This window comes from Caloenas nicobarica, chromosome 29 (assembly GCF_036013445.1).
Source record: "Caloenas nicobarica isolate bCalNic1 chromosome 29, bCalNic1.hap1, whole genome shotgun sequence".
Taxonomy (NCBI): Eukaryota; Metazoa; Chordata; class Aves; order Columbiformes; family Columbidae; genus Caloenas; species Caloenas nicobarica.
In genome coordinates, this window is record NC_088273.1 from 3,367,564 (window position 1) to 3,437,802 (window position 70,239).

The following is a 70,239-nucleotide window of genomic DNA, read 5'->3' on the forward strand; positions in this document are numbered from 1 at the left end:
GGCGGCACAAACCCAAAAGATGCGGCTCCTGCTGCAGGAGGTGGCTTGGCTGAGGGTGGAGCTCCGCAGCGCGAGGAAGGTGAGGGTGCACTTGGGCAAGGAGGTTTGGCTGGGCGGAACTGCTGAGAAAGCCTCCTTGGGCTTGTTGGTGGGCTCGGACGGCTGACCGTGCTGTTTCTCAACCCAGGCAGCATCCAACGTGGCTTCGGAAGTCTCCGTGGAGATGTCTGACTGGGCGCTGCAGAGCACTGGTATGGACACAAGCAGCCCAGCCGTGCTCCCGGCGCTGCTCTCCAAAGCAGCAATGAGGACAGGACTGAAAAATGAGGAGCTGGCAGCGGCCTCACGAGTTGCGTCTGAGCACCGCGTCCTCCTGGTCTGTGGCCTCTTGCAGTCATCTGCCCTCCCTTCCTTCCAGGTGCCACCATCGACACGCAGAGAACTTCCCAGACCTACAGCTGCCAAGGGAAGTGGAGCTGCATGGTTTTACGGCTGTTTCACCCTGCCAACCCTCCTGAGGCTGTTCTGCAGGTATGGCAGCAGAAATCCTCAGTGCTGGCGTCTTGCCTTCCTGGGAAGTTCGTGACTGAGCTCAGAGCACTTCCGAGCTGCAGCAGACCCCACAGACACCCCGGTGCCTGCGCTTCAAACTCCAGGAGCGGTTGTGTTGGCCCCAGCAGTCTCTTATGCTTCATTTCTCTGCTGTTCCCGTTGCAGCCAGATGTTTCCCCAGGGAACTGCTGGCCTTTCCAAGGGCATCAGGGCCAGGTGGTCATCAGGTTGCCAGCACGAGTCCATCTGAGCACCGTCACTGTGCAGCACATCTCCAAGGAAGCCTCTCCCTCTGGGTTCGTCACCAGCGCCCCCAGAGACGTCGCCGTCTTTGTAAGTCTCTGCTGGGCGCTTCTGCCTGGGATTTGGCCCTGTGGCAAAGCCGTGACAGCGACTTTGTGCGTCCTCTGAGGTTTGTTCCCCACTCTCTCCTGAGCCCGGCCGTGCCATGGCACAACACTTCAAGGGCTCTAGAGATTTCCTCTCTCAAGACTTATTCTGGCCAAAGCACCTCAGGGTTCTTCACCAAAACTTCAGGCGGAGACTGAGCTCCAGCCCAACCAGTGCCAGACGAGTGCTGGAGTCCCAGGAGAGGCTGGGAATGGGACGGGGCTGATCCAGCACGTACGTCTCCTCAGTGCTGGGATGAGTCTGAGCTGCTCTCCTTGTGCTTTGCCCCCGAGGGAGTGGATGCGGATGGAGAAGAGGAAACTCTGCTTGGGACGTTCATGTATGACGTGGCGAAAGATCCCATCCAGACCTTCCCTCTGAAGGTACGGTCCACATGCGGGGGAAAGATGCCAGGGAGCAAAGCAGGTTTGCCTGCAAGTCCGCAGCAGGAAGAGCGTGAACGTTTTCTCGCTGGGCACAGGGGCCCACAGCACTTTTGGGAGCTTGTTCCTGTGCAGAAGCGGGGCTGGCGGGGGCAGATCCATTGACTGCACTGTTGCTCTTAACGCCTCTGTTTCCTTTTCCCTCTTCACAGAACGCGCCACTTCGCAGAGCCTTTTCCTATGTCAAATTTTTTGTGAAGAGCAACTGGGGAAACCCGATGTACACCTGCATTTATCGAGTGCAGGTTCACGGGAAGATGGCAAAATCAGAAAGCCTCGGTTGAAACCAGAGAAGAAACAAAGGCAAAAAAATAAAAAATGATGTGTCAGTTCAGATCGGTGTAGAGGATTTGCAAATCCGATTCCTCACCCCATGAACGTTCCTGTTCTTGATCTGGCTAATCTGTGTCAGAGGTTCGTTTGTGTCAGATTGATTAGTGTCGACGTGGAATTTTGAAGTGCTTCTCCACTTGTTATTCTGCCCTCCCCTCGGCACTGGCATTCCAGGGCTGGGCAGGGTTGGAACTCCGTGCTCCTGGCAGCTCTAACAGTGTGTAGGATGGGCAGGGGGTCGGGCAGCTCGCTGATGGGCAAGAGTGTTTCCTGGGGGTTGCTGGAGGATTCCAAGGGGCTCCTGAGAGACGGGGCCGGTGAGTGGGCATCCCAGGATGCAGTTGGGGTTCTGCCATTTCATACCATTTCAACCAGCACAATGGGCTAAAGACAGAAGGGGGGAATTACAGAATGGTGTCGCGGTTGAGACGGAGAAACGACATAAACCAAGTTCTTCCAGGATGAAAGTAGTAGATGCCATTTATTGCCACGAGTGCATTTTTATACAGTTTTACCAATTCATATGTCTCTTCACTATTGGTTACAAGTTACGGCAGTAACATCTCATTGGCTGATTTTGCTATCATCAATGTAACTCTTCTAATCCCTTCTCTCTCACGGGTACACCTTGATACCTCCGGATACTCCTTTACTACCATCTTTCTCTCAGATAGGCCTTAATATCTTCAAGGCTGATCTCTGTTCCCATGCCCTCCATCAGGGAATCCACGGACCCACCGTAGTTCCCCACAATTCCCTCTTTTTGTTTTTGTGCTAAAAAATTGCCTTCATTGTCTGCTGCAGGGCCCTTTGCAGCAGAGAAATCATGCATGGCAACATTAGTAACACAATCACAACAATCATCAAAACAATCAGTCCTGTTCGCTACTGATAACAACCACCCTGAGAGCCCCCAACCACTAAATTTATTTAACCAATCCCATCCATCACCAACTTGCAACTTTTGTACTCCCTCTTTCAGTACTTGTATAGTTTTATGAATTGATTCAAATGATCTGACAAGGTCATATGGCACATACCGTCAAAATCTTCACATCCGTGTCCTTGAGCTAACAACAAAAAGTCTATTGCAGCTCTTTTCTGCAGTGCAGCATGTCTTACAGAATCTACATCTAACAAAAGCCCACTTAAAGCCTTAGAAGTTCTGTTAGTTTGCTTAGCTAGCCAGCATCTTAATTTTTCTAAAGTATTTAAAGCTTGAGCTGTGCCAACACCAGGTACAAGAGATCCTAAAACTCTTAACCCCGATCCCCAAAAATCTACACTACCATCACATTTTGACTCATATATATGCAAAAAGCATTTTTCCTGTCTTACTCTTCTGTGATCTATCGTTATAGATACATTGGGTGTTAAGAGAGTTAATTGTCTCAAACTACACAGTCATCCAACAGCGTTAGAAGGAATTCCTGGCCAGGCTCTGTCTCCACAGATCAAGAATGCACTATACGGGAGTTTTCGGGGTCGCTGTCCCATATTATCAACGGCACCCCTTGGATTCCTCCGCAAGGCATCACACCATTGAGTTTCATTTCTATAGTCACCAAGGGTAGCACGAACATTTTGCAGTTTTATCCATTCATGCTCTTATATATTGTTCTGACACTGCTCACAAAGCAGCTGGATACAAGCGTCCCTGGGCATAGATCCCAGCAATTCCAGATCCTGTGGTTCAATATCTGCTTCCGGGAGGCAATTAATCCAAAGTGCCATGTTGGTATTATTACAGTTTGTTGCGATGCCTCTGCACCGACCACTATTTTGAAACAGTCGTGTGATGCTGCTGTAGTTGTCAAGGGGGATGCCAACCAAGCATGTGTGGAATGGGCTTTCCAGAGATGCCGTAGCTAGGCGTATAGAGTCCTGGCCAGTCGTGTTGGCTAAAGTAATCCACATGTTAGTCTTTGTCTGTGCAGGCATCCAAAACGCAGCAGCTGCAGCAGTCATTGTCAGGAAGATAACACAGGTTTCACATTTCACGCTGGCAACCATTGCAGCCCTTGATCTGTAAAGACACAAGCATAGTCTCTCCCCCAGGTTACCAATTGATGTGGCCTTTTCCATTGACCATTAACTAGTGATTTGAACATAACTAATGTAGGTTCTTTCTGATTTAGCATGTTTTTGGGTCATACTTGTAAGGTGTTTCATCACAGGGGGAATTTGGGCTGCACCACTTAGATATAAGTGATTCATCACATACAACGCTTTTGACAACCAGTTTTGTGGTGTTTCCCCTACTTCTCCCCCTTTTTGTTTAAAAAAAAAATTCAGAATCAGATGCGTGCGTTGGACCTTGACTACGTACTCAGAATCACAAATCAAATTTAGAGGTTCCTCCTTAAAAAGCTTTAAGTGACATAAAGCTGTGCCAAGTTCTACTAATTGTGTTGAACCTTCAATAATTTTTACAGAATGATGCCAATTGTTATCTTCACATCAGACCACTACAGCTTTATGAGACTTCCCTGAACCATCAACAAAAACTGTGCAAGCATATGGGATCAGACCAAACACAAGTATAGTCTGTGACCTGATGTGAAAGACTTGCAGGTTCTGCAGCAGTTTACATTCAGGCATGCCAAAAGCTATACTGTTAAGAAAATCAGCTAGTGCAATTTACAAGGACATAGATTGCAAATAAAAAAAAATCAAAATTAGATTTCACAAATGGCACATATAGGACAAAAGGATCATGGCCTATTAAGACTTGAATTCATTCCCTGCATTTCTTGATCAGAGTAACAATCTGTATATCAGTCTGTTAGCATTCTCGTCATACTGTCCCGCTATAGCCACAGGTTGTTTCTGTGTTGTAGCTATAAATAGACAAATCTGCAAGTCCCATCGAATGCAGTCAGCCTGTAAGGTTGTCATCAATTCATTCATCAAAGTCTCAAACTCCATTTTGGCTGTCATATTTACTGGATATCATTTTCCCTTACCGCATCGAAGTCCTGTTTCAGTTCTATCAACGTCGTGTTGGCTTTACTGAAACATTGGCTGCCAATACTAATGGAAATACAGCATTCGAAATTTCCGTGGAGATTTCTCACTTGTAGCAAGCAGATCTGCACCATCCAAGCAGCTTCTTGGAGGACATGCAACTAAACAGAATTCTCAGCAAACATTATTTGAGCTTACGATTTACTTAACAAATCTTGACCTGAGAGAGGTATAGGCCTTTCTGGCAAATAAGAGAATTCAGTTATTAAAACTTTGTTCGAAATTTGGCATTCCATTGGTTTCAAAAAATGGCCTTTCTTTCTTTCCCATGACCTCAAAAACTAGCACGGTGAATTTACTAAGAAATTTCTTACAACTAGTTACCACAGAATAAGTCCATTTAAAAAAACCCCTTTTTGGTTTAATTTCCCAGCTTCATTAGAAATATGGATCCACTGGCGATGCCTTTAAATTTCACCCTCAGACTCCTTCATGCAGGATTACAGTTCTCCAGCAGTAACATTGCTGGGGGGTGGGCAGGGGGGAAGAAAGCCTCCCTCTCGCCGCCATCTGAGATGGCAAGATCTCCAGCCCAGCATGAAAACAAATCAGCCCAAACTCCACATCAGACCAGCCTGGCTCCACTCCACGCCCAAATTAGTACCAGTCTGAGCCAGAGACGCACTCAGCACTCTGGCCCCCTGTGTACACATGCGCAGGCACGTCGCAAGAAGAGCCAGAGGCCACGAATGCATTGCAAAGAGCAAGTTTTATTTTAGTTACCTCTCTACCGGGGGATCTCCAAAGTCGCACCTGAGCTCCCAGGCAGAGGTGACACAAGGGGGACGCAGGCGCTGGTCAGTTCAGCCCTGCTGGAAGATCACTGCGCCTGCTGAGCTCGCCTGGATTTCAAGGCTTCAGGCTGGTGCAGCCTCCCGCTCTTTCTCACAACAAAGCAAGAATCTCGGACATAGTGATAAGGAGCCTGGAGTTTCTCACAGGCCTATGTTATCTAACACAGAGGTTCTGCTCATCGAGCACACAAGGTCAGTAAAACAATTAGCGTGATGTATGTGCTTTTTCTACAGACAGGTGCAAGTCACTTGAGCGTATTTACATTTAACTAACCTCCTCACCAAATCTCCCGCTACATTCCCATACACCCCCCAAAGCTGAGCGGTGTGAAAAGACCGACTTCAGCAAGGAGGTAAAGTGATGGGCTCTTTCCCCAGATGTGCCAGAACCTAAGAGACGAGACGGAAGCAAAAAGAAACAGCACTGACGACCTCTGATTCAGAGCCGAGAAGCCACGCAGTGCCACAACAAGGATGGATGACAACACTCCAGGGAAAAAAGACAGAGGGAGGGAAATAAAGCCCCCTTTCTCCGCTTAGCAGCGGGCAAACAGGTTTTTCCTTTTTTTTTTTCTTTCTCTTCTTGCTGCAGTTTAGACATAGCCAAGGCCACGCAGGTGGTGTAATCGCTGGTGCTAAGGAGGAGTTGCCGGACTGCTGGGTTACAATGAGCTGAGTTTATCTTGCAGCTTGACACAGGCCTGAAATTTATGTTCAGGCTGTACAGCACAGCCCTGGGATATTTTGCTTTTTTGTTTTCCCGTTTCATTCCAAACATCATACACTTTATATGCAATTCCAGTTAGCTCGGCAATAGCTACATTCCATAGCTCCATCTACCTTTTACAATTTACAGATGTCAAAAACCAGCATATTAAACATCAATCTATTATTCCATTTTCCTAGATCCAAATCAGTTCATATTCTAGCAACTTTTAAATACAACCAAGTTCACATCATAGCATTTAGGTTGGGTTTTTTGTTTTTGTTTGTTTGGTTGGTTTGGTTTTTTGTGGTGTTTTTTTTTTTTTCAATGCGAATCAGAGTTTAACAATTTAAATTCTTTTCTGGTCTCAAAATTATTAGATAACAATAAGAGCAAATGGACTTACAGTACCGTACTTCATCCCATTTTTCCAAAATTCTGCAGAACAACATCCATTTCAATACAGCACTAAAACCCAGAATTCCACATTCAAGTCACATTCAAGTACAATATAGTTTCAAGTTTTCTTTTATCAGAATATTTCCCCAGAAGTTACTCTAATGTGTAAGGATGCATCCTAAGGGGGAGAAAAGTGACATTTTAGTAGCAGAACCGGTTCCCATGTTGTAATTATCTCCCCTAAGAAAATTCTTTTGGTACCAAATATAAATATATAAACTAAAATACTGAGCTCAGATAGGAAAACCAAATACCAAGTTCCAATTTGCAGACGGATCACAGTTGCACTAATTCAAGACAATATCTCAATTTTAGCATTGCACCTGTGGACCGCTTACTGCTCAGCCAGGTAGAGGCGCCGCTGGGTCTCCCTGACAAAACAGCTCAGTGCGCTGGAGCCCAGTCGGCACCTGCCCCCGCACTGCTCTAGCAAGCTGGGCTGGGCAAGGCTTTTATCAGTGTCTCATCTGGCGTGCTACAACTGTTATCCCAAACCCAGGATTCTTTACTTGGTGTGGATACAAAACAGCCAAATTTGGTACACCGTGATGAGACACAGCCTATCGCAGAGTTGTGCAAGTCCAAATGCTGGTATAAAGCCAGCATGGTAGAAAGAAAAGTAACAGCTATTACACACAAAATTTTATGATCACATTCATGCAGTAAAGAACTAAATTACTCATGATCTTCTATATTATCACAAAACGCACATTTTGAGTCCATGGATTCGCATTATTTAACAGTCTGCGAACTCACCATACCACACAACAGACAAAGACCTACTAAAACTGCAACATGCTTAAACAGATACCCACAAAGAAAACAAGCGAACAAGGAAGACATCTATGATTGCTGTGTTATACTTAAAGGTACTTAGAGGTTCTATTGTCTGGCCAGTTTTCCCAATCATTTAACTTCTATAGCAGCCACCACTGATTTCAATATTTCACAAGATCCTCTTTCCTCGTATTTCCAAGTGCTTTCCTATGTTCTAAAACACCTCCCAATGCCAATTTCTTAGGAACACGGCTGAAAACAGTCATTTCTGACCCCACCTCGTAAGTAAGAAACCATGAGAAGGGGGAGAAAGCACAGGGCTGCTTGCAGCGCGAGTGGGAAAAGTGGGGAGAAGGATTTACGGCGCACTTACACAATCAATAGCACAAAAAACCAACTGTAACAACAACCAGTAAAACAATTAACTGACATTCCTGACAAGCTGCTTGATTTTCAGAGAGGCAATGCACAGAAGCACATAATACTTACTGGAAAACTCACAGATAACACGTTGACAGTAAACATTAGCATTCTCTACTGCTAATTTCAACATCAGTGCTTCCTTAGCTTCTAAGTTTTCAACCTGCTTATTGATGGCCTCTTGAAGATGGTCAATAAATTGCATGTAGTTCTCATTGGGACCCTGTTTAATAGTCGTAAATGATTTGGCTGCTTTGTCGGTTTCAGGCACCTTTATCATAGCTTGATATGCAAGGTCTGCTGACTGCCTCGGGATTTCAGAAACTAATCGCGCCTGTGATTGTGGTGTGCCAATTAGTGTCTCTTCCAAGAGTTGGGGGATACCTGCCCCTTTCAACGAATCCCCATCGTTCTGTCCGAAATGATCTATAGCTGTTACATTGCATAGGTCTAATTTTGCTTGAGTCTTTCATGGTTTTTATCTGATCTCGAGGCAACACGTACACATACTCCTTTTCTTTTCCTTTTCAATTTTCAAGAAAATGCTGCGGACCCCCATCCTCACCCGACTCATCAGATAACGCGGACTTGAACGGTGCTGGAGAATCATTAGTAACAGGGGGGTTCGGAACAGTGCACATTTTCTTGGTGTGGTTTTTTTTTTCTCTTTTTTTTTTCCAAATCTAGCCCAGGAAAGCCACCCCCCTCCGCTGTCTCTGCCTGTTCCCGTTGCTCTTTTAATCCTCTCAAAGCCTCTAGCAACAAGTGCCATGTCGTTAACAGTTCAGTTGTTTCTTTGGATCTTTGGGTACTGCTTTGCCCCATAGTAACATCCTTCATAAAGTCAATTCCAGAAGGCTAATACCCTGCTTCTTCAGAAGCAATTTCCATTACCCTCTTCTTTAGATAAGTTCCCTGCCATGTTCCTAGTAGCTCACCTACTCTTGGCGTGGTGTCTTTTCAAGGATTCGGATCTTTGGCAGTTCCCCGCTGCTGCTCTATCAGCTGTACTGGGCTCCATCTCCCCAGCTCGTCATCGGCTGTCACAGCTTCGCCGCTGTCTCTTCTTCATCAGGGATCCTTCTTCATGCAGGATCATGTCGGGGTCACCATATGTCGTGGTTGAGACGGACAAACGACATAGACCAAGTTCTTCCAGGATGAAAGTAGTAGATGCCATTTATTGCCACAAGTGCATTTTTATACAGTTTTACCAATTCCTGTGTCTCTTCACTATTGGTTACAAGTTACAGCAGTAACACCTCATTGGCTAATTTTGCTATCATCAATGTTACTCTTCTACTCCCTTCTTTCTCATGGGTACACGTTAATATCTCCAGATACTCCTTTACTCCCATCTTTCCAAAGGGTAAACCTTAATATCTTCAAGGCTGATCTCTGTTCCCATGCCCTCCATCAGGGAATCCACGGACCCACCGTAGTCCTCCACAGAATGGGGGCAGGGAGCCACCCAGAGAGTGATGGGGAGAGACCAAAAATAGCAATTAGGGGCAAGTGCTGCCATTTCTTGAGCTGTCCCAGGAGCTGCATCCCTGGGACCCTCAAGCGATGTGACCTGGGCCCAATCCTGAACCCTGGTAGAACCACAGAATGTGCTGAGCTGGAAGGGACCCACAAGGATCATCGAGTCCAACCCCTGTCCCTGCACAGGACAACCCCACAGGTCACACCGTGTGTCTGAGGACGTTGTCCAGTCTCTTCTTGAACACTGTCAGGCTTGGGGCTGTGCCACCTCCCTGGGGAGCCTGTTCCAGTGTCCAGCACCATCTGGGTAAAGAACTTTTCCTCATGTCCAAACTGACCCTCCCCTGGCACATCTTCCTGCCATTCCTGGGGTTCTGTCATTGGTCACTAAAGAGAAGAGCTCAGCCCTGCCCCTCCTATTCCCCTGCTGAGGAAGCTTAAGCCGCCATGAGCTCTGCCCTCAGTCTCCTCCAGGCTGAACAAACCCAGGGACTTCAGCTGCTCCTGATACGGCTTCCCCTCCAAACCCTTCACCAACTTCGCAGCCTCTTCTGGACACTGCCCAGTAGCTTTATCTCCTTTTCTCCTGTGTCCCCAGCCCTGCACACAGTGAATGCTCCAGGTGAGGCCGCCCCAGTGCAGAGCAGAGCGGGACAATCCCCTCCCTGTCCGGCTGGCCGTGCTGTGCTGGATGCACCAGGACACGGGTCCCTCTTGGCTCCAGGGACGCTGTTGGGTCATGTTCAACTTGCCATCGACCAGAACCCCCAGGTGTCTCTCTGCAGAGCTGCTCTCCAGGACCTTGTCACCCAGTCTCTCTGTACAGCCAGGGTTGCTCTGTCCCAAGCACAAAATCCGGCACTTGCTCTTATTGAACTTCATGTGGTTGGTGATTGCCCAGTTCTCCCATTTGTCCAGATCCCGGGATAAAAGTCGAGCCTGGTCTATACCTTCTGAGCTATTACACCATTATAGGCTGCCCACATATGTGCTATGGGGAGAGTTCCTATTTGCTAAATCTTATTTCTTTACCATATCCTGGCACAGGTAAGTAGGGGTGGCAGTGCAGTCTCAGGTGTTGGGCTCAGCCTAGAATTACAACAAGCCCACCTAAACTGATGCAGTAGGAAGGGAAACAGAAAAGGAGCTCGGCAAAGGCAGCCGTTAGAGTAGCAGATGAAAGCCGGTCACTGCCGCACACGAGGTGGGAAGGTGTGGGCTGGAGAGCCAGAGGGCTCTGCTGTCAGTGCTGGCAACAGGTCAGCAGCAGCTCCTCCGCAGAGCAGGTAACGTGCATTGGAGTCTTTCCAAAGGCCTTTGAAACTGCTGTGAACTGGGGCCCTGTGACAGTTGTGGTAAGGCCATCAGCCTTGCAGCTCTGCAGCAGTTCAGAGTCACTGAAACACTCTTGGTGGCGGATGCTGTTTGTCGGTTTCATTTTGGGTCTTTTTTATTCATTTTCTTGAGGTACAATTATTTATTTGGAATCAGGTGATGGCACTGGCGCTCATCATCTCTTTCTGGAGCACATCCTGACATCCTTTGTCATTCAGAGCTCTGCCCTCTGCTCCTGAGAGGAGCGATGGCCACAATGGGGAACGACTCTGGTGAGTAGCAGCTTCACCAGCAGCCTCCGACTTTGTGAATCCCCAAAGGCAACGGACGTGTCTGGTGCTCCATCCCTGAATGCTGATGTGCTGACGGCCTGGAGTGAATTCTGGGGCATTTCTCAAGAGCAGCCAGACTTACCAAGGTCTCAATTAGACACAGGGAAATGTGTTTTGTCACTCCCCAACACTATGTACCGAGTTTGAAAGGCGGCGTTGCTCGCAGCAAGATCTGATGTCAGTAGGGTTACTTTCTGTGTCAGGTGCTTGCTTTTTTCATCAAGTTACAGTCAGGAAAAGGGAAGACTTGACCTGGTAATGCAATTCGTGGCTCTAGAGGGAAAAGCATGTTGTCCAAGTCACAGAAATGAGTGGGGGTTGGTCGGACTTTTGGCCAAGCAGGGAGCAGGGGAACATGCTGTTTTCCAAAACTGTTTCTTGAGCAGCAAATTTCAATGGCAGCGTTAGGCTTGCTGCAATGTTTCTGTGTCGGAGGTTAGACCTGGTTGTCCTGGGTGCTCCTGTAGAGAACTCAACTTTTAAAATGTGCTTTCCTGCAGCAATGTCATCTCATCTCTTTTCAAATGTGGTTTCTTGGCAGTCGTCGCTGAGGGAATGGCTCCCCCACAGAGGATCCTCTTTCCCCCAGAGAAGATTTGCATGTCCTGGCAGCACGGCCAAAGAGCTGGAGCAGGACTGCACAACCTGGGCAACACGTGCTTCCTCAACTCCGTCCTGCAGTGCCTGACACACACCCGCTCTCTGGCCAACCACCTGCTCTCTGGGGAGCTCAGCCCGGCCTGTCAGTACTTTTGTGAACATTTCCTTGTACATCTGTTGGGCACTGCCCAAGGGCTCCCAGAATCTGGAGCTGATTCAGGAGAAAAGCAGCACTTCCTTGTCACTGCCCGCAGGGCTGTTCTTTGAACACGTAAACGTAGAAGCCGCTTGTTGTGTCTGGATGTGTTCATCTTCAGAAAGGCACCTCTTCCTGTCCCTGGGTCTGACTCCCCATTCCTGCAAGTCAAACTCCTTTGCTTATTGCACAGAAAACTTCCGTCAGTTCAGCATCCCTCTGAAGAACGTTTTCTGTGCACTAAAATGTCCTGTGCTTGTTGGGACATTGGCACCTTGGGACAAGAGGAGTGGACACCCTTCGTAGAACTTCAAGATCTCCATTAGGTTTCCCATCATTGTGGATATTTTGCTGACCTGTGGAGCTTCCTTCTCTCCCTCTTCAGGCAGCCAGGAAGGCTTCTGCATGATGTGCAGAATGGAAGCGCATGTTAACAAGGTCCGGCATTCCTCAGCCAGTGCCATCGAGCCTTGGGCGGCTGTCAGGGTTCTCACCCTTAAGCCATTTCAGGTACTTTGACATGTTTTATGCTGTTCTTGTAGGAGAGAACTAGTAACTTCTTTCTTAGAAATAGACACGCAGAGAACTTCCCAGACCTACAGCTGCCAAGGGAAGTGGAGCTGCAGGGTTGTATGGCTGTTTCACCCTGCCAACCCTCCTGAGGCTGTTCTGCAGTTATCACAGAATCACAGAAAGGTTGGGGTTGAAAGGAACCTCTGGAGATCATCTAGTCCAACCCACCTGCTAAAGCAGGTACATCTAGAGTAGGGTCACCAGAGCAGACCACACAAGATCGTGTCCAGGTGGGTCTTGAATGTCTGCAGAGAAGGAGACTCCGCAACCTCTCTGGGCAGCCTGTTCCAGTGCTGTGTCACCCTGAGGGTGTAAAGAAGTTTCTCCTCATATTCAGATGGAACGTTCCATTATTCAGCCTGTGCCCGTTGCCCCTCATCCTATCGTTGGGCAGCACTGAAAGGAGTCTGGTCCCTTCCTCTTAACACCCAGCCTTGCGATATTTAGAAACATTGATCGCCTCTGAAATTGTCCAGCTGAACAGACCCAGCTCTCTCAGTCTCTCCTCATGAGAAAGGTGCTCTAGGTTCCTAATCATCTCCATAGTACGCCACTGGACTCCCTCCAGTAATTCCTTGTCCTTCTTAAACTGCAGAGCCCAGAACTGGACCCAGTAACTCCAGATGCAGCCTCACCAGGGCAGGGTAGAGGGGGAGGATTCACCTCCCTTGACCTGCTGGGCCCACTCTTCCTCATTGACCCCAGGTACCATTGGCCTTCTTGGCCACAAGGGCACATTGTTGACTCATGGCCAACCTGTTGTCGACCAGAACTTCCAAGTCCTCCTCTGCAGAGCTGCTTTCCAGCAGGTCCACCCCAACCTGTACTGGTGCCTGGGATTATTCCTCCCCAGGTGCAGGACTCTGCCCATGTTAATCTTCATCAGGTTCTTCTCTGCCGTGTCCTCCAGCCTGTCCAGGTCTCGCTGAATGGCAGCACAGCCTCTGGTGTGTCAGCCTTTCCTTCCGGTTTGGTATTATCAGCAAACTTGCTGAGGGTGCACTCAGTCTCTTCATCCAGGTCATTGATGAACAGCTTGAACAGGACTGGACCAAACACTGACCCCTGGGGAGCCCCACTAACTACAGGCCTCCAACCAGACTCTGCACTGTTGATCACAACCCTCTGAGCTCTGCCGTCCAGCCAGTTCATGACCCATCTCACCGTGCACTCAACCAGCCCGCACTTCCTGAGCTTGTCTATGAGGAGGTTGTGAGAGATGGTGTCAAAAGCCTTGCTGAAGTCAAGGTAGACAACGTCCACTGCTCTCCTCTACCCAGCCAATCATACCATCACAGAAAGCCTTAAGGTTGCTCAAACATGATTTCCCTTTGGTGAACCCATGCTGACTGCTCCTGATAACCTTCTTTTCCTCCACATGCTTGGAGATGACGTCCAGAATGAGCTGTTCCATCATCATCCCAGGGATGGAAGTAAGTCTGACTGGCCTGTAGTTTCCTGGGTCTTGCCCTTTTTGAAGACTGGAGTGACGGTGGCTTTCTTCCAGTCCCCAGGCACTTCTCCGGTTCTCCAAGACCTTTCAAAGATGATGGAGAGTGGGTTCGCTATAACACCTGCCAACTCTCTCAGCACTTGTGGGTGCATCCCATCAGGGCCCATGGATTTGTAGATGTCCAGCTTGTCTAAACAATCCCTAACCTGATCTTCCTCAACCAAGGGTCTGGGATACCTGAGGGCTTGTCTTAGCAGTAAAGACGGAACAGACAAAGGTGTTCAGTAGCTCTACCTTCTCTGTATCATCCATCCATCACCAGGGCACCCTCCTCATTCAGCAGCAGACCTACATTTTCCCCAGCCTTCCTTTTGCTGCTGATGTACTTGAAGGAGCCCTTCTTGTTGTGCTTGACATCCCTGGCCAGATTTACTTCCAGTTGGAGCTTGGTCTTCCTCACCACATCCCTGCACACTCTAACAGCCTCCTTGTATTCCTCCCAGGTGGTCTGTCCCTTTTTCCACATTACATAAACCTCCTTCCTCCACCTGAGTTTTGACAGGAGCTCCTTACTCATCCATGCTGGCCTCTTACTCCCTTTACTTGATTTCTTCCTCATAGGATGCATCCGTCTTGAGCTTGGAGGAAGGGATGTTTGAATATTAGCCAGCTCTCTTGGACCCTTCCTACCTTCTGGAGCCCGGTCCCGTGGGATTCTTCCAAGCAGGACCTTGAAGAGGCCAAATTTCGCCCTGCTGAAGTCCATGGTTTTAGTCCTACTTCTTGTCCTGCTTCTTCCACACAGGATCCTGAACTCCACCATCTCATGGTCGCTGCAGCTGAGGTTGCCCCCAACCATGACATCTCCAAACCAGTTCTTCTTGGTTTTTTAGGACAAGGTCCAGCAGCACACCTCTCCTTGTTGGCTCCTCCACCACCTGTGTCAAGAAGTTGTCATCAATGATCTGTAGGAACCTCCTGGACTGTGTATGCTCAGCTGTGTTGCCCACCCAGCAGACATCGGGGTGACTGAAGTCTCCCATGAGAACCAGTGCATGTGACTGTGAGGCTACTTCCAACTGTCTGTAGAAAGCCTCATCAACTTCCTCCTCCTGATCACATGGCCTGTAGTAAACACCCACAGCAGTGTCCTCCTTGTTAGCTTGTCCCTTACCATCAGGTCACCATCAATATAACCCATGAGCACAAAATGGAGGCAGTTGTGATACCTAAAATCAGCAATTAGTAATAAAATAAGTTAATAAGAATAAGGCTCATAGACTTTAGGCACTTACTGAGATAATAAAATAAGGTTCATAGATATTAGGTGTTAGGCACTTATTAGGCGTTGAGTCACAGGAATGGTATTTGTTGAGATAAGCAGGAGAAGGTTAGGAGACAGTGCCCTTGCTCTCAGAAGATAAAGTAGCGAGACCAGCGCAGAGTCCAGCTTGAGTCCGGTTCACACTGTCTTTGTGGTTACGAGCCAAAAACCAAAGGGAATGCGCCTGCCCAGGACTAGCCCAGACCAAACCCCGTGAGGGTGCTTGACGTGTGTCGTTAAAATGGAATGCTTGCTTTTAAAACCTTAAACCCTGGTTTTAGAAGCTTCTCCAATTTGCCAATTTTACGGTATCACTTGGAGCTGTGAGGTCACTGTCAGTATAACCAATGAGCACACAGCGGTGGCAGTAGAGGGTGTGAGGTCACTGTCAGTGTAATCAATGAGCACACAGCGGTGGCAGTAGAGGGTGTGAGGTCACTGTCAGTGTAACCAATGAGCACACAGCGGTGGCAGTAGAGGTGTGAGGTCACTGTCACTAAAACCAATGGGCACACAGCGGTATCAGTAGAGGTGTGAGGTCACTGTCAGTGTAACCAATGAGCACACAGCGGTGGCAGTAGAGGTGTGAGGTCACTGTCAGTGTAACCAATGAGCACACAGCGGTGGCAGTAGAGGGTGGGAGGTCACTGTCAGTGTAACCAATGAGGACACAGCTGTGGCACTCGAGGGTGTGAGGTCACTGTCAGTGTAACCAATGAGCACACAGCGGTGGCAGTAGAGGTGTGAGGTCACTGTCAGTATAACCAATGGGCACACAGCGGTGTCAGTAGAGGTGTGAGGTCACTGTCAGTGTAACCAATGAGCACACAGCGGTGGCAGTAGAGGGTGGGAGGTCACTGTCAGTGTAACCAATGAGGACACAGCTGTGGCACTCGAGGGTGTGAGGTCACTGTCAGTGTAACCAATGAGCACACAGCGGTGGCAGCAGGAGCTGTGAGGTCACTGTCAGTATAACCCATGCACACACAGCACTGGCAGTAGGAGGGTGCAGTGCTCACGTCACCGGTGACACCCCATGGCCATGGAGCTCGGTGCAGACCGTCCATGTGCTGTCACAGGGTCCCCACGAGGTACCGGAGCTGCCCGGCCCCGTGTCTGCGAGGCCGAAGGAGCAGCCCCTGCAGCCCTGGCTGCAGCCGTCGGGGTGGGGGTGGCTCGGGGGCACCGCAGGGATGTGCCCGGGCACGGCGCCCGGAGGAAACCACAGACTTCCTGCCCGGGCGCCGCGGGGGGAGCGCGGGGGCTGTGGTTTGTGCACCTGCAGGCTGCAGCTCTGATCCACCCGTGGGGAATAACGGCCCCTCGGTGACACACTGACAGGCAGGGACGCGTCTGAGCCTCTGGGCTGCACGTCTGCTGCCAGGACAGGGACGTGTCCCAGCTCCAGCTCCTGCGAGGGACCTTCCGTGGGCTCTCCAGGGAGCGGTGGGTGAGCCAGCGCTCCTGGGATGGGGCTCTGCCCTGGGCTAAGGCCCTTTCCCAGCTGCTGCTCCCAGCACTGTGGGGTCTGTCACAGGGGCTGTTTCCTTCCCTTCCTGACACAGTCCCAGTGCAGTCCCAGCCCCATGGGTCTTATGGCACAGGAGTGGCTGGACACTCTCACCTTGGGCTCTTGGATGTGCCTTTCACAGGACATGCTCAGTGCTCCTGGTCCACACCACAGGGCTCAAGGAATAAAAAACCAGTTTGCCCCACTACAACCGGCCCTGTCCTGTGACGTTCCACCAGCACAGTGATGTGACACCTGCAGCGGAGCCGTCCCTCATATATGGTCATGAATGGCGCTGGAGAAGTTCATTGGAGGACTGGGCTGTGTCGGAGGGGAGATAGCTCCCGATAATGTCTAAAAAGGTGCTGCTGCTTCGATTGGCTCCTCCTGTAGCTGGGGGACATCTGCAGAGATATATTGCCCTCCCGTCATCATTGTTCCCACGAGTCCCTGGAGCTGCGGCAGGGAGTGCGGCACAGAGGGATGCGCCATCAGGGCAGGAGGCTCAGGATGGGCACAGAGGGACTCCTGTCCCCTCAGACGCTGTGGCTGCTCCTCTGGGTACAGCTGTGCAGGGGTAAGTGCTGACTCCCTTGTCCCACCGCCCAGGGCCAGCGGGTACCAGTGTGGTCATGGGGATCTGTCTGGGAGTGGGGTTTCTTTGCAGGTGCTGCTGAGACAAGGGGCAGAAGGTGCTCAGATCCATGGAGCCTGTGCCCTTCCCTGTGCCTATCTGGGTGGGAGAGAGTATCTCTTTTTCCAGGGCTCCAGTGTTCAGGGCAGCCTGTGCCTGGCTGGATTCACAGACACCCTGTCCTGGGGTGCCATTTTGGACCCCCTTGTTCCCAGCACTCTGCCTCTGGAGCCAGTGGTGGCCTCACTGGTGATGGCAGCACCCAGAGATCCCCAGGCCACTGCCAACCTCTGGGGTGCCCCAGAGGGTTTGTGTGCTGCTCAGCGCCCCTTGTTCCAGGGGAGCCCTGACCCCACGAGGGCAGTTTGTGCCCTGCAGAGAGAAGAGGACGGGGACATCTGTAGTAGGGAGACGTCCTTCCTGGGGGGCCTGGCCCAGGGCAGGGGCTGGGCTGACACCAGGAGAGGAGGGGATGTGGGATCCTCTGGATGGTCTCAGTGGGAACAGGGAAAGCCCTGGGGCTGGGCTGGGTTTGGATGGTGCTGGGGCAGGTGGTTTGCAGGGGAAGCTGCAGCCCTGGATACACGGGACTGTTCAGGGGGTGCTGGTCTGGGGCAGCGGGTGCCCAGTGCAGGGCTGGGCAGTGTGTGGGTGGGCATGGGTGGGGGGTGGGTGGCTGTTAGGGTGGGAAGAGTTGCCTTGTGTGGTGAAATGGAGAATGACCCAGACGTGCTGGACCTGGGCACCCCCAGCCTTGCACAGCTGTGGGAACAAAAGGGACCCTCACACTTCTCTGGGAACAGCCTGGAGGGGAGGGGGCTCCCACCCTGGTACATCTGATTCAGTGCAGGCAGGAGGTTCCCCCAGACCTGCAGCACTGGGGCTCGGCGCTCTCCTGACTCATCCCGTGTTGGTGTTTGAAGGTGCTGCGGAGGTGAGGCTGGCGGATGGCGGCAGGCGCTGTGCTGGGAGAGTGGAGGTGAAACACCAGGGACAGTGGGGGACCGTGTGTGGTGACAGCTGGGACATGAACGATGTAGCAGTGGTTTGTAAGCAGCTGGGCTGTGGGTCTGCTGTTGGAGCTCACCACTACGGACACTTTGGGGCAGGATCTGGCCCCATTTGGATGGATGATGTCGGTTGTAGAGGCACTGAATCTACCCTGTCTGACTGCAAACATGCAGGATGGGGTAAACATAACTGTGATCATTCTGAGGATGCTGGAGTGACGTGTTCAGGTAAGGGGTCAGCCTGTTCCCACCTTTGGGGCTGGCATGGGGGAGGGCCCTGGCTGTGCCATAGGGAGCAACAGACATGCTGGAGCAGGGCCCAGTGATGTCGGTCAAGCTGCCTTTCTGGGACGGTCATTGCTGCTTTAACAGGTCCCTGGGGAAAGCCCAGAGGGAGCCAACCCCAGGGCGAACTGCCCCTGCCTTGGTGTGTCAGCCCCGCCTCAGTCAGTGTCTTGGGCTGCATGTGAATCCTCCATCCTGCCCTGGGGTGTCCACTGCTCTGCACTGGTCCCCACCCATTCTGCCAGTGCCCAGCCAACAAGGCTGAGAATCCCTGTGCTGGAAACACCACAGGGGGACTTGCTTGGCACCCACGCCTTGGAGGAAGAGCATGAGATGACTGGCCACGCTGGGTTGTTCCCCCTCAGGGACATGTGTACATCGATGTCCTTGGAGGGACTTTTCAGAGAGCACGAGCGCTGGGCCCTGGGCAGAGGAGCAGGCGGCACACGGCCCCTCGCTGCCCAAGCCCAGGGCTCGGCCGTGTGGTCCTGCTCTGTGAGGCTTGAAGATTTGGCAGCTGCTTGACTCTGGCTGCTTCTTCCGTATCACTGCATGCAAGGGCTGGTCCTGGGATGTCCCTGGGGCTGTGACAGCCCTGTGGGGACAGGACCCCATGCAGGGAGCACTGACCAGCTGCCCAACCCCTCCTGCCTGCCCACAGCTCCCCACACTGACCCATGAAATGGAGTCTTTGCCAGCACTTACTGACTCTCGTCCGTGCTGCTGTCACCCTCTGAGGCAGCGTGAGGCCAGGGGGACATGCGGGTCTCCTGTCCCCTGCCTGGCCATTGGCCTGGGACCTGCGCACCCCTGGGCAGAGCACGGTGTCCCTGGATGAGAACAAACCCCTGGAGCAGGCAGCGGAGGGCTCTGGAAAGCGCCAGCCATGATAACAGCTGCTCCATTTCTGTGCTCTGGGACATCTCCCACCTAAAAGGAACCTCCCAACACCCCAGGAACAGTCCTGGGAGCAGAGTGCGCTTCTGGTTGCACCCAGGTGATGATGGTCCTGCCTGGCCCAAGCTCTGCAGGGGCTGAGCAGCTGCAGCTTCATCATCATCTGGGCCAGTTCTCCTGGACCCCAACTGCTCACACGGCTGCGGTGCTGGGGGGACCGTGCCAGGCAGCACAGAGGAGCTTGTGTGGGAGCCCTTTGTGTGAGCAGCACCTGTGGCTGTGAGTGTGTGGCAGACACACACCTCGGGTGCTCTGGTGGTGTAGACAAGGGGAGGAGGAGTCTTGGATATGTTTGTGTCACCAAGACTCCCCCAACAGCTTCCTCTGGGATGTGCAATGGGCACTTTGGCCACGGCTTGCTTGGAGGTGATGAGGGATGTGGGCATGTAACTGCCAGAGGGCTCTGGGAACTCCCAGGTTTTTTGATGTTTCTTTTCCCAGGATTTGTCCGTCTGGTGGAAGGGAAGAGCCGCTGCTCAGGACGTGTGGAGATCCGTGATGGGGACCAGTGGAAAACTGTTTGTCATTCCCACTTTGGCCCCAAAGCTGCTGACGTGGTCTGCAGGGAGCTGCAGTGCGGCGTGGCCCTGCCTGTGTCTGGAGGAGGTCACTTTGGAGAAAGGGTTGGTCCCATGTGGGATGGAGAGCTGCAGTGTGTGGGGAATGAGTCCCTCCTGTCCTCCTGCCCCACGGGGCCCTCCCGGGACCAGGCCTGCACCCCGATGAACAGCGCTGCTGTCAACTGCACACGTAAGGACTCGGGGTGGGGTGGTGAACACTGGGGCTGTGCCAGGGGCTGGGAACAGAGCAAGGACTGTGCTGAGTGGGTGTAGGACAGGAGGGATCATGGGACTTTCTGCAGCACGAAAACTGTGCAGAAGGAGAAGAAAGGCATCTGTCCCTTTGGACTGTCCACTGGCTACCGAGGCTACAAAAGCACCAACCCGCCCTCTCTCCTCCTCTGTCCCCAGAGTACACAGCGTTCAGGCTGGTGAACGGCAGCACAGCGTGTGCGGGGAGGGTGGAGGTCCAGGTGCTGGGGACCTGGGGGACCCTCTGTGCCTCCCGCTGGGATCTCTCAGATGCCCACGTTCTGTGTCATCAACTCCACTGTGGGTTTGCTGAGTCCATTCCTGGAGGAGAGTATTTTGGGAGAGAAACCGGCCCTGTCTGGAGAGACTTGTTCCACTGTGAGGGAACTGAAGCCCACCTAGGACAGTGCCCAGTGACCACCCTGGGGGCCTCCCCATGCTCCCACGGGAACAACGCTGCTGTCATTTGCTCAGGTGAGTGCTGGGATAATGGTGCATTAGCTCCATTTCCCTTTGTGGGAGACATGGCCACCCAAAGCTGGGTCCCATGGCAGCACCAGGCTGAATTTCTCCCTGGAGGATCCCTGGGGGGCTTTCCCTGCTCACACTGACCGCTCTGCTCTGGGAGAGCTGAGGTCTGAACAGAGGCAGACACCTGTCCCCAGGGCAGCGCCTCAGGCCCCAGCACCACTGCCAGGCCTGTGTTCCATAGGATGAGCCCAGGACAGGTCGGTGGGGCTCTGCTCCATCCCTGTGGCTGCAGACAGCCACATCCCATCCCCACAGAGAGCCCTGCAGAGCCCCATCCCACCACCCAGCAGCAGCAGACCTGGCTGTGAGCTGCAGACAGGGCCTGGGCTTTGCCCTGGCTTCTCGTCAGCACAGGGCTCAATCTTGTCCTGTCTGGTCGGACAATCCCCCCTTGCCCTCCTCCCTGGAGGCTGCCGTGCTGCCCGGTGCCGCTGATGGCTGTGGCTCCTCTGCTGTCCCCAGGCCCAGCCGACTCTGCGTCCCTGCGGCTGGTGGGCGGAGGGAGCCGGTGCGACGGGCGAGTGGAGATCTTCCAGCGCGGGACGTGGGGCAGAGTCCTGGACGACCAGTGGGACGTGCAGGAGGCCAGCGTGGTGTGCCGGCAGCTGCGGTGTGGAGAGGCAGAAAAAGCCTACAACCCCCCAAAGCCTGAGCGAGGGACGGGCCCCCTGGGGCTGCGAGGGGTCCGGTGCGCAGGGCACGAGGCCAGCCTGACCCTCTGCAACACCTCCCTGCCCGGGGGTTTGCTGTTGGGAGGGGTTGTGGAGGACGTGGGAGTCATTTGCTGGGGTGAGCTGTGCTGCACGAGCCCCCAGATGATGGGGTGGGGGGCAGACACCCCCTGACAGCACCTGGGGTTTCTCCCCACTGCAGGGAGCCGGCGGGTCCGGCTGGTGAACGGGTCCGGGCGCTGCGCAGGGAGAGTGGAGATCTACTACCAGGGCAGCTGGGGGACCGTCTGTGACGATGGCTGGGACCTGTCTGATGCCGCCGTCGTTTGCCACCAGCTGGGCTGTGGAGGGCCAGTGGAGGCGGCTGGCTCCGCTCGATTCGGGGAAGGCTCCGGGCAGATCTGGCTGGACGGTGTGAACTGCTCTGGGTCCGAAGCTGCTCTCTGGGACTGTGCTGCCGGGCCCTGGGGGCAGCACGACTGCAGGCACAAAGAGGACGCAGGTGTCATCTGCTCAGGTCTGTGCTGGGAGATGTGCCGAGATGGTTCCCGGGGAGGCCGGGATGCAGGGAAAGCCGGGCATGGCCAAGGCTGTCCCTGGCTGAGCCCCTGCCTGAGCCCGGCCTATGGACACCCATGCACGGGTGCCCTCAGTCCCACTGGGGTCCCTGGGGAGCTCAGCTGTCCCCCAGGGTGAGTGGGGAGAGCAGGGGAGTGTGTCCACCAGGGACTTCTCTCTGCCCTGGCTGCAAGGGGGACTTGCTGGCCCTGCCCTGCCTGCCTGGGGGCCTGGGGAGCGCAGAGGTGTCCTGGCTCCCACAGCCCCAGACCAGCCTGTTCCTCTTGCTGCCTTTCCTCCCAGAGTTCGTGGCCCTGAGACTGGAGAACAGTGACGGCTGCTCCAGGCGCCTGCAGGTTTTCTACAACGGGACATGGGGGAGTGTTTGCTCCAACTCGATGACTCTGGACACGGTGTCCCTGGCATGCGAGGAGCTGGGCTGTGGGGACGGAGGATCCCTGGAAACAGTCCTGCACTCTGGCAGTGTGTCTGGCCCTGCCTGGCTGGATTATGTGCAGTGTGGGGAGAAAAACAACTCTTTTTGGCAGTGTCCCTCTGCTCCCTGGGACCCACAGTCATGCGATGACCTGCGAGATGAGACCCACATCACCTGCAATGGTAACTGTGAGCCACTCAGGACCAGTGTCACCCCAGCTTCTGCTCCCCTCTGGGCACAGCCAAATGCAGAGAAAGAGCTTGGAGGGGTTTTTATTTCCATGTCAGACTCTTCTGCTGCTGGTGGCACAAACGTGACCACAGCTCTCAGAGCCCCACACGTCCAGCAGCACTTGCCACCCAGCAGTGCCTGAGGGAGGCAGTGACATCTGCAAGTGAGGTCTCAGCAGAGACCAGATGGGGTTCAGAGGAGCCTCCCCTCCATGGACACCCCCTGCTGCTCTGTGACCAAGATGGCACACACAGGCAGGAGCAGAGCTCAGCCCCGCTCTCTTTTGCACAATCCCCGAGCCAGCCCCTTCACCACAGTGTTTCCTTCTTCAGGGAGGCGCCCAGAAATGCCCCCAGAGCCTTTGGCCCCGTGCCCCAACTCCACCAGCTGCACAGGTAAGGAGCTGCTCCTCTGTGTGCTCCTCTTGCCTGGCAGGGCTCTGCTGTCTGAGTGCCATGGCAGCTCTTTGCCTTCTCCAGACAGGGAGAAGATCCGTGCCGTGGGAGGCGAGGACGGGTGCTCGGGCAGAGTGGAGCTCTGGCATCACGGCTCCTGGGGGACAGTGTGCGATGACTCCTGGGACATGCGGGATGCCCAGGTGGCGTGCAGGCAGCTGGGCTGTGGCCCCGCGGTGTCTGCCCTGCGTGAGGCTGCTTTTGGGGTGGGGCAAGGCCCCATCTGGCTGGAGCGGGTGGAGTGCCGGGGGACGGAGTCGTCTCTGCAGGACTGCTGGGCCCGGCCTGGGGACGGACGTGCTTGCCGGCATAAGGAAGATGCTGCCGTGCGCTGCTCGGGTGAGCTGGGGCTGGGACCCCTTGCTCGGGTATTGGCAGGGAGCTGGGGAAGGCCTTTCACCCGCTTGGTCCTGGCACAGCCCCTGAGCTCCCGAGAGCAGGAATGTTCCTGTGGGGTGCAGCAGCCTGGTGCCACGCAGGGAGCAGCCTCGGTGGAACTGGATGTCCTTGGGCCACTGCCTGTGGGGCCCTGCAGCTCCAGGGCCATCCCCTGGGCTGCCTGTGCCACCCTGCCTGCCACCCAGAGCAGAGGCCACGGGCCCTGTCCTGGGTCCCTTTCTAGCACTACAGGAGGGGCAATTTGGGCAGGATGTGTCAGGGACACCTACAGACACACATGGGTGTGTGGAGGGGAGGCTCCCTGGTACGTGCACTCCCACCCTCTCAGCCCAGATCTCCTTTTCCTCCTCTGCAGCTGCACCCAGGACAGCAGCATCCCCACCCCAAGCAGGTAACTTGTCCTCCCCCCAGGGCTGGGTATCCCAGGGCCAGACTCTGACCCACAGTTGGGTGGAAGGGGCTCCTTGTTGGAGTGTGAAACTCCCAGGAGGAGGCACTGGGGTGGTTGTGTGGGGGTTGAGGAGGGCTGTAATTCACTCAGCACGGTGGAAGCTTCTCCGTCACTTACCCTCTTGCTGCCTTGTGCAATGGGGGTCAGGCCATTTCAAGAGGAAATGGCCTCAAGTTGCACCAGGGAAGGTTCAGATTGGATATTAGGAAAAAATTCCTCACAGAGAGGCTTGCGAAGTGGTGGAACAGGCTGCCCAGAGAAGTGGTGGAGTCACCATCCCTGGAGGTGTTTAAAAAGCATATAGAAGAGGTTCTTAGGGACATGGTTTAGTGCTAGAGTTAGGTTGTGGTTGGACTCGATGGTTTGAAATGATTCTATGATTCTATGACTTGTGCTGCCACCACCTCTCCCAGGGCTGGTGCTGTTCTTCCATGTTCTTGCCCATGCAGATCCCACCCGGGGCCGTCCGACTGTCAATGGGAGGATCTCAGTGCCCGTCATCATCTGCATCATCCTGGGGGCCCTTCTCTGCCTGCTCCTGGCCCTGCTGGCCGGGCAAGTGCTCAGAGCCAGGGCTGGGCGCAGAGGTGGGTCCTTCCACAGAGGTCCCAGTGATGCCTCCTGGAAGGGCTGTGGGTGCTGCGGGGGGTCAGCAAGGGGCACAAGCAGAGCTGAGGGGATGAGACTGTGTGCTGCCACCTGTCCCACGCACCTCATTGACTGTCTGGCCATCGGGCACCAGCAGCAAGGGGTGGAGAGAGCCCAGAGGTGGTGGGAGCAAGAGATGGGGCAAGGAGAGAAATGGCAGAGCAGGACCAGGGAAGATGTTATCCTGGGGGAAATGTTATCCTAGGGGAGATGTGATCCTGTGGGAAATGTTATCCTGGGGGATATGTTATCCTGGGGGAGATGGCCAAGGCTGGCAGTGCTCTGGGTAGTGCTGGAGGGTGCGCTGGGGCAAATGAGAAGACAGGAGGAGCACAGGGCAGCAGGGTCCATCTCCACGGTGTCAGGCCCCAGGCTGACCCTCCGCCCAGCCCTGCCTGCCCTTGGTAAGGCTGGGGCCCTACTATGGACTCATGGGGCAGACAGGCGTCAGCTCCAGGTGGCAGGGAAACACGGGAGATGCTCTGGGGTCAGACAAGGGGGTATGACCCAGGGGCCAGAGGGGCTTGAGCACTGTCTCCAAGGGGATGATGGGTGATGCTGCCCCACATCATCTCCACAGTGATGTGGCCCTCACTGGGGATGTGGCAGCTGTTCCTGGACAGCACAGTGGGGCTGTGCTGTTGGAGCAGTCCTGGGCTGGGCCAAGGAACAGGTCTGGGGGAACACAGTGGGGTCCCATCGCCTCTCTGCCTGTCCCTGTGCCAGCCCTGCCTCTGTCCCCAGGCTCCAGGACAGCCCAGGAGCTCTTCCCCGAGGCCGTGTATGAGGAGATCGGTTACAGCCCAGCGTGGGAGAAGCAGGCGAGGTTTGGTCGCTCAGGTGGGTGTGGGCACATCTGCAGGACCTTTTCCCCTGGCCCCACCCCAGTGCTGGGGCTGTGTGGTCTGTGGGGAGAGCACCCAGGTCCTGGGCCCAGGAGAGGAGCTTCCTCCCAACCAGCTTTGCTGATCGCAGCTGGGCAGCCCCTCTCTTCCTGCCCCTGCACCCCACTTGACCAGTGAGGGATGAGCTGTCCTGGGGCAGCTCTGGGAGCACCTTTGAGACAGAGCTTGTCCCAGGGGAGCAGGGTGAATTCCCAGCCCTCCTCCCCATGCAGCCCCAGTTCTGTGGGTCCTCCTTCCCCAGCAGCACTGGCCATGAACCAGGTCAATGGGCTCGCTCCATAACACCCACTGCGCATCTCTCCAGGCTCCTCTTCAGAGCAGTCCCTGACCCGGCTGCAGCCCTACCCTGGGTACCGTGAGGAGCAGGATGGTCTGGGATCAGCACCAGGTAATGAAGCAGGAAGGGGCTGATCTGCCTGCAGACAAGTGATGGACAGAGGTGTCACTGAGTCTCACTGTCAGATGGGGAGGACCTGAGGGTCTCCTGTGCTGCTGCCAACACCAGTGCCTCCCATCCTCTGCTCTGCAGGATGTATCTTCTCACTGTCACCAGCTCCCCTCTCTTTTCAGATGTTCTTGTTCCGCATGGGGATGACCCAGCAGAGGGCTATGATGATGTCAGGGAGGTTTCTCATCCTGAGGAGGACGATGCCCCTGGACAGGGAGCTTGGGAAATGCCCAGGGTGCCAGAGGAGGGAGCAGGACCCAGGGATGCACCCAGAGGTGAGAGGGAAATTCAGCGCTGCTGGTTCCTGGGGTGCCATCCCTGCTCACACCCTAGTTGCTGCTGTACTGAGACATAAACCTCCTGGGAAGGGGGAACCTGCCCCAGGAGCTTCCCATGGAGGGACTGAAGGGTGAGAGAAGGAGCTGATTGTGGTGAGGACCAGGGAGGAAGGTGGTGCACAGACCCCATGGGGTGAACTGCAATGTCCTGCATTGCTGCTTGCAGGGGGCAGCCTGTGCTCCCAGAGAAGTGCCGGGGTCCCTGGAGCTGAAGGAGACACCTCGTCCCTGTCCCCGGGGAGCATGGGCTATGATGATGCTGAAGAGATCTCTCTGGCACATCCTTGTGAGGACACAAAGGCTGTGACAGAGCTGGGTGCACAGCAATCCCTGAGCCCCCGGCCAGGAGAGCCCATCCCTGCTGTGCAGGTGGGTGCAGCCGGGAGGGAGGAGGGGTCTGTGCAGCTGGGAGAGCCATGAGCACCGGGGAACTGTCTCCCTTTGCCCATGGGCAGCAGAAACAGCCCAGAGTTTCCTCCATTTTTTCCCCGTTTTTACACTGTGCATCATATTTGTTCTTATTAAAAGTCTCAGTGGACTTTGACCGGGAGCTGGTTTGTGTCTGCCCAGGCATCAGGAAATCTTCCTGAGTTTGTTCAGGGGCAGCAGAGAACAAAGACATGGCGGTGGGGAAGGGGTTTGTCTCAGGGACAACAGGTTTGAGGTCAGGCTGTGGGGCTGGTAGAGCCCGTGGTCCCTGTGGAATAATCCTGCTGACAGAGACGTTTCCATCCCGCTTTGCCACAGGCAGTTTCTAGTCAAAATGGCCCTCTAATAGGTCCCATGATGCACCCCAGTGCCCATTTCTTCACCCCAAGATCTCCCAGCTGCTCTTTCCCCCAGGGCCTGCCTGGGCCAGGCTGGTCCCACAGCGCAGAGGCCATGACAGAGCTGCCAATCAGGGTAAGTCCTGGGCTGTGACCCTGCAGAAGTGAACCCTAAGGTGGTCAAGGTGCCCTTTAAACTCCAGATGGCCCCAGAGGTGATGATGGCCCACAGATCTCCTCCCGCAATGGTCAGGAGGCACATGGGTCCCCGAAGCCCGTCTTCATCAATGACTCTCCTGTTCTTGCTCAGCAAGAACCTAGAAGGACTCTTTTGGAGCAGTGACAGTCATGCAGGCACTACCCCTGCAGCCAAACATTTTCAAGCTCATTCTCAAAGCTGAAAAGACAGTAACTTTGCTTGGGCAGTCTGTCCCTCTCCTCTCAGTTGTTCTCAGTCACAACAAAACCCACCTTCCCTGGAATATTTGGGTATGGAAACGGGGGACAGTTGAGACACTTGTGCTGTGAGCCCTGGCTCTGGGCTGCGAGGATGGGGAGCACAGCAGCTTGTGCAGTGCTCAGGAAATGCAGAGGAAGGTACATTTGGAAAGTAAAAATGACATTCAGTGGTTGAGCTGGGGCTGTTTGGGAGTCCCAGTGTGATGGCTGGTGACTTCCAAGCTAGACCCCAGGGGAGCCACTGCTGGTATTTCTGTCCTGACCTGTGCCCTGGCAGCAGGGAGGAACTGATGCAGAGGGATGTTCATGTGGGGCCTCAGACAGATTCCCCTGTGCTTGTATCTCTCTGCTGATGCCCAGAGAGGAGCGTGTCTGTGATTCATCAAACATTGCAGCAGGAGGGCAAAGCGGGGAGGCACAAAACTCTGCTCAGGACAGTGTGTGACTGAACAACACTGGTGCCCACGCTCCCCAGGGGACGAACCTCAGCACGGCTTTGCCAGCTGTCCTTGGCACATCAGAGGCCCAGCTGTGACAAACCTCCAGACAGAGGATGCTGCCACTCACACCTCAGCTCCAGAGAGTGCCCGGCCCTGGGACCGGGGGGGACCGTGGTCAGGATGCTCCGGTCTGGGAACTGAGGTCCAGGCAAGGAGGTGTATGAGGGGAGCAGTCTGTGCACCATCGAGAATGACAAAGAGGAGAGAGACAGGGTCTTTGCAGAGAAATCACAAAAAAGAGATTCTGATTCTTGATTAGAAGGAGGGACAGCTGACACCACCCCAAAAAAGCACTGAATAGAGATTCCTGCCCAGGGAGAGGCGGGAATTTGTGGTGCAAGAAGAAGGCTCCTTCTGACCCACAGATCTGCAGGTACAGGGCATGGGCAGTGCTGTGGCAAGAGCTGGAGGAGCAAGGAGGGCCAGGGCAGGACGGAAGAAGGCAGATGGGCTCTGCAAAAGTCAAAGGGAGAAAATCATTGCTGAAGCCCAGGGATGAACCAGGGACCTTTAGATCTTCAGTCTGATGCTCTCCCAGCTGAGCTACTTCAGCTCTGCCCCAGCAGCCCTTGTGAATGGCTACTGGAAATGGCTGAACACCTGTCTGCCAATGGGAAGCAGTGAATTCATTATATTTCTTTGCTTGTGAACACAGCTTTGCTTTGTCATTAAATTGCCTTTTGTCTCTACACACGAGTTTTTACCCCTCTGCCCTTCCAGTTCTCTTCCCCATTCCCCAGGAGAGGGGAGTGAGTGAGCAGCTGGGTGGGGGCCATTATGGCCTTATTTCTACTGTCACTAAAACCAGTAAGGGTAACATGCTCTAAAATAATTTCTTATTCCTCTTGATGTTGATAGGCTTAATTTCTTTAATTTGTTCCTGTCATTCAGTCTTACTTGACCAGATAAGCTGCAGTTTCATGGTATGTAACCTCTGGCATAATGTTTCAGAAAATTGCTTTTTCTTTCATTGATAACTGTTATCATTTAATGCTAACACCTCTGAGAGAGTGTTTCCACTAAATCATTTCCACTTTCTATATTTTATCCTTGTTACCAATGTGTGTGTGAGAGGTGTTAGTTTATAAACAAAAAAAGCCAAATGACAGACCCCAGAGTGCTGAAAAGCACAAAGCAGGCCAAATTTTTATGTGAGGTACACTGGTACAAGACCATTATCTACATTTCCAGTCTCTAAATTTCTAGTCTTGCAGCAGAGAGCCTGGAAGCTCTGAGCTCCCTCCATTTGCCCCATGTTTCAGCACTGAAAGTGAAGTTACCCCAAGCAGTGGTATTCTTTTGATTTGATTTACAGCCTACAGCACAACATGGATCACAATATTGGCCAGGACACCACAAGACAAATCAAAATACTTTGGGCCAAAAGGTGGGTGTTCCTGGGAATCGCAGGTGCCATGGCATACTGATTCTTGTGTTCAGGGAGCTGGTCAATTGACCCACCTCCATTTCTGAAATGGTGTCTCAGTTTGCTCAGGTAACCTCTGACTTGATCCCCATCCACTGCTGGTTGTTCTCCAAACTCCTGCCTTCAGGAACAAAGGCCCAGGAGATCTTTGTGGGGAAGACAGAGGAAAAGAACCAACTAGGTACCTGAGCCCCATCTGCTCCTGCTCTTACTAAATTCAGTGTTTGGCGGCATTAGGGGAGGAGTGGTTGATACAGCAGAAGCTGTGCTGCCATTCAGCGAGACCTGGACAGGCTGGAGAACTGAGCAGAGAAGAACCTGATGAAATCCAACAACAGCAAGTGCAAGATCCTGCTCCTGGGGAGGAATAACCCCAGGCACCAGTACAGGTTGGGGTGGACCTGCTGGAAAGCAGCTCTGCAGAGGAGGACTTGAGAGTTCTGGTTGATAACAGGTTGACCATGAGTCAACAATGTGCCCTTGTGGCCAAGAGGCCAGTGGTGTCCTGGGGTCAGTAAGGCAGAGTGGGACCAGCAGGTCAAGGGAGGTGAATCCTCCCCCTCTGCTCTGCCCTGGTGAGGCTGCATTTGGAATTACTGGGTCCAGTTCTGGGCTCTGCAGTTAAAGAAGGACAAGGAATTACTGGCGGGAGTCCCGTGGCAGGCTGCAAACATGATGAGGGGTCTGGAGCATCTGAGAGAGGTGGGTCTGTTCAACCTGGTGAAGAGAAGCTGGGAGGGGATCTTATTTATGCTTATAAATATCTCAAAGGTGGGTGCCAAGAGGATGGGACCAGATTCTTCTCAGTGGTGCCCAATGATAGCATGAGGGGCAACGGGCACAGACTAAAGCACAGAATCATAGAATCATAGAATCCAGCCAGTTCTTTACCCAGCAAATAATACACCTGTTGAAGCCATGAGCAGCCGGTTTCTTTGGGAGAATGATGTGGTAAATAGCATAAAAATCTCATAAAGCCTCAAAAGTTCATAAACAGACATAATTTCTTAAGAGATAGTCATAAAGGTACTTTTATGGCAAGGGAAGGTCACCAAGAGCTCTGGAGGCAGTCAGGAAGATTATAAAAAGCACCATGAAGATCCTAAATGTTCAAGGCCTCTCCTGAAAAGCAAGCGGCTCTGAGCAGCAGTGACTGGCCATGTGAAGGTTTGGGAGAGAGGGCTGGAGATGTCAGGGAGAAACAAGGGGATGGCTGATGGCTGTAGCAAATCTTTAAACCATATCTGAACCAGAAATGGAAAACAGTTGATATATGAAGGTGAAAGAGGAGGAGGAGGACATTTGTCCTAGAAATCTAGCAGGAAGGAAGGCCTGTCCTGTGCAAATCAGGCATGATAAAGATGTTTCCGTCAGCCTTCCAACAGCCTTGCCTCAGCCTGGCAGATGGGGAATGCCCACTGCTGGGGGTGGCTGTGCTCAGTCACCCACATGAGCTGACCTTGCTGACCAGCACCCTTGGATGAAACCTCTCCAGTGCCAAGCATGGGTAAGAGTCTAGTTTGCTGGATTGATCCCCATCCACCACGGGTAGTTCTCATCCAGAGTCCTGCCTCAAAGCTCAAAGGCCTGGGAGACCTTGCTGGTGGTAACTGAGGCAAAGAAGTCATAGACTATCTCAGATTTTTCTACTCCTACTCTTACTAAATTCAGCAGTGGTCCTACATTCTCTCTGTTTCTTCTTTAACTGTTCCTGATGTAGCAACAGTTCATCTTGGTTCCCATTGCAGTCCCTTTCCATTTCCAACTGAGTTTTTATAAGGATCATTGCTGTGCTTAAAGGACGTTGTCCTTGAAGGCAAGAGGTACCCAGGCACAATGTGAAAACGATTACTTGACTGTATCATCATGGGTGTGAGTAAAGGCCCCCGTGTGTTGTGCTTTGTGTTCATGCAATGCTGCAGCTGTTGGGTAGAGGAGGGACAGGCCTCGCCTCTCTGATGGCATCTGATGACTGATGCCTCTGACTGATGGCACCAGCCAATGGCACCCAGGCAGCAAATCCCAACCCCTGTGATGCCATCTGCGGTGTCTGTCACACACCCGTCCTGAAGGGGAATTGCTTTTCTCTAAGTCCTCTGCTCTTCCTGCAAGTCTTGGCATCCTATATAGCTCTGCGGGCCTCAATCTGAACACTAAATTGAGTAGGTACCTTGAGTTCTGTAAGTCAACGTGAGTCTGAATGTGAGACAACTGCCTATATAGGCAGCCACAATCTAGTACAAAGAGCAGAAGAAGAGAGAAACTCAGCTGTCCCTATGGCATGACTCGAACTGTTCACATGAACACCTGTATAGGCTGCTGTCACGGAGGCACCCCGAATCACAGAATCACAGAATGTTACGGATTGGAAGGGACCTCAAAAGATCATCTAGTCCAATCCCCCTGCCAGAGCAGGAACACCAGGTGAGGTTACACAGGAAGGCGTCCAGGCGGGTTTTGAATGTCTCCAGAGAAGGAGAATCCACAACCTCCCTGGGCAGCCTGTTCCAGTGTTCCGTCACCCTCACTGAGAAGAAGTTTCTTCTCAAATTTAAGTGGAAAATATAAGTTTAGGTGGACTAGCACTGCGATAACATAAGATAAAGGTTTGGATATTAGGTTAGGTGATTATTTGGGGTGCAGCGAAATAAGGATAATGAGAATCCACAGCGTGCATATACGCACTCACAAGAAAACAAACCAGAGCCCTCTCTGCCCCATTTTGCCCATAAGAGATAAACACTAGCCTACTGCGGCCAGGACTTTACACTCATCTGTCCCAGACGAGGAATTTATTAAAGCATATATTCAGTAATTTGTCACTCACCCACACGTGGAGGTGAGGCGCTCCCAATCCAGGGAAGGCTTCTCCATCTAAGGGGAGGGACTCTGGCAGCATGGCAGACCCGCAGCTCCGAGGAGACCACACAAAGGGGGTCTCTGGCAGGAACCCCATTTATAGTCTGCTCAGATCTGACTGTGGGCATTCCAGAAGCTTCTCGGCTTCTCTGGGCTGTGGGCGCTCTTGGCCCCTCCTCTGCTAATGACCCTGCCCACCGACTCTGGGTCTCCACAAAGAGCCATTAGCTGCCCCATTGAAGGCCCCAGTTCTGAGAGGGGGCTGGGCAGCTACCAGTGCAACTGCCACACCAGTTCTCAGGGCGTGGGGGGGAAAGTGCAACTGCCACAGCTGCCCTGAACATGATGAGTAGGGAAAGGTTCAGTTGCCCCTAATCTGGGCACCAGCTGCCACTTCAGTTGGTCAAATAATATTCCCGACATCCTCCAAGATGATGCCCACAGATGTTACCACCCTGTCTGTATGAACTGCTGCATTTGAGTTTGCAGGTACCTGCACATATCTTAGACCTCCTCTGGCATGTCACAGCTCACCAGACATTTGCACCTGAACACCTGACTATTGGCGTCCATCTTCATTAATTAGCATGGGAGTTTAGGAAAGAGCTCACATGCAGGTGCCTATTTTGTGATCATCTGAACACCAGATGCAAGAGAAATCTCACCTCCTGTAGAATTTTAGCAGGCATGTGTGGGACATGAATGCCCTTTGAGCCCCAGGACCACAAACCCAGGATGAGATGCTGTAAGAGTCAGTCCGAAGAAGAGTATTTGCCTGAACATCACCATCAGGGACTTGGAGAAAAGATGCCCTGATAGAGAGAATTGTACAATGACTTGGAGAGAGGCCTGAGGAAAAGAATTGCGTTGTACAGGTCTCTCTGACCCAGGGACAATAGCTGCTGTCCAGAAGATGGATTTTCACCTGCTGCCGCAGCCAAACTTGCCCCCACCTCCTCGCTGTTACTAAGGCCAACAAAGAAGAGCATGCGCAGAGGCTTGTCAAAGGTCTTGAGGTCACCCAACGGCCCAGCAAGAGACCCCTGAACCGAGGCGACACAGGCGCAGACGGGTTCTGGCAAGAGAAGCGAGGACTCTTTGGGCCTGCGCAGTTAAGCCTGGATTGCGAAACAAAGGTGGAGATTGGCCTCAATCCATGGGAGCGAGGCGGGGTGAAGAAGCATAAAAGACGATTCCCGACTGGACATCATTGAGATCTCCCCACCAAAGGATCACGAATCATGTTGAGGACCGGCAGGACACTGTTCGGGACCTGAGACCATAGGGACGCTTTTGGGACTCGGTTGGTGGTAACCAATCCTTTTTCCTCCTTTCCTTTTTCTCCACTTTCTCTATCGCATGCCGCTTTATGGGCAAAATAATAAAGTAACACTGTTTGATTGAATTATAACCCCTTGGCATTTTGGTTGCCTTAATTTTGTGCTTCGAGACCAAAGTAAACGAACCATCACGAGTCCATCACCAAATGGACCACGACGGATGCCTCGATTGACACAGATGAGTTCCTTCTCTCAACAGCGGTAAAGGAGATGGACAAGAGAAAGTGATTCTTGGACCTGACATGCAGGTGCAGGAGAGGGGAGGCTGTTCTGTGCCCTTGGTGGCTCGGACAGACCAGGAAGGTGGCCCAGGGCCTTTGTCACCCCCCAGCCACTGGCCATCTCTCATGGGCCATTTCCAGCACTGGCCGCTCAGCCCAGGTTAACGGGTGAGGTTCCCTGTGAGGCCATGTCCATCCTCCCGCTGGGCTCAGGGCCTGTCTCAGGGAATGGCCAGCCCTGCGCAGCCTCTCTCCTGGCCCAGACCCTGGCAGACGCTGGAGCAGGGCTGTCTGTGAACCCCACAGCTGACACGGCCTCTCCAGGAGCTTGGAGCTGCTGCCTAACAGGAAGGCCGTGGGGTGACAAAGCACCAAGGGTATGTGGGCATCACATTAGGAGACTGTTTCCCCACCCCGATGCACCCTGTCCTGTGCTGTGCCTGCACCGTGGGGCTGTGGGACCATGTGTGGGGCAGCAGGGCTGGGCTGTCACAGCACAAGGTGCAGACAGGGGCCTGTCAGTGCCAATGAGGAGGTGACGGGGAATGCAGAACCAGGCTCTTCACCGTGGTGCGTGGTACAAGAAAAAAATACAATGGGAAGAAGGTGAAAGAAGAGAGGTTCAGCCAGGACATAAGGAAAACTTGTTTCCCCAGGAGCTGGGGGAATTCCCCAATGCCTGTAGGCCCATCAGATATCAGTTAATGTAAATGAAAATTAAAATAAGAACTGAAGACAAAGATCCAAAGCAAAGAAAGGTGTCAACATACCTTTTTTTTCATTTTTAAGTCTTTACGACATTTTATTTTCTTTGAAAGTGTTTTCCAGAACTAGAAATGGACGTAAGACACACATGTCTTCAGCTACATGGAGAAGCTCTTTACATATTTTTTTTTTACATTTTACATATTTCTTTTTTACATATTAAAAAAATAAGCCTAAAAGTGAATTACTGGGAGCTGTAATAAGAGCAGGAGAAGAAATATCGGTCTTTCCCTATACTTCTATTACCAACATTCTGTTATTTCATCCCCTCATCATTCAGGAGTTCCCACCTCTCCTGATTAAATGTCTGTGTCTAAGGACAACTTTCCGGCAGACTGTCTGGACATTCACCCTTCCCAGTGCTCTCAGGCTTCCTCCTCCACTTGCTCTTTGGTGATTCAGTTGCCTCTCAACTCTCTGGTTTCTGCTTTGAGCTTTAGAGTGTTAGAAACTTGCTCCATTCTTCAGAGGTCTAATTAACATCGTAGTCAACACATTAATTGTGTTTATATCTAGCCTCTCCTATCTCCCTGTCTAAAACAGTACTTGTGTGGATGTCCCTTGTGGAGGGTGGACCTCATTACATCCAGCTTAGACACACAGTTGAGGAAAGTGTTTTATTCTTTATTAAATTGTGTTGCGTTTATTTGTTGGCATTGAACAGAAACCTTTCAGTGCCCATGTGCAGCCAGGTCTGTAAGGAGACCAGGTGGGATCGGGTGTACAGGAGCTGCACCATCGACCTGCAGAGCTCAGTGGTGAAGTCTGATGGGAGGAAAGTGATATAAGTCCCAGGTGGCCAAGGAGGGAACTGGCAGGTGGGGGGTGAGGAGCAAGGTTGTCCATACAGTGTCTGACCTCAAGGGACTGCTTCTCCTGCCTGTCCAGATGTCTTCAGGACACCCTCTGGATCAATGTCCAGTGTAGAATGCTGCTATCACTCTTCTATAAAATCAAAACTGATAGAAAATACCTTTGAAAAAAAAAGCCCTCCCTTATGAAATCTTCTTTGCAATCTTCATCATGAAGTATCCCACTGAAACCTCTCCAATTAGTTGCACAAGTCTTGAAGACTTGAAGGAAATCACAGGAGAGAGAGACCTGGCTCATTAGGGCTTTCTGTATTTTAATGAGACCCTTGGCATACTTGGTGCTGAGTCCATGAACCTCACATACCAAGAATAGACTGAAGAACCTTCTCAAGAAGTCCGAGTCAGAAGCAAACTCCAAAGTATGTGAAGCATAAATGGGCCCCTCTGAGGGCAGATACCGACAAAGCCTCTCCAGGGACTCGTTAGAGCAGATAATTGGAGGCAGTGATTGCATCAGGCAAAGGCAAAGTGCAGCAGCTCTGATGCTGAGAAAACCCCTGGTTTGTTTGATGAAGGAAGGCGGCCAAGCCTTGACCCCCTGCCCCTAGGAAGGGAGATCCTGTCCCTCGCGTGTCTCAGGGCTCTTCCTGGGGATGTGGGGAATGTGATGCCAAGTGAATCACAACTGTGTGAAACGTTCCTGTCTCCTTGTGGGGTGCAAGTGGGCAATGAGGCCCCATGGTGACGATTTGTCTCCTCTTAGGCCTCAGTTGGCTGGGACATCAGCCATAGCCCCGGGGACAAAGACCTCGGGTCTTTCAGGGACATTCAGCCTCACCCTTGGCCATCTCCACCACGGTCCATCCTGCACTGTCCCAGGCCTGTGGCTGTTTCCCCACAGGCTGCAGACAGCCCATGCGCTTCCCCACCTTGTTCTCACCCCAGTGTGTCCCCACCTGTGCTGCTGTCTCTCCATCCTCACCAGCTGTTCCTTGAAACACAAAGCCATGGCTGATCCAGACTCCTCTGAATGACCACAGGACCACACTCAGAATGACATTTCTTTATCCTGAGCTCCACTCTGGACCTCCAGAGCTGCACTTTCTGATGGTTTTCCTTTCTCATGCTTTTTCCCACTACCAAAAAAAAAAAAAATTACCATCATCTTAGAAAACAATTGCCAAGCACTCTTGAGCCACTTCTGTTCTTCCCTGGGTTTAACCCCAGCCTGCAATTAAGACATGACAAGTGTTCATGGATTGCCCCCAATCCCCCAAGTGCGACAGGGAAGAGAACCAAATGCGTTGAGATAAAAACAGTTTGATAAGACAACAAAAATAGTCATACTATTGCTAATATATATATATACACATATATAAAAATAAAGTACATGATATTCAATGCAATCCCTCGTGAAACCACAGTCATGCTCAACAGCCAGTCCCGGAGAAGGGAGCACCCTGGTCAGTCAGTTCCAGGAAGAGAGAGCAGAAAGGCAAAATGCAGAAAGGCCCAAGCGCCAGCTGCAATATGGCAGAACAGCAAAAGGCTGTACTAACTCAAAACTCCCAGCGGAACGGAACTTCCAAACAAAATTAACCAAAGTAGCTGGAAAACCTGAACTTGTGAGAGATTTGAGGGATTTTCTTGAAAAGAATGGACATTATATGGAACTGAACTGAACAGGCCTGTGAGGCCTACGTGAACAAGAAGAGAGCAAAACAGCCTACGTGCCTTACATGACTTCGAGCAGCCTTGAGTGAGAACAGGAGGAAGAAAAAAATCAAGAGTTAACCAAAGTAGCTGGAAATCCTGAACTAACAGAAGTAACCAGCCAGAAAAGTCAGCTCCAGCTTTCTACTGAGCGTGACACTAGTTGTAGGTGTGGGAATATAACGGAAGATTGGCAAGGAGGAGATTTGTATAATACGCTTAAGTGACTGCATCTGGGGTGTAGAAAAATACAAATCCTACTAATTTTTTTTAGACTTGTGTGCTTCCCAAGTTGAACCTCTGTCTTTATATAACATAGACTTGTGAAAGTATTTAAGGCACCTTCTCAAACAACCTTGAAATTCCTGCTCTACTGCAGGCAAAGATCAAGACAGGGTGGTAAACGGCGCCTGCATGAATCCCTGATATACAGGGAAACCAGCAGGCCCTGGGATCCAGCCAGGACTGAGCTCTGCAGAGCCTGCGCTCTTGCTTGTGTAACCTCTGCCCAGGTGCTTTTTTGGGGATCCCCCAGTTAGTGAGGTAAAGAAAATAAATTACACTTTGCATTTCGTCTGTGGCTTGTGGTTGTTCCTGTGACCTGCCTGTGCCGGCTCACACATTTGGCACGGTCAGCATCACCAGAAACAGCCATTTCATGGTTTGCTGCGCTGGTGACTCCCTGTGTTCAGGGATGGCCCCATACTGAGCGCTGGGCCCCCGTGGCCACTTTTCTGGATCAATTGGCTCCGCCAGAGGCATGGCTTGAGACGGAGGATGGCCCAGTGACTACCCCCCAGGCAACTGAAACGGCTGTGCATGTGTTGTCATGGAAAGCAGCATTGGATTCTTCTCGCAAGTTAGCCAGGAGATGGGTTTGGTAATTATTTACTGGTCTTAGAGCTCCTGACCATGAAGCTGTCGCATTACAGCATATCCGTGGTTGTGTGCAGAAGTTTAACCAGCATACACAGAACCTGTCAGATCAGTGTCGTCCCTCAGAACCTGGTGTGCAATGCAGAAAGGTATAAATTTGATGCGGCAGGTGGGGATGGCTCGTGCATTGCTGTTAGGATCCAATCTGGACAGCGTAGCAGTAACAAGTGTCAAAATGCAGTTTTTGAGAGGAGCACCTGCCTCACTAAAACCCTTGACTACAGCAGCAGTGACAAATGCTACAGGTAATGTAGGTGCTCTAGCAAATTCCTTGGGGGAAATTTGGGCTGTAGTTTTGGGACCCTCTGCTTGGGTGGTGAATAAAGGCAGCAAAAGGAATTACAGCATGGGTTATGAGGACACAAAGGCAGAATGATCTTGTACAAGCTGGTACCCCATGATCAGAAATAGATGGGATAAGATCATCAGGAATATTTTGCCAATGGCAAAAGTTAATGCTTATGCAAAAAAGCAGAGCACCCTTCACCCCATCACCAGCACTGTGCCCACTCCCACCTGCCAGCTCAATACAAGACCAGTTTGCCTTTACCTGGCAACAAAAGCAATGTACTTTCCAGGTACTGCCTCAGAGATACATAGAATTGTAGAATGTCCTGAGTTGGAAGGGACCCACAAGGATCATCGAGTCCAACTCCTGTCCCTGCACAGGACAACCCCACAGTTCACACCGTGCGCCTGAGGACGTTGTCCAGTCTCTTCTTGAACACTCTCAGGCTTGGGGCCATGACACCTCCCCGGGGAGCCTGTTCCAGTGTCCAGCACCTCTGGGTGAAGAACCTTTTCCTAATGTCCAACCTGACCCTCCCCTGGCACATCTTCCTGCCATTCCCTGGGTTCTGTCATGATGTCACCAGCTCTTTAAGCACTCTTGGATGAATCCCATCAGGCCCCATCAAACTGTAGGGATCCAGCTGGAGTAGCAAATCCCGTACAAGTTCTGGATTAATTGGGAGTTTATCGTTCTCGCAGCCATGGTTTTCCAGTCCAGGGTTATGGGGGCCCCCAAGTCCATCATCGGTGTTGAAGACTGAGGCAGAGAAAGCATTAAACATCTCAGCTTTGTCTATGTCACTGTAAGGTGACCATGTTCATCAAGTAATGGGCCAATGTTATTTCTAGTTTGCCTTTTGCCATTAATGTATTTCAAAAAGCTTTTTTCTTTGTCCTCCACGGTACTGGCCAGCTTCAATTCTAATTGAGCTTTGGCAGCACGAATTTCCTCCCCATAATGGTGAGCAGCATCTCTGTGGTCCCCCCAAGGTGCCTGACAAACACAGTCCCTCCATGTGCCACCAAATGATAGTAGCTAATGTTGCACTATGGTCAGGTACCATTTCTGTTTGACATTATATTGATGATCTACCGACCATGGCAGTGTCACAACAAGAAACTGAAGCAGCTGTCAAACCGTTGAAATTCATTTACAGAACCAAGGCTGGGCAATTAATCCAATGACAACACACGGCCCTAGTGCTACTGTACTATTTTTAGGAATAGTTTGGCACGGACAGATTAGAGAAATACCAGATAAGGTACAGCAAACAGTCCAGCAGTTTTCTCTACCAGCCACAGTCAAACAATTACATGCTTTGGGGGATTTTTAGGGCATTGCAAAACTTTTATCCCTACATCTTCTGTGGAGGCGGTTTCCCCCTGTGAAGGGTTACTAGAAGAGCACGATAAGGTTGATACACTTGCATCACGAAACACTAGGGAAGTAAATAATATGGCCTCTGCCGAGCTGCATGCTCGAGCTCTAAATGTACATATAGCTTGTGGACATGGATCAGCTTATACTGCACGTGCATGGGACATGGCTCACAATCAAACCCCTTTGCTATTACAGACTTGTAAAACTTACACACATCTTTGTGCTACTTGTACTCAGGTACATTTACGGGCATTTTGTAGGCCATGGGGAAAGACAAAACGTGGTCAGTGGGCCTTGAATACCTGTCAGGTTGATTGTGTGGGCCCTTCGCCCTGGTCTAGGGGGTGGCAGTATGTCCACACTGCTGTGGATGCAGCGCCAGGACTCACTACAGGGGAAATGGAATTATTCACACCAATGGATCATGAAGTGAGACTGCAGCCTATTGATCTAGATGTAAAAATCCATGTCATAACTTCAGAGGACGCTGCGTGGCTTTGTACCCTCTCTTCTCCTCTTATTTTATATCCTTTGCTAATGTCAGATTCTCAAGTTATTGTGTTTCAGGAATCTTCGATAAATACCTGCAGCTTATCTAGAGGAGACAGCATTGGAACACTGTTATTGGTGTCAAGAATGCAACACTGCATTGAAGTTCTATCTGAAAAGGTGCAAGCCAGAGTTCTCCAAACTGCGTGGGTAATTATCTCACATCAGGTTATCAGACCCAAAGTAACATCAGCTACAGGAGCTGGAGCAACGTGTATGTATCACTGGAAGGGGATGGCACTCCTGTTTTCCTTCTCTGTCACAGGCTGGCTCATTGTACTTTGCAATCTTGTACAAGCATATGCCCTGGATACGTTTCCACAAGACCAATATGATGTAAATACTTAATTTGGTTTGCCTCTACTGTAACTAATTCATCTGCCTTTTGTATTAAGGGAAGATCAACAGCTGCAAATCTTTCAACAATATGTTTTACCAGCATGACAACCCTGGTAGCTGTATTATGGAATTATACTATGCTAAGGGATTTTGATATTAATGTTTCTTATTATTCTTTTCCCTGAGTAGGTAATGGCTGTAAAAGCTGCTTCAGTTTTGAAAACTCCGTTGCTTCAACATAACTGATGAATCAGCCAACATGAAAGACAACATTTAACATCTCCAAGACTTTTTGCATCAAATGGAGCAATCTATTGATGATGCCTGGATGAATAACTCATTTAATTCCTTGACAAAATGAATGGAACACCTGATTTAAAGCATCATTGTACATATCTGTTTATTCCTTTTCCTATATGTGTTTATTATGTATTTCTGTAAACTGGTCTGTTCACAAGCCCAAGTGAACACCTCCAGCTTTGCTGGCCCCAGCAGGAGCAGTTACTTGAGTGAGGGGGGTGGAATGTATGGGAACGGCGCAAGAATGAGGAGGGGCATTGTAAATGCGATCAAGCAACTGCAGCTGGGGTATAACAAAATAAATAAACCACAAGTAGAAACTCTGTGCTTAACCTGTCCGGCAGATCCTGCCAAGACCAGTCTATTTCATCCTTTTGTTTTGTAGCCTCCTCTAAGATGAAAGTACAATCTATCATCCTATTACTGCTGAAGATGCACTGTGCCCTGGTGGAAGCGAAGCGGGGTGGAAAATATCATCTGTGGGAGACCCTATTCGGATGGTCATTGATGACCACAGAACTTTGAAAATGATGCTGCATCCAGTCATAATTCTGTTAATTCTAACACTTTTGTGCTTGTTACTTGTGATCATTTTATGTATAAGAGTCTGGTGCACATATAAGCAAAGGATCTCTGTTGTTGTGAGAAACACCCCGATAATACAATTGATAGTGATGTTTTATATTACTGAAGCTATTTGCTTAGACATAAGTTCACATGCATGTTAACACTGCATGTCGATGATATTTAAACCAAGCAGCTTATCAAACAACTGTACTCAACACTGAACCACAATACGCCACGTATTTGTGACAGAGAGGCAAGAGGTAACTGCACTGCCACTCTATGAGAGAATGAAGTGGGTTGACTGTGTGCAGGGGGTGGAGTGTGGTGGGTGCACTCGACCTCCCCAGCCAGACCAGAGCAGTTTGGTCCAGGCTCCAGAGGAGGGAAGGTCCTGACAGGAGCAGGGCCAAGAACTCCTTGCAGGGGACCCACAGGGAAGCAGAACGACATACTGAACACTGATACATCGTGGGCGCAGGGAGCCTTCTGCAGACTTTTCCTACTGTATGCGATTTGACTACGAGTCAACCACTTCATTCTATAAATACGACAGCCTGGATGAGCCCACTTCGAGCTCTCCTTACTAAATAAGTGAGTTGTATGGCAATGGTTTTACCACTCGTGGGTCAGTGGTTGAGCCCAATTCAAGTTTAACATTAATCATTAAGCTTAAGTAGAAGCACACTAAATATAATGAATTATTTAGAGATATAAGGTTGTATGATTTTTAATATACTCTTTGCTTCATGTCACTTGGTAAGCCGGATTTGCTACAGTTTTAAGCTGTAAAGTTCTGCTCTTATTTACCAAAAGCAACTACAAACTACACTGAGCACTTGCAAGATAAGGTCTAGTTTACACTTTGCTGGGAAAAATGGAACTGACTGGGAAAAACAATGATTCCAAAGCTAACAAGGAAACATTAGAGACATCTGCAAAACGGGGCCTATTTCACACTTCGCTGAGAAGAAAAGGATTTATTCAGGCAAAACAGTACCTGCAAGGCTAGGGACCATAAACAACATCTACAGCTGAAGAAAACAAAGACCCACATGGAATCAGAGCAAAAGATCCAATGAGAAATATTGAGTCATGGTATGAATGGTCTGTAAAGATATAAAAGTTTGTAGTTTTCTATGGTCGGTACCTCTGCGCAGGTACCCAGCTTGAGCCAGCCCTCCTGCTATCCTACTCCATTTTTTTTCTGAGAATTTTGTTTCCTGAAAAGTCTCTTCTGCATACGGTTATCAGGCCTCACCTGAAAGTTTGCCTCTGGCGTTCTAAAATACAGACTCCAGAGTGAATGTTTATCAGGGAGGGAATGCCAGAAAGTTTGCTTTGTGAATGGGTACGGGCAGCTGGAGAGAAGGTCAGCATTTCTCCTCCTCTCCTACAGTTCTCTTCCCTCTTTGTCCCCATACCTTCAGCTGGAAGGTCTGACTGGGATCCAGCGCCACCAGGAAAGTGAACTGTCCCAGGAACGTTCCCTGCCCATCATGTTCTTCCTTGATGCCCTACAGAAAAACAAGGGTGGAGAAAACAGGAGCTGGTGCACCACGGAAGACTGAACTTCAGTCGGTGAAGTACAGGGTTATTTCAGCTACGTGGTCCAAGGACGATAAGCACCAGGAAAAGACGAGAAGTTGCAGGTGGGCGGCATGTCACACTTGCCTACTCAATGAGTCCAAGCTGCCAGTCAGAAAAGGAGCAGACGCTCCCAGTGAGAGGGAGGTAACCTGAGGAACACAAATGCCACTGGGACTGGAAGACAAGAAGGTCCAGGACCATGCACTGTCCAGCTCCTTTTCCCTGTGGCTCCTGGAGTAGCATCCTGCCCCAGAAGCTTCCTTTCGAGTGGTACATTGAATAGAAGAGGAATACAATGGGAAGGGAGAGACCCCAAGGATCCTGTTTCTTCTGGGAGCCAGGAGGAAGCTTCAGGCCACTGGACACTTTGACCCATTTTCATCCCCTGCTTAGAAATGCTGTGCAACCCCCTGCCCCCACCCCTGAGAAATCACTCACATAGACAGCAAAGTCCTTTGGCGCTCCGGAAATACTTTCTCCATGGAACGCTGTCCCTGAGACATGGTCCATGGTGACTGCTCTGGAAATGACTGGCACAGACAGCTTGATGAAGACGTGTCCCTGACTTCCTGGGTAGGGCCAGTAGTCTCCAGGATGATTTTCTGGCTGAAAGAACAAGAAGAAACTACATTGTCATGGAGAAGGTTGCCCTGGCTCTCATTCCTGCCATGAGCATCAGAGGATTAAGAACTCATTTGGCCAATCAGTTCTGCTCTGAACCACAGCCAGTGCCTCCAGTGGGACCCTGTAGGTACCGAACAGAGCAGCAGTTGTGAGAATTCACGTATCACAAGATCCTAACGCAGAGAAGCCCCTCGATGGCTGGGAGCTGGGTGCGCTACTTGTAGAAGCTCAGCGGCCTCTCCTTGTCCAGAGCGCTCACCAAGAACAAGCCAGGGACGGTGTGGCTGAAAGGCCCCTGCCCAGAGCAGGTGGCAGCTCCGGGCCCCCCTGGATGAACCCTTCCTGTCAGGGGAAGCACTCGTTTCCTCTCATCCACTCCCAGCTCCTTCGTGGAGCCCTTCAGCAGTGCAGGCTCTCAGCGCCCGCTGGGACTCACTAAGAGCACATCCCAGAGCTCTGCAGGCAGCTCTTCCCGTCTCCTTCCGTGCCGCGCTGACAGTTTGCACAGGACCGGGCGGGCACAGAGGAGCAGCCTGGCCCCGCAGAGGCTCATCCAGAGGACCTGGGGCATCATCCCTGTGCTGCCCTCCCACCAGCCGTGATTGGTGCAGCCAGCACAGCCCGCCTCTGAATGCTGCCCGGATGACATACTTCCCTGTGAACACTCAGAGTCAACATATGCTGTACTATTAGCCCAAGAACAATCCATTAAATTCTTCTGATGTTGGGTTTCAGTGGAGCAGCCTCTCGAGCAGTCCACAGTCCTTCAGGACTTTTCTTCACCCTGGTGTTATGGATCCAAGAGTTAACTCCTTTGAGCAATGTTTGTAATTACCAGTACTGTGTACAGTCCTTTCCACTCTTCTTTGAGAGGTTCGTCTGTCCAGGTTCGAAGAGACGCTCGATCTCCTGGTGGAAAAGGATGCACCGGCACATCCAACGGTGAAGCTGCTGCCTCCTGGACAGACCTATTCAAGGACAAGAGAGTTTTTCCCAAAGACAGTCAATATTCAGGAAGTATCTGATTTCCAGAAATATGCACCTGGTCTGCACTTCCAGTCAAATTCACAGAAGAAGGTCTCCCGTACAATATTGCCAAAGGGCTTACTTTTCCCCTTACCCTAGGACTAACTTAAATTCTCATCAGGGCAGTAGATACAACACTATATCCATTTTAAATGTGTTTCTTGGCATAATTTAGCTAACAGTGTCTTTAAGGATCGATTCGTTCTTTCTACCTTTCCACCAGACTGGGTTCACCAAGGGGGATGCAAATCCCATTTTATTCCTAAAAAGGCAGACATTGCCTGCACTAGTTCTGCTACAAAATGAGGGCCTCTGTCTGACGAGGTCCCTACTGGAATTCCAAACCTTGTTGGTCTGGCCTGGGAAAGCTTCAGGCCATCCGGAAAAGGTATCTACTCAAGCTAAAAGATATTTGTAATTATTGCATTTTGATAATTCAATCAATTTGCCAATACTCACCTGGAAAATTTCCCTTCTTTACCTCTCCTGGTAGAAGTTTTAATCCTATTTTAGGATTCTTTTTACAGCAGATCAAACATTGTTTCACTAGTTGATCTGCACAGCTCATCATTTGAGGTCCTACAGCATCTCTCAACATTTGCTGCTGTCAATAGAGCATCTGCTCTGGCGTGAGCTCCTTCATGAGTCTGCTGCAATAGTTCTCACATTCTAGGAGCAGTGACTAGACATTGTCTAGTAGGTGTCACCCACCATCCATCAGAGTTCTTTTTACACTTTACTACTTCAGCAATTTTCTCTTCTTTTTCACTGTACTTAGCACTTCCATATTTATTGTTGTTTGAGGAATTAACGCTCCCATTACTTTCTCGTTTGCTCCCATTTTTGCTGCTGGATCAGCTTCGTGATTTCCTTTAACAGGAACAATCTGGTTTGCCCAGATTGGTCTGCTTTACAATGCAGAATTGCTGCTTCTTTTGGTTTCAAAACAGCTTCTAACAGTTCGAATGTCTCAGCCCCGTGTTTTCTCGGTGACCCTCGTGAGGTAAGGAGTCCTCTTTCTTTCCGCACGGCTCCACGTGCACGCCACTCGTTTTGCCTGTGCTAGAGCTGGGGTTCACGCAGTTAATCCAGCTCTCTGTGCGCAAGGATTAGGTGACGGAGGCTCAGACTCTGCCACCTCTTTCAGTGTCAGCCCCGCGTGCCCGGACTCGTGTCCCCGGTCAGGGTGAAACCGCTTCGGTCCGTGCAGAGGCTCCAATCCGGATTGTCCAGTGGGGTCTGACCTGCTGGAACACACTTGCTCGGGGGTTAATGAACCTGGGGATGCATTTGGCCACAGCCCCGTGGGCTGGGGGGCAGAGTTAGGGACCCCAAAACCCACCCTGGAGCCACCAGGTCTCCCCCACGCCTGGATCAGCCACAGCCCCGCGGGCTGGGGGGGGAGGGGAGGACAGTGCTGGGGACCCCAAAACCACCCCCCCCTTATTCTTCCTCCGCACCCCCGTGTGCTGAGTGCACAGCGTTAGGGGGGAGCCCGAGGTGCCCCCTGTGAGCTAATCCCACCCAATAAAGCATAACACCAATTAAACACAGCCCCTCCAGTTAAACACAGCCCCTCCAGTTAAACACAGCCCCTCCAGTTAAATACGCCCCCCCACAATTAAATACAGCCCCCTCCAATTAAATACAGCTCCCTAATTAAACACAGCCCCCCCAAATTAAACTCACCCCCAAATTAGTCACAGCCCCCCAGACATCGGGAGGGGAGCAGGAGTCTGGGATGGGGGCGAGATGGGGAACCTGCAGCTGCTCCCCATCATGTGTGTGCAAGGGGGTGTGTGCACAGGGAGCGTGGGCACCAGGAGCAAACGTGCCAGCGGGTGTGTGGCCGGGGAGCACACGGGGACACGGGGGTGCTGGGGACCGGCTCGGGGTCCCCCTCAGGCTCCCCCAGCTCGAGGCAGCGCCCCAGGGCCCGGCTGAGCCCGCAGGCCTCAGTGTCACGGGCGGGACAAGGGGGGACACTGGGGACAGGGGGGGTCAGCAGCTTCACTGGGGACGCCAGGATGGGCGCACCCCCCGGGCAGGGGACCCAGGCGTCCGGGACGGGACACCCCCCGCCATGGAAGCCAACGAGCTCTCCAGACTCGTGCCCACCCCTCAAGAGCACGAACGGCAGAGCCAGAGCAGCGCCCGCTCAGCGCCGCTGCCCGCCCCCATGGGCAGAGTGCCCGCCGTGCACAGCTCACGGGTATTAACGACATCCGAGCGCCCATGCTGCCCCTCGGCAGTTACCGAGATGCCCGGGCACGGCCCCCCGGTGACTATTAACGAGCCGCCAGCAGCCGAACCGGCTCCTCGCCGCTGTTCCCGGCCCGTCATTGCACAGAACCCGCCCCCTCAGGCCCGTCCCCGCCCGGGCTCACGGCAGCGCCGCCGGGCCGCTGAGGGAGGGACCCGGCCCCTCATGATCCGCGAACGTCCCCGGCAGGGCCGTCCCGGGCTCCGGACAGGGCCCAGCGCCAGCAGCAGCGCCGGGGCCGCCCCCCGGCCGGGCCGTGTCCCCCCGGGGCCGCCCCTCGGCCGGGCCGTGTCCTCCCGGGGCCGCCCCTCGGCCGGGCCGTGTCCCCCCGGGCCGCCCCCCGGCCGGGCCGTGTCCCCCCGGGGCCGCCCCTCGGCCGGGCCGTGTCCCCCCGGGGCCGCCCCCCGGCCGGGCCGTGTCCCCCCGGGCCGCCCCCCGGCCGGGCCGTGTCCTCCCGGGGCCGCCCCCCGGCCGGGCCGTGTTCCCCCGGGCCGCCCCCCGGCCGGGCCGGCTGTCGCGCTCCCTGCCCCGGGGAGTCCGGGCAGCGCCGGGCCTGCCCGCTCGTGGAGAGCGACTGCCCGCGGCCGAGGGGCGTGAGGGGCGGCCCCGGGGGGCGGCGGGGTCCCCTGAGCCCCGGGGCCGTGTCCGCCACTTGTCCCCTGAGCCCCGGGGCCGTGTCCCCCACTTGTCTCCTCAGCAACAGGACTGTGTCCCCAAACGTGTCCCCTCAGCCACGGGGCCGTGTCCTCCACTTGTCCCCTCAGCAACGGGAGGATGTCCCCTCAGTTCTGGCTCTGTCCCCCAACCTGTGTCCCCTCAGCCACGGGGCTGTGTCCCCCACTTGTCCCCTCCGATACGGGGCTGTGTCCCCCAACCTGTGTCCCCTCAGCAACAGGACTATGTCCCCAAATGTGTCCCTTCAGCCACGGGGCTGTATCCCGCACTTGTCCCCTCAGCCTTGGGACTGTGTCCCCTCAGTTCTGGCCCTGGCCCCCAACCTGTGTCCCCTCAGTCACGGCGCCGGGTTCCCCAACGTGTGTCCCCTCAGTAACGGGGCCACGTCCTCCAACCTGTGTCCCCTCAACTTTAGGGCCGTGTCCCCCACTTGGCCCCTCAGCAACGGGGCCGTGAACCTCATTTCTGGCCCTGTCCCCCAACCTGTGTCCCCTCAGCCACGGGGCTGTGTCCCCTCATTTCTGGCCCCGTCCCCCAACTTGTGTCCCCTCAGCCACAGGGCCATGTCCCCTCATTTCTGGCCCCGTCCCCCAACCTGTGTCCACTCAGCCATGTCCCTGCATCCCCTGCCTGTGTCCCCTCACCGCTGCCCCTGTCCCCTCCCTCCATGTCCCCTCATCTCCGGTCCTGTCCCCCCCAGCCTGTCCCCACAACCGCGACCTCCCACGGCCCCCCCTCCATGTCTCCCCTTCACCACATCCCCCTGCCCCCCACGCCACCCCCCCCCTCACCACGTCCCTGTCCCTACAGGTGACCCAGGGCGGGGAGGCCACCAACCAGGTGACAGTGGCCACCGCAGCCCCCAGCCCCGGCCTCCCGCTCCCCGACCTCCTGCTGCTGGCGCGGCCGGTGCCACCGTCACCCCCCGACCCCGTGCACCTCTGGCCCTGGGCGGGGAGGGCATCCCAGGCAGTGCTGCACCCCCAAAATGGAGCCCCAGGATTAATGCCCCTAATAAAGCACCCCATTATTTAACACCGCCCAAAAAAACACAGCCCCTCCAATTAAATACAGCTCCCTAATTAAACCTACACCCCCAAATTAAACAACCCCAATTATACACAGCCCCTTCAATTAAACACACATCTGCAGAATTAGACAACTCCAATATTAAACAACCCCCAAATTAAACTCCCTCCAATATTAAGTCCACCTCCAAAATTAAACAGGCACCCCAAAGCTGGACTTACAACCCCCCAAAAAGCACAGCCCCTAATTAAACACACCCCAAACTACCTCACCAATTAAGCCCTCCAATTAACCCTTCCCAAAGCTCCCAAGGTCCCCAGAAATTGCACCCCCCCTGCCCTGTCCTGCTTCACTATCACATTTGCTGGGGCACTGTGCAGGGAGAGGCACATGCTGGGGGACTGCCACTGCCCCCCCCAGATCCCAGGGTTCCCCCAGAGCCCAGGGTGCCCCCCAGATATCAGGTACTTCCCTCAGGTATTGGGGACCCCCCTGCACCCCGGATCTCCAGCCAGCACTCGGTCAGCGCCCCCCCAGCTCAGTGACTGCCCAGCAGCCGTAGGTGCCCCCGTTCCTGGTTTGCGGATCTGGGGGTCAGCACCCCCTGGCTGTGCCGGGCCAGGAGCCAGGGGTCCTCCCCGATGGCCACTGGTTCTTCAGCCACACCCCCTGGGGCTGGGGGGGCACAGAGTCAGGGCATCCCAAATTGACCAGCCGGTGACAAGTGGTGTCCCTCAGGGGTCCGTACGGGGGCCAGTACTGGTTAAACCTTCATCAACAACACAGACGGTGGGATCGAGCGCACCCGCAGCGAGTTTGCAGATGACACCAAGCTGAGCGCTGCAGGTGACACGTCTGAGGGCCGGGATCCATCCAGAGGGACCTGGACAAGCTCGAGAAGTGGTTCCATGCAAACCTCATGAGGTTCTACAAGGCAAAGTGCGAGGTCCTGCACCTGGGTCGGGGCAAGCCCGGGTACCAGTCCAGGCTGGGGATGAAGGGGTTGAGAGCAGCCATGCGGAGAAGGACTTGGGGGTGCTGGGGGATGAAAGACGGGCCATGAGCTGGCAATGCACACTTGCAGTCCAGAAGGCCGATCGTATGTTGGGCTGCATCAAAGGGAGCGTGGCCAGCAGGTCTCCTCTCTGGTGAGACTCCACCTGGAGTCCCGTGTCAAGCTCTGGAGCCCTAAGAACAGGACAGACATGGACCTGCCAGAGAGGGGCCAGAGGAGCCACCGAAATGACCCGAGGCGGGAACAGCTCTGCTGGGGGAACAGGCTGAGAGAGCTGGGGTGTTCAGCTGGAGAAGAGAAGCTCTGGGGAGACCTTATTGTGGCCTTTCGGTACTTAAAAGGGGCCAATAAGAAAGATGGGGAGAGACTTTTTAGCTGGGCCCATTGACACAGGACAAGGGGTGATGGTTCAAATTAAAAGAGAGGAGATTGAGGCCAGACATGAGGAAGGAATTGTTGCCCCTGCGGGTGGTGAGAGCCTGGCCCAGGTTGCCCAGAGAGGTGGTGGATGCCCCATCCCTGGAGACATCCCAGGCCAGGCTGGTCGGGGCTCTGAGCAACCTGAGCTGGTTCTGTGATTCTATGAAGCCGCCACTGCCCCGGCTCAGCCCGGCAGTGCCGCTGGGAAAGCGTCTCCAGGAAAGGGCGAAAGCGCCGGGCGGCAGCTGCTGGCGATGAGGGGAGGGCAGCATGAGAGACAAGGCACGGCAGCCCGGAGCAGAGGGTCGCGCTCGCTGAGACGGCGCTGTGGAAAGCCTCGGGGGATGGCGGGAGCTGAGGGCAAAATGGTGGGAAACAGCTCCTGAGGCACTGGGACCAGCCCCACTCTAAACCTGCGTGTCTGTGCTGCCCCCGTGCCTGCCGTACCCACACGGCCATCCGCCTCCCCTGCCTGCGCGCCGCAGGGCAGGGCCTGGGGGCCAGCGAGCGCCCGCCCGCCTGCACCGTAACTACGCCTGGAACCAGGCTGTGCTGAGGGACAGACGTCCTGCGGCAGCGGGAGAGGCCAGGAACGGCACCGTCTGCTCAGCACGCTCAGGGCGCTGCACATCTGAAGGACACCAGGGCTTAGGCATTCTCCTCCAGCTTTATTAAATCCAGCCCTTCTCCCGAGAAGAGCTGCACCTCTGCCGGGCTTAATGGGGCCAGCAGCACAGGGCTCGCAGGGTCCATCGCGATCTTGGCTGCTCCCTTGCGTTGCTCAGGATGAGGATGGTCTGAGCTGCCAGGGAGCAGATGGAGGGTTCACTGTCCTCCTCCAAGGGCTGAATGGCTGCAACAGAAAGCAGCAGAGCCCAGATGACCTCCCACGTCTGCAGAGACCCCCAGGCATCCCCTCCCGAGCACACTCCCTGCTCACCGCTGCAGATCTCAGCCAGCTCCTCCTTGCTCGGGTCCCTCAGGGGCCGCGCAGCCAGCCCTGGGCACAGAGTTCTGTCAGACCCCTGTTCCTCCCCTCATCAGAGCCGACCCCAGGGGAGACCAGGAGCCGAGGTGGTGGGACCGAGCAAGGTGGCCACTAAGGCCACCTGCGTGGGCAGGGCTGGGAGGGGAGGCCAAGGCCCTGCACGGGGCAGCCGGGGCTCTGGCAGCCACAGGGCTGCTCCTTGTGCCAGGGCAGCGGCGGGGACTGGGGCCAGGCTGCCGAAAGAGGGACTCCGGGGGCTGTGACTCACCGATGAACCTCACGGCCGTCTCTCGCAAGCTGGCCTGAGCATCCCTCAGGTACGGCAGGCTCTGATACAAGTATTCTTGAGCCCTGCTCCTGTCGTGCTCCAGCTGGAGAGAGCACGAGGGGATGAGCATGTCGCTGTCCCTCCCCAGCTGGCTGGACCAGTCCCTCCTCCAAGCAACCCACCTTCCCCTTCCTCCCTCCGCGGCCATTCCCGTGTCCCAGCCAGGAGCCCTGTGGGGCTGAGGCTGAGAGAGACACAGGCCGAGGGGTCCCAGGGCTGCTGAGAGCCCTCCCTCCCGCTGGCTGTGGGGCAGAGAGAAGAGCCCTTGGGGGCTCTGTTCTGGAGGACAGGGAACAAGGATGCAGCTCAGGGCTGCAGCAGGGCAGGCGAGGCACATCTGCAGAGCCCACAGCCCAGACATGTGCGGCAGCCTTCGTCCAGCCTGGGCCCTGCCCCTTGGGGGTTGTCCTCACCAAGCTCTCTCCAATCCGCCATGTCTGCTCTGTCTGCACCAGGAGTTTGAGCTGTTTCCACCTGAGCAGCTCTGCTGCGCCAAAGAGGGCTTCCCCGGCAGCCTGCGGAACAGCAGAAGCTGGGAGATGGCACCACGGTCTGGGGCAGGAGACCTGGCGTCCCCCTCCTCTGGGCTTTGTTCCTGGGGTGATTCTGCCCTTAGGGAGCTGGGACATGTCCTGGCCCAAACGTCCAGGGGTCTCTTCCCTGCATCACTGCTCAGCTTTGAAATCTGTACCTTGGCCACGCTCTGCATTTGGTCACTCATGTGGAAGAAGAGAGAGAGCAGGCCAAGTTGCACAATGTTCCTCATCTCTCTCCTGTTGTTCCGCACCACCATCTTCATCAGGTCTCTGAAGAGACCGATGGAGCTCTCTCTCAGCTGGCTCAGCTCCTGGGAGGGAGAAGCACAGTAGGACGGGAGCACCAGCAGCTCTGCCCACGGTGAGCAGAAGCTCCTGCATGGCTGATGTGAGGGAAGATACACAGGGCGGCATTCTGCACACTGGAGCTGTGGGCCAGATCTGCGGCCCTGGGTGCGTGAAGGGCCATTCAAGAGACTTGCTCAGGCAGTGCCTGTGCCTCAAAGTGCCGTCCCAGCATCTCCCACCAGCCTCAGCAGCCACGGTGGGGAAGAGCTGTGGGAGCAGCTGGCAGGGAGAACATGGGCTGGGCTGCAGAACACAGAAACCATCCCACAAGAGCCCCGGGGAGAAAGGAGAGAAGCCCCTGCTCTGAGTGGCTGGGCAGAAGGGCAGCTGTCATTGTCCGGTGCCCATGCACGGGGCTCAGGCTTATAGATCAGCCTTACGTCATCAAAGAAGGGCAGGAGAAATTTTGCCAGTGGCACAGCGATGGGGCTGGCCTCCTTCCTCTTCAGCCGAGGCATCACGGTTCTGAAGATCACCAGCGCCTTCATCTTGATGGCCTTATTGCCATACTGCAGGACCTGCATCAGGTCTGGCAGCATGACCTTCATTTTTCTTGCCTGTATGAAGAAGAGAGTTGCCCTTTTGGGACCAGGTCCATGCCTGGAAAGCTCCCCAGGCAGCCACCAGGCCCCACCATGGCAGGGAGGACCTTAGGAGCAGCCACCCCAGCGCCTGACTGCCAGCCAAGGCCAAGCCCGAACCCACTGCCCTGGCCCCCGGCTGCCACCCTACTCACCATCTCGTCTCTCTCCGACAGCGTCATGATGCCCCTGAGCACCAGGGAGAGCATGGCCGGCCTTTCTTCCTTCAGGAACCTAAAGGCTGTGTAGGTCGGAGCGAACTCCCCATCTGCCAGATCACTGCTGGCCAGCATCTGAAAGCAAGGCAGCAGTGAGCGAGCAGCAGAGCTGCTGGGGCTCCTGGCACCGTGCAGCTCCTGGTTCCCAGGGCAGCCCAGGCCAAGGGCACCGGGGGCTTTTTCCGGTAACTCACAGCCAAGCGAATGAGGCAGTCGTCCTCCAGGTGCGTGCAGAAGAGCCTGCCCTTCAGGTCGCGGAGTTGGATGAGCAGCTCCTTCAAAACGTTCTGCACAGTCTGGGGCATGGAGAGCATCACCTCCCACAGTGGCAGGGCAGTGCTGCAAGCCAGAGCGCTCTGTCAGCAGGGCAGCCTCGGCCACAGCAGCGTGGCCGGGCTCAGCGCTGCAGGACGGTTGGGATGCCCTGGGCAGCAGCAGAGGGCTGAGCTGGTGCTCCCGTGGGGCTGGCAGGAGCGTGGTGGGGGGCTCTGGGCTGGCTTGCTCAGCTGTGGCTGCTGCGGGCCTGGCTGAGCCCCAGGGCTGGAAAGCGTGGTGGGATGGAGGGTCCTGCTCCTCGGGGGTGTCCTGCAGGATTCCTTGGCTCTGGCAGCCAGAGCGTCTCCGGGCCCCTCTCCCCACAGGGAACAAGCCCTCATGGCTTTTGGGGCCAGTACCTGTCTCCTGGTGGTGCGATTGTCAGCAGCGTTGAGACCACCTCCCCAGGGCTCCTGTTGGCCATCAGCAGAAGCAGGGACTGCACCTTCTGCCGGGCTGGTGTCGTGTTGATGCACTCCAGGTTTTTGTGGATGCAGGTGGTGATCTTTGGCACCTGGAGGGGACACAGGTGAGGATGGTGCACCCACTGGAGTGCAGCCATTTCCTCAGCTGCCCTTTGCATCCCTCTCTGCCGCCTTCAGGTGGCTTCAGGTGCCTGAGACACCAGGGGTTGGGAGGAAGAGAGGGATGCAGGGAGGAACAAGGCTTGACAGGGCCAAAGGGCAGGGCAATCCAGCCACAGGCCACTTACATCCACCAACCAGAGTTTAGGGTTTCCCGTGACCACGTCCAGCGGGTTTCTGGCCATCTCCTTGTCAAAGGTGCTGGAGTCGGTCATTGCCTCGATGAAGAGCAGAACCATGTCTGTCCTCTCAGAGGGCTGGAGGTAATCTTCAAAGAGCTAAGGGAGGAAGGGAGGCAGCGAAGCCATGTCACGCCAAGTGTCCTGATGCTGCTGATGAGCCGGGCAGTGCCAGCAGCCCTGCAGAGACGCCCGGCAGTGCTGGCGGCCGTGCCCGCAGCAAAGGTGGCAGCACGGGTGGCAGTGACTCCACAGGGAGGATGGGAAGAGAGGCCCCGGGGTGAGGGAGGAGGGTTGGGGTCACGGGCACAGGGTGCTGGCCCTGCCGCCAGCCAGGGCTTGCTGGTGGCCAGCAGGACTGGTGCTGCTGCTGGACACTGGAGAGCAGCTCTCGCATCGTCCCTGCTCGGGGACAGCAGGAACCCTCTCAGCAGGGACAGGGAGGCCACGCCAGCCCTGCTGATTGTGGAGGCCTTTGCTCACACACGTCCCCTGCTGATGCCACAGCCAAGAGTGCCAGCAAGGGGGGAGCTCGTTACCTTGGTAACGTGAGTGGTGCTGGGCGAAGAGCGCAAGGAGGTGGCCTTGGCTTCCCAATCCCCATGGAGCTGTGCCTTCTCCTCTGGCAGTGTCGCACCTAAAGATTGGGGCAAACACAGAAGAGTGGGTAAGACACAGCAGCTTCCCCAATACCGGACAGAGCTTTGAACTTGGAATGGCTGAGGAGGGAGGTTATGACCCACAGTCAGGGGAGGAGGTGGTGGAGAGCGGTGCCACGGAAAGGCTGACCCTCCTCCAGTGTACGTGTGCGAATGCTCCTGGCCCTGGAAACTCCAAGGCCCTAGAGCTCTGCATGCAGTCCCACAGTTCAGTCCGCCATGGCTGGAATAATGGTGACGTGGGGGACGGCTCGCACTGCTGGAGTGCTGTGCGGCAGGGATACGGGCCCCTCAGGAGAGATGGGAAGATGCTCCTGAGGAGCAGCTCAGCTACACGGGACCATCAACAGCCTGGGACAGAGCGCGGGGGTCAGGAGCAGGGGCAGGGCTGGTGACATGATGGTGTCTCCAGCAAGCAGGAGAACCACTCATTCCAGTGCCCAGGAAGATTAGAAGAGGTATTGGGTGATGTTGGTGTGCAGGGGGATCCATCCCACCACAGCTTCTCTTACAGTGTTGCTGATACTTGACTTTGAAGAGGGAACAAAGAGCATCCAAAGCCAAATATCTGATCTCTTCTTCTTTGGATGACATGAGCAGGACGAGCTGTCCCAGCAGCTGTCCGAGGATTGGGATCTGGATCAATGCATAGGAGGCGTGTCTGTCCTCATTGGGATCAGCCTGGGCAAGGGAGGAGGAAGAACAGAAGGGCTGAGGGCACCTGGGGATAAAGCCCTGAACCCAAGAGTGTGCTCAGGGCTGGATGCAGGCAGGTCAGAGCTCTGCAGGGCCCTGCGGGCCCCATCTCCCAGAACAGCCCCACGCGGGCAGAGCTGCCAGACCTGGGCTCCCCCCAGGCTCCTTGGGCAGTCCTGGCCGACACAGGATTTGGGCAGAGCTGGGTCCTGGCAGAGAGGGGTGTGCCTGGTCCTTACCTTCAGTAAGTTGGACAGTAAATGGCCCAGCATCGCCATCCTGCCCAGAGCCCTCTCCTGCACACATGCTCTGCTGGAGTTGGTGAAGGTCATGAGCATCTGGGGAGAGAGAAGCTGCTGGTGAGCCCTGGGAGCAGCCACCACTCCAGCAGAAGCTCAGGTCCTGGGCTGGACTGGCCCAGTCCATTAAGGCTTCCCCTGGTCTTGAGCAAAGCCTGTAGTGGGGTTCCTGCCCTTGGGCCCCTGGCAGGCTTGGGACAAATGTCCCGGGCCAGCCCTGTGGCCAGGCAGGAAGGCAGATGCCACCCTCTGCGGCCACTGTGCTGCAGAAGAGCCTGGTGGGCAGCCCCTGGTTCCCCGGGGAGGTGGGCGCCCTCCCGGCAGTGCGCTCTCTCTGCACGGCACAGGTGGGACTGTCCACTCCAGAGTGGACACCCCGTCCCCCAGGGTGAGGAACAGCCCTTGTGAAACCCACTCTTTGCACATCCCAGACCTGGAAGATATTGTGCAGCAGCTCGCTGACTCTGGAGACACAACACCGGAGCACCAGCCTATTTAGCATGTTGTCCATGGTTTGCATGGTCTGCAAGGAAGACAAGGAGATGTGGCATTGTTTCCTGCCATCTTTCTCGCCCCCAGGGGACTGATCTGAACTCCCAGCACTGAGAGATGAATCCCGCGCTGATTCGCCGTGCCTGGGAGAGACCCAGGGGCAAATAATCTGCTGCAGGCAGAGCAACCTGTGGCACTGGGCATGACCAGGCCCACAGGCAGGGGATGAAGGGCTGCGGGTGGGACAGCAGAGCTGAGACCCTGCCCTGCCTCGGATGTCTGGTCGTATCACAGAGCAGGGTGGCTGGAGAGCAGCCCAGGGGGACTGGGGGCTCCTGTAGCTCCCCCAGCACTTACCACATGGTAGAGGTCACAGCCCAGGCCCTGCATTTCTTCTTCTGGAGGAAGCAAGAAGACGCTGGAGAAGCAGGCTTCGAGGAGGCTTGTCTCCTTGCCCTCCAGCACCATCTCCACTGAGCTGCAAAGAGAGATGGGCCAGTCAGACACTGGTGCTGGGAGCGGCGCCTGGAGACCTCGTGCAGGTGGACACGGGGCTCGGGGGCAGAGTTCCCCAGGAGGGATGGGCAGGTACCTCAATTCGGCAATGGCATGCATGCCGATTTGCCGCAGCGCCGTGTGCAGTTGGTCCCTGGGCTCCTCTTCCAGCAGCACCTGCAGAGCACAGCCGGGATGGGACCTGGCAGCTGCCACCACCCAGTGCCACCAGCCCCTGGCCCTGCCCAACAATGTTCTCACTGGGTGTCAATGCCGGGGGCCTCGATCCCTTCCCCAGAGCCGGCAGGTATCCCCTCACCTTGATATTGTCTGCCAGCTGGTATATCTGGCAGAAGAGATCTAGGCCCAGGGACAAGCCAGGGCCCCTGCTGGTGGCACACAGGTCGCAGATGCTCTGAAGAAATTGCATCTTCTTGTTCTCCTCCTAGAGCCGGGGAGCAGAGAGGCAAACAGGGAGTGTGAGATGGGGACACAGGACCAATAGGCACCACAGCACTAGGGGTGCAGTGCCATGTGGAGACCTGGGAGCAGCAGCTCTGCCCAGCCAGCACCCTCCAGCAGCCCCGCAGCACAGCCCCTGTCAGCAGACGCTGGCACAGCTGCCTGTGAAATTGCCGCGGTTACCTTTTCTGGGTTTCTGACAAAGGCCACGATGAAGTCCACGTGTCCCTTTTCAAACTCATACACCGGTAACCACGTGGCATCTAATAAAGGAGGAGAGCAGGGAGGGCTGCAGAGAGGGTTTGCAGGCAGGACAGAGCAGAGGAAGGAGCTCTGCCCCCCATCCAGCCCCGTGCCCGCTGCCCTGGCACAGTCTCCCCGTGCGTGTCAGGGCTGGAGGGTGCCCGGCAGACCCCAGGCAGGACGGGGAAAGCCCCCGGTGCAGCAGGTGAGGAACTCGCTTCAGACGGGCAGGAAAGGTCCCGGTCCCACAGCTGCCTCCTGCCCGCCCAGCTGCCTCTCGCTGCCCGTGCCCTGGAGCAGGAGCTGGGTCCCCTCTGCCCGCAGAGGCTGTGCTGGGGCCGGCTCCTAGCTCGGAGCAGCCCTGGACTTCAGGCAGCATCGTGCCCACCACCCGTGGGACCCCTGCCAGCGTGCGGGGAAACGTGATCCTGGTGTCGAGCAGGGAGCGCTCGCTGGCCCCCACCCTGCCCAGACAGTCAGGGCCCCTCACTCACCGATCTCCAGGTGCCGGATCAGGGACATCTCAGAGGGCTCTGCTGGAGGGCTGACCTCCTGGGGAGCCCCAACCTCTTCCCAGGCCACCCTGGGGCGGCTGGGGGGTCTCTCCTCCAAGGCCACCCTGGTGGGGCTGGGGGGTGTCTCTTCCCAGGCCTCCATGGGGGGGCTGGGGGGTCTCTCCTCCAAGGCCTCCATGGGGGGGCTGGGGGGTCTCTCCTCCAAGGCCTCCCTGGGGATGTCGGGGGGACTGTCCTGCCAGGTCACCCTGCGGCGCCTGGGGGGTCTCTCCTCCAAAGCCACCCTGGGCGGGCTGGGGGGTCTCTCCTCCAAGGCCTCCCTGGGGATGTCGGGGGGACTGTCCTGCCAGGTCACCCTGCGGCGCCTGGGGGGTCTCTCCGCCATCCTGCTGGATGAAGGGAAGTGGTAGGTGTGGGGAATGGGGAAGCTTCGGCAAAATCCCTCAGTGTCGCGGGTCTGCCCGGGGCAGCGGGGAAAGATGCGGGCTGCGCTCAGGGACTCCTCAGCCAGAGTCTGCCTGGGGCAGAAGGGAGTCTGCTGAGGGCAGCTAGAGTTCGTGTATGGTTGGACTCGATGAATTAGGCGTCTCTTCCAGACACAGTGATCCTCGGATTCTCTGACAGACGTGGGCTACGCTCAGGGGCTCTCGCCAGCTCCGTGCTCGCGCCCTGTCCAGTCGCCGTCCTGCCGGACAGTGCGGGCTGGGGCCCACGGCTGCGCTGAGCACATGCAGGGCGGTGGGTGTCACCACGTGAGGTCACAAAGGGCCCCGCTGTGACCCTGCGCCTGGGGAGGCACAGGCCAGCTCAGCTCTGGGCACCTGGGTGCTCTCGGGGTGCCCCCAGGCCCCCCTTTGCCCTCATGTCCCCTCGGGACCTCCCTGTTGCCCTGTGGTGTGTCCCCGAGCCCCGTGTTCACCTGGCTGGCTGATCTGAGCAGCAGCAAAGCTGCTCCTTTTGTGGGTCTGTAGAGATTTCTAGGGATTTCCAGGGCGGGCAGCAGAGAGGATGGACTTTGTGTAAGGTGTCTGCTGTCTCACTGCTTCCAGATGCTTTCAGTGGCTTGAGGATAAACTGACCATGTAACCAAGTGACAAACTGTACCCAGAGAGGCCAGAGGAGGGATCGGGCCTCTCCAGGGAAGGGCTTTGTTGGTCACACAATAACAGCTTCAGGGGGGGTGTAGGTTGGACATGAGGAAAAGGTTCTTCACCCAGAGGGTGCTGGACACTGGAACAGGCTCCCCAGGGAGGTGTCACGGCCCCAAGCCTGACAGTGTTCAAGAAGAGAGTGGAGAACGTCCTCAGACACATGGTGTGACCTGTGGGGTTGTCTGTGCAGGGACAGGAGTTGGACTCGATCCTGTGGGTCCCTTCCAGCTTAGGACATTCTTGGGTTCTACGATTCTATGGTGAGAAGCCCTAGTTCCTTTGTGGCCTTCCTTAACTACTTCCATGGTTTCTAACACATCGATAACCCTTGTGTTTCTCCTACCACATGTCTCTCCATCCCCTACCTCCACTGGGACAGCAGAACCAGGGGCCTCACCAGCACTTCCCTCAAATGCTGCCACGCCACCCTTGGGTTTGCCTCTGCCACACCTGGTTTCCTCCCCGTCCCCTTTCAAATCTGTTTTAAAGCCCTCTCAACGAGTCCTGCTAACTCCTGCCCCAGGATCCTTTTCCCGTTTTGAGACAGGAGCGTCATAGTTGTCGCTAGCAGGCCGGGTGTCATGTAAGCCGACCCCCACTACTTGTGCTCCTGATCCCTTCACCTAATCCTAACCCTAACCCTAACCCTAACATCAACCCTAACCCCAACACTAACCCTAATCCTAATCCTAATCCTAATCATAACCCCAACCCCTAAACCTAACCTTAAACCTAAGCCCAAACCCAACCCAAACTCCAACCCCAACCCTAACCCCAACCCTATCCCTAACGCTAACTCCTAATCCCTAAACCTTAACCCTACTTCCTAAACCTATACCCTAATTCAAACCCCTAATCCCCAAACCTAACCCTACCCCTAATACAAAACCTCATCCCCAAACCATAAGTGACTAAGTCAAATCCAGCCCTACACCTAATCCTGACCATATCAGCCCTTACCCATAACCCTAACGCTAGTGTCTCTAACACTAATTCTAACCCTAATCCAACGTGCCCCTAGCTCTAACTCTAATCCTAACGCTGATGCCTAAAAAATCAGCAATTACTAATAAAATAAGTCTATACAAATAAGGGTCATAGATTTTAGGTGTTTACTAAGTTAAGAAGAATATGGTTCACAGATGTTAAGTGTTTAGGCACTTGTTAAGCATTAAGTAACAAGAATGATATTTGTTAAGATAAGCAGGCGAAGGTTAGGAGACAATGCGCTTGCTCCTAGAAGATAAGGTGGTAAGACCAGCTTGAGACCAGCTTGAGACCGGTTACTACAACCTCTGCGGTTTCGAGCCAAATAACAAAGGGACTGCGCCTGCCCAGAACCCGGGCTCGAGCAGTGGGCAGTTTGAGAAAGACTTCTTACTTCATCCCAGGACCCTTGAAAGACCAATACATTGAACTGCACGTGTGCAAAGCATATTTACATTTGCTAAGGATTTCCAAGAAATGGAATGCATATGCAAAGAATTTCCAAGAAGTCTAATGAATATGGATGATCTGTGTGGATATAACCTGTGTCTGGGAATTGTTGGGGGCCCCCACTAGGCAAAAACATGGAGCCGATGCGTCAATAAAGGGTGCTTGCTTCTAAAATCGTAAATTGATTTGGTTTTAGAAGTTTCTTCAATTAGCCGATTTATGGTATCACTCTAACGAGAGAACACATATCCTTAGGATGACAGTCTCCTGCTATTCTCTACCAAGTACAGTGTCAGACATGGGCTTCCTTGCTGACATTCGTGGTAGAAATCATCGCAGCTACAAATAGTTTCACACACCTGAATAAGGCGTCTGGGCTCCCACTGTGGGCTACGGAAGTTCATTGGTTCAGCGGAGGGGTTTAGGGCATGATCGATCATACTTAATAAAAGCATTTCCTGCAGGATGTGTCAAGCCAGCCTGGAATCCACTGATTGCATGGATGGTACAGAAACTGCAAGGCAAACGGATTGGGTGTTGACAGTCACAGTGTAGACAGAATGAGAGTTCTGCTCTTAGCGTTCTATGTGTGAGTGGACACTGCTCCAAGAGAGCCCTCGGCCTTGCCTTCGTTTGCTGTGTTCCACCCACACTAAGAGATGCTCAGCCCACAGCGTTTAACACATACTCAGTCTGCAGAGGAGTTGATCCAGCTTCCTGCAAAGAGGATGTGCTGGTTTGACTGAAAATGGGTCAATTTTCTTGGGGCAGTTAGAAACCTTTCTTTTCCATGGCTCACACACTCGTTATTTGGACTTAGTTTGAGAACAAGCAGATAACAGCCCAGCACAGTGTTAATATTTTTAATTGCTCTGATCTGAGAGCCAAGGACACTCTGAGCTCTGCCAACAGGTGTCGAGGAAGGGGGGGCAGAGATGGGGCAGAGCTTGACTGACATCCAGAATGATCAATGAGAATATTCCGTCCCATTAGCGTCATGCTCCAGATTTAAGAGTGGGGCCTTGCGGTTTCTCGCTCTCCTCTTCTGTTATCTCTCTCTCTCTGTGTCTGGGTGCAGCCGGGGAAGTTTCAGTCGGGACGTTTAACTCGGCCTTTTGCCATTTTGCAGAGGGCTCTGGGCTTTTCTGCCTTTTTCCTCTCTTTTCTGTCTCTGGGATTGGCTGCGGGACCAGGTGTAGCTCGCTGGGACTGGCTGTTCAGTTGTGGATGGAGTTGGTGAGGAATTGCCTTGAGTATCTTTTATTTCTATTTTATATATGTATTTACTAGTAGCGTGTTAGTATTTTGTTATTTTATTGAACTGTGTTTATCTCAGTCCAAGTTTCTCCCTTCCCTTTGGATTCTCTCCCCTGTTCGGGGTGGGGAAGGGGTGAGTGAGTGGCTGTGTGGTTGTATTGCCAGCTCGGGTCAAACCACAACACGGCAGGAGTATGAACTGCTACAGTTGTTGCTTCTACGAGAAAAGGCGGATCTTCCGGAGTCATCCTCCCGTGCTGGCACACAGGCTGCTGACCTGTCAAACCTTTGTGCTGATACTGCTGTGTCAGCGTGTCCTGTAAATATGCAGTGCGTTTCTTCCAAAACTGAAATAAAGCCTCTGGCCTTCTGACGTTTGGGCAACTGGGCCTAACTACCTGTTAAGTAAAAATATGTAACAGTTGAGTCCTTTGTACACTGTGAGTGCGCCCTTGACTCACAGGAATAGAGGTAACATGGCAAAAGGGAGTTCTGGTTAAACAGGCCAAACTGAAGGGAGCGGCGTGACTAGTACTGGCATTGGTGTCCAGGGTATGTGGACTCGCTGCAAAAATCATTGGGATGTGTCTGGAAAACACTCAGAGTTGCTGCACAGCAAGCGAACTGATGTGTTCTAATTGACAGCTTATCAGAATCCATCTACAATGTAGTCCAGCACCATGGATAAATCAACAAGAACTCTTTGCTTTTTGCATCTTCTTGTCAATTGTTTGCTCATGCTGTTGCTTTTAAACCCCACAGTTTTGGAGGAGGACCCTCCTCACCTTGTACTACAGGGAGGAGGCCTTGACAGCTAAACCGGTCTCTGGTCTCCATCCGTCCCATCACTCCTGCACACATTGGCATTCTGCCTACAGTGATGTCACTTTGCCTTTTTTAGCCCCCAGCCAGTATGACGGTGACCCAGAGAAGCTTCTGCTTTGCCCAGAAATTCTGTTTACCCTTTTACTTTCTGTTTGCCCTTTTACTTTCTGTCTGATGCAGGTGGCACCAATGTAGTGAAGGAAAAACACAGCTATGTGGCTCAGCATCCATGCGACTTTGACTCAGTCTAAGGACATAGAGACTACTGTAGGCACAGAGAGCAGAAAATGGGCAAGGACATTTGTTTGGCTACTTGTGAGGTCCTGGGAGCTACAGGCAGTTGCAGAGGCTGTTGTGGTTTGTGAGGGTTTTTTGTGGTTTTTTTGTTTTTATTTCCTTGGGGCATGGGAACAGTTTCCATATGTTACAGAAAGCCAGTACCCCTTATTTTGACAAGTGTTCTCCTTCTCATCAGCTCTTCAGTGATGGTATCAAAGTGGCAGTTGCTTACAAACAGAATTCAGGAGATTTCATGGACAAGGTCATGCGAGAACTGGAGGTAAGAAGGGCGCTACTTCCTGTGCTCCTCCTAAGTGACGAGCAGCTCTGCTCTTTTTTTCCCCTCAGGGAAAGCAGAGCCTGTGGCAAAGGGTGAAACTTTGCAGGCATGGAAAGATTTGCCTGATGCTGGTGACATGTGTGCGACATTGGAAGGGGTGAGCTGGTGACTCTCTGAAGAGCCCACGTTGCCCTCAACCGAATTTGAAAGAACCACAGCAGAGTGTAGCTGTTGCTGTTGCTCTCATGCTTCTCAGCATTTCCTTGTCCTGCCCCTTTCCAGAGCTTTGACCTGCAGAAGAAGGGTGAGAACTTGTCAGCTAAAGAGGAGAGCTGGCCTGAAGGGAAGCACCCATCTGCATAAGGCCTGGGTGCTGAGTCTGTTCTTTGCCTTTGCTCTAGATTTCTGGGGTTTGTTAGAGCTGGCCTTCACAGAGGAAAGTGGTTTTTCTCATGCCCCGAGAGCTCTGGTGATGGGCAGCTGGGCTTCTCCCCTTGTATGGGGGGCCTGTCCGGGCACGACCTTCCTTGTCTTGGCCCCAGCCCCTGCACATCACCCTTCCCTTCCCTGCACATCACCCTTCTCTGCCCTGCCCTGCCCTGTCCTGCCCTCCTCTCCTCTCCTCCCCTCTCCTCTCCTCTCCTCTCCTCTCCTCTCCTCTCCTCTCCTCTCCTCTCCTCTCCTCTCCTCTCCTCTCCTCTCCTCTCCTCTCCTCTCCTCTCCTCTCCTCTCCTCTTCTCTCCTCTCCTCTCCTCTCCTCTCCTTTCCTCCTCTCCTGTCAACTGCAAATCAATATTCTCAGGACATGAAGAACAATTGGTCTGAAAACTCGTTGCCGTAGCGATCCTAGAGACGTGCCCAACATGTGATCTTCATTATGGCAAATGTCTCTGGCTGTTAAATATCACTGCCACCATTTTCTTTCCAGTGTAGATTCTTATGAAATCAGCTCTGGTTGGTTGTTCTGCTTTCTTTTTTGCGCTGGTTCCTGCCTTGAGAGTCAGGCTAGGGCTGGTTCATCCCAAACAAGGGGATGAAACAAGTTGATGATCTAAGGAAGATCCATCTCAGGTCAAAACTGCGCTCCAGGACTTTAAACGCTTGGGTCCGCCTCCTGCCTGCCTCTTGACTTTTCAGCATCATCAGTGGGGGTTGCAAAGAAGGGACGTGCACCTGCACGTGTTGTTGTCCTGTGTTCATCTCACCCCGTTCCCAAGGACCCAACATTCAAATGCTCGACATGGGGGAGTCACTTGTCAGCAGAAAACCGCTGATGTGATCTGCTGCCTTGTGCTTGGAACAGCAAGACCCACATCACCCAACGGCATCTGTCACCTCTCGGGTCCAGCTGAGACCTTATCCTGGGTTTCCACATAGAGTCACAGTTTGGGTTGAAGGGCCCTTCCCAGCTCCTCCAGTGCCCCCCCTGCCATGACCAGGGACATCTGCACCAGCTCAGGTTGCTCAAAGCCCCGTCCAGCCTGGCCTGGGATGTCTCCAGGGATGGGGCATCCACCACCTCTCTGGCCAACCTGGGCCAGGCTCTCACCATCCTCAGGGGCAACAATTTCTTCTTTATATCTCGTGTTAATCTCCTCTCTTTTACTTCTAACCATCACGCTTGTCCTATCGCAAGAGGCCCTGCTCTAAAGTCTGTCCCCATCTTGTTTACAGGTTCCTTTTAGGCCACAATAAGGTCTCCCCGGAGGCTTCTCTTCTCACAGAACTCCAGCTTGGTTGTGGTTGAAGGGACCTCTGGAGATCATCCGGTCCAACCCCCTTGCTAACGCAGGGTCACCAGAGCAGATTGCACAGGGTCGGTCCAGGGGGTTTGAATGTCTCCAGAGAAGGAGACTCCACACCCGCTCTGGGCAGCCTGGTCCAGGCTTTGGCACCTCACAGCAAAGAAGTTTCTCCTCATGTTCAAATGGACCCTCCTGTGTCAGTCTGTGCCCATTGTCCCTCACCCTGGCGTTGGGCACCACTGAACAGAGTCTGGTCCATCCTCTGACACCCACCCTGAGATATCGGTCCCATTGATCAGATCTCTCTCAGCTTCTCCAGCTAAACAGCCCCAGCTCTCTCAGTCTCTCCTCATCAGAAAGATGCTCCAGACCCCTATGCATCTTTGTGTTCTTCCACTGGACTTTCTCCAGTAATTCCTTGTCCTTCTTAAACTGGGGAGCCCAGAACTGGGGAACCAGTAACTCCAGATGCGGCCTCACCCGGGCAGAGCAGAGGGGGAGGATTCACCTCCCTCGACCTGCTGCTCACACTCTTCTTAATACCCGCCAGGTACCATTGGCCTCTTGGCCACAAGAACACATTGGTGACTTGTGGCCAACCTCATGTCAACCAGAGCTCCCAAGTCCTTCTCCGCAGAGCTGCTTTCCAGCAGGTCCACCCCAACGTGTACTGGTACTGGACCCCTTCTGTCCCAGGAGATATTCCATGCCCCGTAACATCGTGCTCATCAGCAAAAAGGGAGGGAAGTGGGGTTGGGGGACAGCCATCGCTTGGGGTCTGCTGGATCTCCCTGTGCTTGTGGGAGCCCGTGAGTCTTTGCATCACGTGTTCCGTTTTTTTCTCTCTTCCTCTTTCAGTTACTTGTCTCACTTTTTTTTTTTATCTTAGCCCACGAGTTTTCTTACTTTTGCTTGTCATATTCTTTATTCCCATCCTACTGAGGGGTGTGTGGGGCTGGTCTGCCAGCCAAGGCTGCCCCACCACAGCTCCCCAGGCCCTCACATCTCAAGTTCCAGCAACAACCCACCCCAAGCTGGCCAGAAACCCCAAAGTTTCCTTTCTCCCGCAGGCCCATTTCTTTAAGTTTCAAGATACCATTTCCCACTGTCGATATCAATCAATGGCTTGGCGATCAGCAAATCACTTCTGACAGAAGAAATAATCTCATGCAACACTTGTCACGTGTAACTGAAAGATAAGTTCAGGTTGGTAGACTTATTTTTTTTTTCCCCTGTGTGGCCTCACTGGCTTGTGAAATTGTTTTTAATTTTTCTTCATAATCCATCTTGGCTTTCCACGCCACGGTGGCACAAAAAGGAACCATGACCTGTGTGAATCTGTGACGTTGTGGAGGGGCTGCCCCCTGGAACGGCGGCCACAAGGGACAGGACTCCATTGTGTAGTGGCTGCGTCGGTGATTTCTTTTCTCTCCCTTTTGCAGCCTCCTTGCTCTCGTCGTCTCAACGCTGACCTCTCCCAGCTTTCCTCCAGCTGCTGCCGTTGGCCATGTCCTCTGTGGGTAAGTGCAGCTCGGCCCCTCCCAAGATGCTCTCTAGTTGAGTTGGGGTTTCTAAAATGGAGGGAAAAGGGATGTCTCACTTTTCCTCACGCAAAGTTCCCTCCCAACCTCCAAATCCTTTTTTTTCTTCACCAGACCCCCTTTTATTCCGTACACTCTCCACAGACCCCAGTTACCATTTCTGTTACGAAGGGGAACATCTCACTTCTCTGTGCATGGCCGAGATGATGTGGAAAATTGGCAGATTTTGGTTCTTCAATCAAACTGGAGAGCAAATCGACCTGCGAGCACCGTACCCCCGACCGACTGCCTGGCTGCAGCTCACAGCTACAAAAGCGTCCACTGGTGAGTACTCATACATGTACTTCATGGAGGACTCTAGACAAGAAATCCCTTCCAAGCGGAGCTTTCCTCTCGCTGTTCAGGTTCAGGGTACGTTGGTCTTGTCTTACGGCTCGGCTGCCATCAGAGCTGGCGCCACGAGCCTCCCTGAGAGCGTCATCTTGGCCTTGTCCTTGTCCTTGGGTCGCCAGTGTACAGATGAAGCTGCTTTGGCTTCTCACAAGCTTTTATGCTCCTGGATTTCTCTCAGAAAGCAGGAAGTTGTTGGCCTGGCAGCTGTGTCAGCTCCAGGAAAGCTTCCAGCAGAGTTTGGGGTGTATGACTTGCCTTCTTACTTTGGGAATCTGAAAATAGTTATTTTCTGCACTTCAGTGAATGGAAAGAAACTGTGGAAGCTGCGCTGAGCTCTGAGATCCAGGGGCGTTTTTTCCTCTGCCCTTGGGCAGAGAAAAGAGAGACGCAAATGACCCCCAGACCCTGTTTTGTTGTTCAAGGCTCCATATTTGCCTCAATAATAATCAGAAAAAGAGTAAACTGATTTTCTAGGCTGAGTCATGACACTGGATTTGTGCACTGTCAATGCACAGCCAATTGTTTGGGTTCTATGTTGCATTATGTTGGTTTGTTGTGTTTGTTTTGTTTTCTTTTCGTTTGTTTTCCAGCTGCTCCCGTGGCCCCAACTTTTTCCCTGGATCTTCAGCAGCAGGTTTATAGAACCGGGAACTATGTCAAGCTCCTCTGCTCCATCCCCTCGTCTCCAGATTATGGCAGAGAAGTGCAGAACTACACTGACTTCGGCCTTGCAGTCTCCATCCCAGTGTCGAACGTGAAAAACTACAACTACGATCTCCGGCTGACGGGAGAGGAGCTCACGGGCTCTTACAGTTGTGCCTATTTTTTGTATAAATCTGCACGTCCCGTTCTCTCAGAGAGAAGCCACTGGATCTGCGTGACTGTGAAACGTGAGTGTTCAAACCCTTCCTCACTGGAGCATCTGGTAACTACTGCCTCATCTTTAGTTAATTAATTCCCCATGCACTTGTCTATGGATTCATCCCTGAGTCTCATCTCCATCCCTTCCTGTCCTATCACTATGATTCAGTCCAATATTTGAGTCTGGGCTCTTCTTGCTTCTCGCTGGATCTTTTTTCACTGATCTCCGATGAGCCTTTGTTTTGTTAAACTGCCGATATTGTTTCTAGTCCATCACCTTGAAGGGGTTTAGTCTGAATAAATCCTTTTCTTCCCAGAGAAGTGCAGAACAGGCCCTGTCATGTCTTCCTTTTAGCCTTGAAGTCGTTATTTTCTCCCCAGTCGATTCCGTTCTTCCCAGCAAAGTGCGAACCAGACCTGATCTCACAGATGGTCAGTGCAGTCTGGAGCCATTTAGGTAAATACAAATTTTACAGCTTCAGATTTTGGCATATTCAGCTCACTAAGTACCACGAAGCAAAGAGGATATTAAAAATCACACAGCCTTATCATACTGGGTGATTCGTTCTATCTAGGATGCATTTAATTAAGCTAAGTGATTGATGTAAAACTTAAATTGGGCTCATCCACTGACCCGTGAGCAGTAAAACCATCGCTGCACGGGCAGCTTGCTCAGCAGAGAGCTCCCAGCAGCTCCCCAGGCTGTCATAGTGATGGAATCAAGTGGCTGTTTTGTAGCCCAGTGGCAGACGGTGGGAAAGGTCCGCAGGAGGCTCCGTGCACCCACTTCTTGTCACGCTTCAGTGTGTTATTCTGCATCCTCAGGGGTTTCCCAACGGGAGTTCTGGGCCCGGCTGCAGCTCCGGCCTTTCCCTCTTCTGGAGCCTGCACCAAACTGCTGCTGGTTTGGCTGGGGGTCGATGCCTCCGCCAACTCCCCGACTCGAAGCCACAGGACGAGGCCCAAGTTTGCCCGTCTGCAGCTCAGAACCTGCGCTCGTCCCGTCTCCTTCCCTGCGGGCTGTTGGAAACCGCGTTCCTCCCCCCGTGAACGTCCCCGTTTTCCATCTGGCTCCTCTGCCGAGGGTGCGTTTGTACCCGGGCAGGTGGCAGCCGTGTCGCCCCAGCGAGTCCCCGCCCTGCTCAGCCCTGGGGAGCCCCAGTGTGACGTCAGAGCCGCCGCTGTGAGGTCAGAGTTGGCCAGCGTGGCCTTCCCGCCTGGGGAAGGAGCCCCCAGCTGCCGTGTGGCTGTTGCCCTGGGCAGGCAGCTTGTGCTGTGGGTGCTCTGGGGCTGCTGGAGCGGTTGGTGCCTGGACGGGCCAAGGGCTGCGCCGACTGGGGAGCCCACCTTTGCCAGCCATGGCGAGGAGAAAGGCATCCCAGAAAAGACGCCAAGGGGCCTCCAGAGGCTCCTCGGGGATCAAGGCCGACCAAGAGCCGGCAGAGGAGGCAGCAGGACCGAGCTGCTGCCAGACGAGCGGGTAAGAAGTTGGCTGCTCCTGCCCGGGGCGGCGGGTTGGGGTGGGAGCTGGGACGTGGCCGGACACGGCCCGTGGGGCGGGGAGCAACGTGGGAAGATGGCAGAGGCTTCTGGAGAGAGAAATGGAGCTGGGGAAGGGGCTGGAGTACAAGTGGGATGGGAGCGGCTGAGGGACCTGGGGGGTTCAGCCTGGAGAACAGGAGCTGAGGGGAGACCTGATCTCTGAACTGCCTGAAAGGAGCTTGGAGCCAGGGGGGTTCTGTCTCTGCTCCCATGGAACAAGTGCCAGGACAAGAGAAAACGGCCTCAAGTTGCGCTAGGGGAGGTTGAGGTTGGATCTGGGGAACAATTTCTTCCCCAAAGGGCTGTCGGGCATTGGAACCGGCTGCCCAGGGCAGTGGTGGAGTCACCATCCCTGGAGGGGTTGGACAGATGGAGATGAGGTTCTCAGGGACATGAGGTAGTGACGGGGTTGGGGTAGCAGTTGGACTCGATGATCTTGAGGGTCTCTTCCAAGCAAAATGGTTCTGTGATTCTATGAAGACCCCGTGGCTTGCGAATCTCCCGGTCTGTGGGGAGGGCTCTGGGCTGGACGGCCAGCTCGCTGTCCCGGCCAAAAGCCAGGGTGCAGCAAGGGCTTGTGGGGAGGCCAGGATGGAGCAGGTTCTTCTCTTCTGCACCAGAGACCCTGTGAGAGATCCTGCCAAGTGT

At 53.7% G+C, this 70,239-nt stretch overlaps 1 protein-coding gene and 1 non-coding gene across 2 annotated transcripts; one reads left to right on the plus strand and one right to left on the minus strand.

Moving 5' to 3' along the window:
* Window positions 1–17,219: 17,219 nt before the first annotated feature.
* On the plus strand, window positions 17,220–26,898 carry LOC135999579 (scavenger receptor cysteine-rich type 1 protein M130-like). The gene is made up of 14 exons (XM_065653142.1): window positions 17,220–17,286; window positions 18,267–18,581; window positions 20,037–20,345; window positions 20,567–20,881; window positions 21,401–21,727; window positions 21,812–22,126; window positions 22,471–22,785; window positions 23,179–23,229; window positions 23,314–23,628; window positions 24,044–24,079; window positions 24,589–24,726; window positions 25,532–25,627; window positions 26,263–26,415; window positions 26,645–26,898. Exons 1-14 carry the CDS (start codon window positions 17,220–17,222, stop codon window positions 26,896–26,898), a joined length of 3,006 nt encoding a protein of 1,001 aa, XP_065509214.1.
* Window positions 26,899–28,684: 1,786 nt separating this feature from the next.
* TRNAF-GAA (transfer RNA phenylalanine (anticodon GAA)) lies at window positions 28,685–28,757 on the minus strand. The gene has a single exon. It is a non-coding gene; the product is annotated as a tRNA-Phe (tRNA).
* Window positions 28,758–70,239: the final 41,482 nt, after the last annotated feature.

Coding starts and splice junctions, on each gene's coding strand:
- LOC135999579 (XM_065653142.1), top strand. CDS start 17,220: ATGGGCACAGAGGGACTCCTGTCCCCTCAGACGCTGTGGCTGCTCCTC. Junction 24,727..25,531: donor AGCCAGGGCTGGGCGCAGAG/GTGGGTCCTTCC, acceptor CTCTGTCCCCAG/GCTCCAGGACAGCCCAGGAG. Junction 25,628..26,262: donor GGCGAGGTTTGGTCGCTCAG/GTGGGTGTGGGC, acceptor CTCTCTTTTCAG/ATGTTCTTGTTCCGCATGGG.